At 37.8% G+C, this 60,948-nt stretch overlaps 2 protein-coding genes and 1 non-coding gene across 3 annotated transcripts; 2 read left to right on the forward strand and 1 right to left on the reverse strand.

Moving 5' to 3' along the window:
* Nucleotides 1-33,099: 33,099 nt before the first annotated feature.
* LOC110940400 lies at nt 33,100-35,318 on the forward strand. The gene is made up of 3 exons (XM_022181949.2): nt 33,100-33,629; nt 34,643-34,849; nt 34,924-35,318. The coding sequence occupies exons 1-3, from the start codon at nt 33,135-33,137 to the stop codon at nt 34,990-34,992; spliced, it is 771 nt and encodes a 256-aa protein (XP_022037641.1). The 5' UTR covers nt 33,100-33,134; the 3' UTR covers nt 34,993-35,318.
* Nucleotides 35,319-37,726: 2,408 nt separating this feature from the next.
* LOC110940401 lies at nt 37,727-39,233 on the reverse strand. The gene is made up of 3 exons (XM_022181950.2): nt 39,020-39,233; nt 38,667-38,869; nt 37,727-38,097 (listed from the first exon to the last, which is right to left on the reverse strand). Exons 1-3 carry the CDS (start codon nt 39,119-39,121, stop codon nt 37,920-37,922), a joined length of 483 nt encoding a protein of 160 aa, XP_022037642.1. The 5' UTR covers nt 39,122-39,233; the 3' UTR covers nt 37,727-37,919.
* Nucleotides 39,234-54,405: 15,172 nt separating this feature from the next.
* LOC118492622 lies at nt 54,406-54,512 on the forward strand. The gene has a single exon (XR_004894627.1). It is a non-coding gene; the product is annotated as a small nucleolar RNA R71 (small nucleolar RNA).
* Nucleotides 54,513-60,948: the final 6,436 nt, after the last annotated feature.

Below are 60,948 nucleotides of genomic sequence, written 5' to 3' on the forward strand. Positions count from 1 at the left end.
TTAATGGTTTTTCCGGTCAAAAATTTAAATGATTTCAGTTATGTTTTATGCCAAACAATAACACACTAACATCATCAAATTATTACCATTAGCAAAACACAACACTTTAAATCAACCCGGAACATGAACACAAGCCAAACACATAAACTTTACCCAAACCCTAACCTCCCCTGTTTTACCCAAGTTCAAAACCCCTGTTATGATTATTCAAACCAAACAGTTAGAACATGCATGAACACTTTCAAAATCATCACATGACATCAACAAGTATCACTGATTCAGATAGAGCATTCGGATTTTACATAAACAAAATAAGAACATATAATCTAACAAGAACACGATCAATGACATGTTTAAGATGTTCTTGTTTTGATTTTTGTTAACAGATTAAGATATAAAAATCCTACCAAATGCAAATACAAAGACGGATACTTGAGTTCTAAAGAAAAATGGGCAGAGGTTCGAGAGGATTTTGAGGTTTTTGAAAACTGATAATGACAATGATGAAGAAGACACCTTTTTATAACAGACCTCGAAAGTCGAAACGTCTCGAAAGACACAACTCTACTCGAAAGATGGACAGCTGTCACGAAGGATCCCTTTTTGTTCGAAGGATCCAGATATTTGAAGGATCTGGATCGAAGGATGCCAGATATTTATGGATCCTTCGAAAGATATCCTTCGATCTAGAATCATCCTTCAAAGGTTCTGGTCAACTCGAAGGATCACTTGGTCAAATCTTTCGTTGACCAAGCATCTTTCGACAGAGACTGTTTGACTTTCATTGACTTTCTTGACCATCTGATCTTTCGAGGGCCATTGCTTCCTCGAAGGATCAGATTTCCACCAACACTTGGATTTTTGGGGAATTTCCAATTTAACCCTTCAAATTTTGAGGTTTTTCATGAAAGACCATTTTGAAAAGTTGTCCGTTATGAAGTTTAGCAAGGTTAATTTTATGAAGTAATTCGGCTTGTCAGGTATCGGATCGAGCACCAACATCAGTTAATCCAAAAATAATGTTAAATTGAAAATCTTTTTGGATTTTGTGGTTTGATAAAATAAAAGGTAACAATTTTAAAATCCTTTGAATGTTATCAAACGACATCACCGCTAATGTCGTGCTGATATGCACCAAACGACAAAAACTGTTTAAAATTAAAGCAGTAAATTAAGCAGAAAGTAAATATGTACAAACACAACAATATTTTTGCGAGTTTCTGGCGAAGAGAATCATATCAGCTTGCGGTCTTTTGTCAAAACACACTTCCTTTTAAAATTCTTTTACAGAAGCGGATAAGTATTCTACCACAATTACCGATATTGTTGTCCACTTAAACTCAACGATCAGGTGTAATCATAATACAATGAGATACGTTTAAGGTATGATTTACACTTACCGACCGGTGTTCATCCACTTCACGACACATTCCCGTATCAAGGTATGCACGCGATTCATCATACTGGGGAGTATACCGTTTATCATCCGTTTTCTTAACGTATATATATTTACAATGTGAACAAGTCACTTATTTTGAGTTTGAAAACAAGCCCTATGTGATAGAATCACTTATTGATGAGGAACTTGATTTTCGATGCATGAGGGCACAGGAGCAAGTCCGTGAACAGGTCAGTACTTCCGTACAGCAGAGAGACGAACTTGACTCCCGGATAAATGTGATATTTTATCACTTATTTGATTTGGACATGTGATTGTTGATCACTTATTGAGGTCGAATGCAGTATGAGATATGTACACGTATGTATGGTATCATGGAAGAACTTAGACTTTGTCTTTTATAGAAACAACCATGATACCCAGATGATAAACAGCATAAACCCCGAATATCTCAGAACCTCGGCAATCTATCAAACGAAATTTCGGTACCAAGACCATATGCCAATGAACGGTTCCCACGCGGTTTTCAGTCTGTTATGTTTATATCTCCTGCATACTTTAAAATGATCGTGAGTCTACCGGTACATCATTAGTAGAGCTACTTATCATTTTCTTTTTCTTTTGATTTCTGGAAACATGTTTCAACCGACCTCTGATGTAATATCACTTTCTCTTATATTGCCAAGAAACTCATTTTTGTTTTTCTATTGTTTTTGTGTTTTTCTGAATTTTCTCCCCCTTAAATGCAGAAAGTAAATAAATTAAAGACATATTTTTGTATTTTTGTGGTTTTTCAATGTTTTTGTATTTTTCTTGAAACTTTCTCCCCCTAAAATTCAAAAATAAAGAAAATGAAAAATATTTTTGGATTTTTGGTTTTTTAGAAAAATATTTACAAAAACGATTTCCTGATGTCGGTTACTCTTGCTTCACCTTAATGCCGTTTACCAAAAGTAAATAATCAAATCTTGATTTATCAAATGCTTTGGTAAAAAGGTCGGCACGTTGGTGGTCGGTATGAATATGAACCACATCGATAAGTCTCTTTTCAAAGCAATCACGTATGAAGTGATATTTAATATCGATGTGCTTCGTTTTCGAGTGCTGTACTGGATTTCTAGTGATCTGTAAGGCAGCCTCATTATCAACATAAATAGGAGTAGTTAGGAATTCAAAACCGTAGTCCCGCATCTGTTGTTGGATCCATAGAACCTGGGAGCAGCAACTAGACGCAGCAATGTATTCTGCTTCACATGTAGACGTAGCCACACATGTCTGCTTCTTGCATTGCCAAGTGACTAGGCGATTGCCTAAAAACTGACATCCTGCTGTAGTTGATTTTCCATCCTTTTTGCAGCCGCCGAAATCAGAATCACTGAAAGCTTTAAGATCGAAGTTATCATCCTTAGGATACCATAACCCGGTGTCAGGGTAAGTCTTCAGATAACGAAAGATCCTTTTGACAGCAGCATAGTGAGAGACCTTCGGATTCGCTTGATACCTAGCGAGAAGACAAGTTGGATACATAATGTCGGGTCTTGATGCGGTGAGATACATTAAAGATCCAATCATAGCACGATAGAGCGAAGAATCCACAGCATCTCCTTCGTCATCCGGAGTAATTCCATGATTCTGAGGAAGAGGAGTAGAAATTGGCTTCGAATCGGACATCTGGAACCGGCTCAAGATGTCCCCGACGTACTTGGTTTGATGAATAAAAATTCCAGATTCGGATTGATTTACTTGCAAACCCAAGAAGAACGTCATTTCACCCATCGCACTCATCTCGAATCGATCTTGCATCACCTTTTCAAATTCTTTACACAACTTATCATCGGTAGAACCAAAGATAATGTCGTCGACATACACTTGTACCAACAGAAGATCTTCACCATTCTCTTTGATGAAGAGGGTACAGTCGATCAAACCCCGTCTAAAACCATTGCTGAGCAGATAGGTAGACAACGTTTCATACCAAGCCCGAGGTGCTTGATGAAGACCATATAACGCCTTGTTTAGAAGTAAAACCCTGTCAGGATGTAATGGATCTTCAAACCCCGGTGGTTGCTCGACATATACTTCCTCCTCGACTACTCCGTGTAGAAAAGCACTTTTGACATCCATCTGGTACACCTTAAATTTCTTGAAAGATGCATAGGCTAGAAAGATTCTAATAGCCTCCAGACGAGCAACAGGAGCATACACTTCATTGTAGTCAATACCTTCAATCTGACTAAAGCCTTGGACAACCAACCTTGCTTTGTTTCGGACAACAATCCCACGGTCGTCCTTTTTGCACTTGAACACCCAGCGAGTTCCGATCTTTTTGTAGTTATCGGGCCTATCAACCAATTTCCATACGCCCAATTTCTCAAACTGCTGAAGTTCTTCTTGCATTGCTTCCACCCAGGAATCATCCTTCAATGCCTCTTTCCAAGATTTAGGTTCTTCTTGGCTAACGTAGCAGGCAAAGGACCATTGATTCTGTTGTCCCGATTTTCGTATCTCAGCATACAAGCCAGCATTTTCGTTGTTTCTGATTTGATTTCTTGTCCTTACACCACTGAGAACATCACCTATTATATTCTGCTGAGGATGAATGTTATGAATTCGGGTTTCAGTAACTTGAGGAACTTCAACATTTGACCTCAAGTTAGTGATATTTAAATTCCCGATATCATTCTGAAGCTGGTGAGTTGTAGAAGATGATGCATTTTCTTCTTGGATAATTGGCGCAGACACTGGATCCGTTGCTTCTGAAGTACCTTGAACCGGACGCAGTGCTTCACCATCATTTGCATCAACATACTCCTCATCTTCCGATGACAAATTGTAATCGACAGCATCATTAAACACCTCATTTGAAACGAGATTGTTGACAGAAGAAGACGCTTGTGAGTCAACAATGATTGGACGAGCTAACTGAGAGCCAGTCGCATTCTCGCTTTCAGACAACATTTGAGCAATTGCATTATCATCATCAAATGTAGGCAGATTGAATGAGTCGAAAAGACCATCATAATCGAACATCCATGGTTCACCAGAAGGCTTCGGAGGATTAGAATATCTTTGGACTCTTACTTCACCCCATTCTTCAATCCTTTTGGTAGTCAGGTTCCATACTCGCAGATTAGGAGTAGCATACCCAAGGAAATAACCTTCGATAGCTTTGGCACCAAACTTCCCATCGGGCTCAATCATGGTACATGGTGCACCAAAAGGTTCTAGATATTCCAAGTCAGGAGTCTTCTTGTGTAGGAGTTCGAAGCACGTTTTTCCATGTCTTTTCACTGTGAGAACCCTGTTTAACGTGTAGCAAGCCGAGGCAACAGCTTCAGTCCAGAATCGAACTGGAAGCTGAGACTCAACCAACATGGTTCTTGCAGTCTCTATTAAGGTTCTGTTCTTTCTTTCAGCGACTCCATTTTGTTGTGGCGTGTACCGAGAGCTGTATTCATGAAGGATTCCTTTTGCAGTGCAAAACTCATCCATAACCCTGTTTTTGAACTCGGTACCGTTGTCGCTTCGAATTCGCCTCACCTTTAGAATATACAGATTTTCCAACAGGGTGATCAAATTCTTCAGAATTTCTGGAGTCTCGCTCTTGTGGACCATGAAGTCAACCCATGAAAATCTTGAGTAGTCATCAGTAACTACCAAGCAGAAAACTTCTCCGTGCACACTCTTGTGTTTGACAGGGCCGAAGAGATCCATGTGCAAACGCTCAAGTGGCATGTTGACAGTGTTAACCTTCTTCAATGGATGAGATTTCTTGGTCTGCTTTCCCTTTTGACACGGCACACAGACATCTTGAAGTTGAAAGTGTTTCACATTGACACCTCTCACCAAGTTGTTTTTGACAAGGTGATTCATTTTTCTGAGGTGAATATGACCCATTCGTCTGTGCCAAGAGATTGTCTCCTTTTCAGTGGCCTTTGAAACAAAGCAAGTAACTTGTTTGGAATTCGTTACTGCTTGGCTCATATCAAGGACATACAAATCATTCACCCTTGGAGCTGATAAAAGAATCCATTCTGGGGGGATCTTGAAACCTGGCTTCAGCACATAACAACCGGCATCATCAAAATGCACAGTGAACTTCTTGTCGCAGATTTGAGAAACACTCAAGAGATTGTGATCCAATTGCTTCACATAATTGATCTTGTCGAAACTCACAATCCCATTAGAGATCATTCCCTCGCCGGTGATATAACCTCCCTTGTCTCCCGCAAACGCAACATATCCTCCTCTTATACTTCTCACATCGAAAAGAAGACGATAGTCGCCAGTCATGTGCCTGGAAGCCCCACTATCAACAATCCAAAGACTATTAATAGTTCCTCCTGGAGCCGCCTGCACATGCAATTAACACATCAGTTTGAGAGGGGGACCCAAGCCTTTGTTGACTTGGGTCGTCCTTGATCATCAAGGAAAGTGATCTCAATCACTTGATGATTAGGAAATAAAATTTCTGGTGCTCCCCCTGACTTAATTACCTGTTTTTGTTTCCAAGCTTGTTTTTGTTTACCAGTATTTGAATTAATTGATTTTGTATTTACTGGTTTTGCATTTGTAGGTTTAGCTTGAACAGGTTTCTCATTCTTGACCTCCGATTTTAAGGCCTTCTCAATTACCTTTTTGTTCTTTTGTTTTTCTTTCTTTTCCCTTTCTTTCAAGACACGTGGGTCTTGTTTCGGGGAAACAGATTGTTTTTGGTAATTGACTTCTTGGGGAACACTTGTTTGTCCTTTCAACTTTTTCAAGTATGGGCAGTATCTTACGATGTGCCCAATTGTTCCACATTCAAAACACATTCTCCGCTCTACAAACCTCGGAGAAACGTGTTGATGACCAGACGAAGAACCAGATACTGAAGTTTGTGATCTAGATGTGCTTGGACCTAAGTCACATCCGTTTGTGTGTTGGGTATAATTGTTTTGCTCATTTCGTTTCAAAATTCTAACTTGTTTTACAAATTCATTGTTAGATTTGTTTTGAAATGTTTCAAGTTTGTCCGTACCCGTTGATTCAACAAACTTCACTATCGGTTTTTGTTTCTTAACAGGGGCTTTCCTGTTTTGCACCTTTTGAACCTTAGGTTGCTCAACCTTAGATTGTGGAACTTTAGGTTGTGCAACCTTAGGTTGTGGAGCCTTAGACTGTTCAACTTTAGGTTGTTGAACCCTTGGTTGTTCAGTCTTAGGCGACTGAGCTTTTGGTGCTTGAACATTCTTGTTCTGAGCCCTCTTTTCTTGTACCTGCCCCTTACCCTTTCCAGAATTCACCTGTTGTTTTCGCTCAACTGGCAGTTTTTGGTTTCCACATTGTTTTCTAATTTGTTCACGTGGAACTGGTTCACATTGAGTGACAGTGACTTTGTTACCTTTGTTTCCCAAAAACTTATCAGTTCGTCCTTCAAAAATTTTCTCAATTAAATCTTGATTTACATTTTTGATTGGAAAATCTCTGTCAGAATAAATTTTGCTGTCTCCCTTGAGCGTATACAACAAGTTATTCGTTTCACTGCTAGGTACACTGGGCTTCATTGCCTTTGGTGATTCAGCCTTACTCGGTTTCACTGATGGATCACACAAGATGTGATTCTCAATTGGAATGTCTGGTGTAACCGAGTTAGACTGTGGCTTCACAATTTCTTCAGATTCATCGTCTGAAGAGTCAGCATCCTCAATGATGGGAGGACTCTGTTCCTTTTCACACGATGAATTTTCCACATTCTCAGAAGCTGATTGTTCCGAGGAAGATGTACCAGTTTTGAACCCGAGGCCTGCAGCAAAGTCATCTCGCGCAAGTGGCACAGTAGGTTCAAAACGGGGCATATCCTCGTCATCAGGCTGTTTTGAATAATTGTGGCTCATTGGGGGAGGACAATTTTTGTATCCAATACATTTTTTATCCCCCTTTTCCTTCTGAACACTGATGATGTGATCCAAAACAAAGCGGGAATTGGAATAACTGTCCAATTTCTGCTTGATTGCATCACACTCGCATCGAGCTGTAGCTAACTCCACCATTTGTTTCTCAATTGTGTCAATTAAGTTATTATTAGCATGTTGTTTTCTCAAAACAGCCTTTTGTAATTCAGAAACATCATGTTTTAATGACTTAATTGTTTCTTTAAATTCTTTTTCATTTTTGGTTAAAAAGAAGTTAGCTTCAGATGCTTTGGCAAGATCAACAATCAATTCTTGATTGTGTTTTTGTGTGATTTCAAACAGACTTTCCTTTTCTGCATATTCTAGACATTTAGCACATTCAACAACAGCAGAAACAGAGTCAGGTTTAGAATCACATACCTGTGAGGTTTGTCCTTCAACATGAGCCATGAAGGCTGTAAGAAAAGAGAAAGATCCGTCTTCAGAGAAAAATTGAGAAAGCTTCTCAGAAGTTCCAGCAGCTTTCTGGCAAAGAATAGACCTTCTCTTGCATAATGCTTCAGCATCAGCCAATAATTCATCAACCTCCAGATCTAAAGCATCAGACCTTCTCTTGCATAATGCTTCCACTTGTAGGTCCCTTTTCGGAGGATGACGAACCTCAAACCTTGTTATACAAACCCACTAGCGAGTGCGGAATCCAAGCTAGCAAGCAAACCGGGTTGAGACAAGCACAAACACAAACACACAAGGATTCACCGATTAACACCACTGTATTAATACGAATGAAGGTTCCGGTTACAAGCACAATGTTTACAAATCTAACTTGCAAACTCTCTAGTGTGTGTGTGTGTGTTTGGATAGATGCTCTCAAGCTCTCTCTATGTGTGCATCTGTCTCACAAGTCTCTCAAGTCTCCTACTAAAACAACACACTACATGGGTATTTATATACCCAGCACAACATGTCTGACCGAAGGATCAAACAGAGTGACCGAAAGATCATCTGTCGATTACAATTGCCTCGAAGGATCTATATTTACCTCGAAGGATGGTATATCCTTCGAGGTTCAACAATATCCTTCGTGGACATCTTTCGAGCTCAGACACTATACAAACATATTTCTAACTGTTGGGCCAAGTCAAACCAGGAGGATGGTTGACTTGGTCAACTTACAACACTAACACGGACATCGTTTACATCGAGACCGAATACAGACAAAGTACAGACATAAGTGCATCAACAAACTCCCCCTTGGCTGTAGCTTTGTCTTTATTCTCTATAGTTGTAGACTCGTCTCGAACTTCGATGGTCTTTGGTCTTCGAGTTCTCAAAACTCTGATGTCCTTTCAAGTCTTCAATGTCGGAGGATCTTCAAAGTCTTCACGTATTGAAAGCAGAGAGTGTATCAACAAACTACCCGTATCATGTAGGAAGTGTGTTAACAAACTCCCCCTAAACATAAGCTCCCCCTTGAGTTATGCTCGTGAAATACTTTATCTTTATGAAGTGAGATCCTTGTGGTGTTGACGATGGTCAGCGGCAACTCGATCATCTTCATCATTTGAGTGCCTTCATGTCGTGTCTTCATTCCAAAGCTTTGTCATCGACCATGTTCTCCTAGCCTTTAGAATCTGCACATGCAAGAAATCTAAACGCATAATGAGAACAACTGCTTGGGATATAGTTAATCATAAACAAGTGACACACGGATGACCATGTCACAAACAAACACCGTCCGACAGTTTGAAAGTTTTTCAAATTTATCAATTTCAGATTTCAACTTTCAAAACATGCAAATTTCGACCGTTTATGAAGATTTAGTCATTTCGGTTTTCGTTCAGGTTTCAGGCAACGAAGACGCGAGTTCCAACATCGTACGATCGAAAATAAAGTAGAAATAAAATCTTTTTGGCTTTTTGAATTTTTCAAATGTAAAGACAGAAAGCAGTAAATAAATATATACAGACAATATTTTTGCGAGTTTCGAGGGTAAGAGAATCATATCAGTGTACGGTCACGCCAAAACGCTCTTTTTGTTCAGTTAGTTAACATTAAGATAAGCATCCTATAACAATTATCGGTATTGTTGTCCACTTAAGCTCAACTTATCAGATGTAATCATGTTTAGGAGATACGTTAATGTATGATTTATACTTACCGACCGGTGTTCATCCACATCACGACACATTCCCGTATCAAGGTATGCACTAGGGTTCATCTTACCGGTGAGTATACCGATTATCATCTGTTTGACCGTATATTGATGTGAGATTCTCACTTATTTTGATTTGAAAAACAAGCCCTATGTGATAGAATCACTTATTGATGAGGAACTTGATTTTCATATGCATGAGGGCACAGGTGCAAGTCCGTGAACAGGTCAGTACTTCCGTACAGCAGAGAGACGAACTTGACACCCGGAAAAATGTGATATATTATCACTTATTTGATTTGGACATGTGATTGTTTATCACTTATTGAGGTCGAATGCAGTAAGAATTATGTACACGTATGTATAGTATCATGGAAGATCTAGACTTGCGTCCCCGTTATTTTTCGGTAAAAGATGCAACCATGATACCCAGATGATAAGCAGCATAAAGACCGAATATCTCAGAACCTCGGCAATCTATCAAACGAAATTTCGGTACTAAGACCATATGCCAATGAATGGTTCCCACCTGGTCTTCAGTCGATTAAGATTTATATCACCCTGCACACTTTAAAATGATTGTGAGCCTACCGATACATCTTATATAGAGCTGCTTATCGTTTTTCATTTAAGGTTTACGGAGGTTTGGATAGACCACTGATGTACTATCATTTTCTCTTTTGCTCGCCAGGAAACTCATTTTTGATTTTCTATTGTTTTTGTGTTTTAGAAATTTTTCAATGTTTTTGGATTTTCAGATTTTTTGGATTTACTCCCCCTAAAATCAATAAACTAAGATAAATTTAAAACACAAAGATATTTACAAAAATGATTTTCCGATGTTGGTTTTCTCTTGCTTGACCTTAATGCCGGTTACCCAAATTAAGTTTTTATCAGAAAAGATTTATCGAATTTTGGGAAAATCAGTTGGCACGTCGGTAAGCGGTGCGGACCATAACAACATTGACGAGTTTCATAAAGAAACAATCACGTGTGAGGTGATATTCGAGATCAACGTGTCAGGCCAAAGAGTGCCGTATGAGATGATAATTCATAAAGCAGCTTAAATATCGACAAGCATAGGAGAGATTTAGAAATTCAAAACCGTATCCTGCAACTGTTTCATGCATTGCAAGGAATCTGAGTGCTCTCCCAAACTTGATATCCACCCGGTGTGGACTTCAAGGTCGAATCTGCAGCTACTGAGAAATCTCTTGACAGCAACAAGATCATAAACCTCCGGGTCCGGCTGGTCTATCATACTGCACCAGCGAAGGTCTTTGACTTTCTCTTTCAGAAATGGTGTGCGGATGTTCAATCCATGCCCAGGCTTCTGCACACATTTCCTTGTATTCTTTCCTGAAGACCCGATCAAAAACCATACAAACCAAATTTTGGCACTTTCTTCATCTGGTCGAATTTTGCAACTTCATTCAACCACATTCTTTCACCAACATATTCTTCTTCTTTTCCTTTTCTTTCCTTTCTCTCCATCAATGGCAACAACATTCTCCTAGATATATCAATATTTCGGATCCTTATGTCGCCAAACTTGTGCATGGACGCTCCACTATCAACAATCCTAAGACTATCAATAGTTCCTCCTGGAACATCCTGCACACTCACTCAGAGATTAGTTGGAGAGAGGGACCCAAGCCTTCACAGACTTGGGTCGTCCGTCATCATCGAGAATTGTAACATCCATTTCCCGATGATTCGGAATTGATGTAGCTCCCCCTGAAACAATTACCGGTTTTGGTATCCAAATCTGTTTCTGTTTTTCATGTTTAACATCCGATTTAACAGATTTTGTTTGGATGACCTCCGGTTTTAAAACTTTTTCAACTTCTTTTCTTTGTTTCTTTTTCTGTTTCTTTTCTCGTTGTTTAACAAGACGAGGGTCCTGTTTTGGTGAAACAGATCTTTTATGGTAATTGTTACCATGGGGGGCATCAATTTTTGACTTTCTCTTGGTGAGATATGGACAATTCTTAATGATGTGTCCATACTCGCAGCATTCAAAGCATGATCTCCGCTCAACAAACCTTGGAGTATCATAACTGCAATAGCTGGATGATAAACTTCGTGATCTTGAGGTACTTGGTCCTATATCACAACCGTTTGTTTGTTGTGTATAGTTGTTTTGACTGTTTCTTTTCAAAATTTTACTTTGTTTAACAGAATCCTTGTTGGATTTGTTTTTGAAAGTATCAATTTTATCAGTCCCTCTTGATTTCACGAAGTTTATCTTCCGATCCTTTTTCTTGTTTTCGCCCTGTTTGCCTTTTCTATTCTCTTGGGCGGCATGATGTTGTTCATGGGGATCATCAACCTTTGCTTTCAACTTATGAAGATATGGACAATTTCGAATTATATGTCCAATTGTACCACATTCAAAACACATTCTCCGCTCTACAAGCCTCGGAGAAACATGTTGATGACCAGACGGAGAACCAGACACTGAACTTTGTGATCTAGATGTGCTTGGACCTAAGTCACATCCATTTGTGTGTTGGGTATAATTGTTCTGATCATTTCGTTTTAAAATTCTAACTTGTTTTACAAAATCAATGTTAGATTTATTTTGAAATGTTTCAAGTTTGTCCGTACCCTTTGATCCAACAAAGTTCACTTTCTGTTCTCTTTTCTTAGCTGGAGCTCTTTTGTTTTGCACCCTTTGAACCTTAGGTTGCCCAACCTTAGATTGTTGAATTTTAGGTTGTGTAGCCTTAGGTTGAGTAGCCTTAGACTGCTCAACTTTAGGTTGTTGAACCTTTGGTTGTTCAGTCTTAGGCTGCTGAATTTCTGGTGCTTGAACATTCTTGTTCTGAGCCTTCTTTCCCTGTACTTGGCCCTTACCCTTCCCAGAATTGACTTGTTGTTTTCGCTCAACCGGTAGTTTTTGGTTTCCGTATTGTTTTCTAACTTGTTCACACGGAATTGGTTCACATTGGGTTACGGTTACTTTGCTACCTTTGTTTCCCAAAAACTTATCAGTACGTCCTTCAAAAATTTGTTCAATTAAATCTTGATTTACATTCTTAATTGAAAAATCTTTGTCAGAGTAGATCTTGCTATCTCCTTTGAGCGTATACAACAAGTTATTCCCTTCAGGGCTAATTACAAGGGATTCCATTGCCTTTGACTTTTCAGTCTTACTCGGTTTCACTGGTGGATCACACAGAATGTGATTCTCGATAGGAATATCTGTTGTAACCGAGTTAGGCTGTGGTTTCTCATTCTCTTCAGATTCATCGTCTGAAGAGTCAGCATCCTCAATGATGGGAGGACCCTGTTCCTTTTCACACGATGAATTTTCCACATTCTCAGAAGCTGATTGTTCCGAGGAAGATGTACCAGTTTTGAACCCGAGGCCTGCAGCAAAGTCATCTCGCGCAAGTGGCACAGTAGGTTCAAAACGGGGCATATCCTCGTCATCAGGCAGTTTTGAATAATTGTGGCTCATTGGGGGAGGACATTTTTTGTATCCAATACACTTGACGTCCCCCTTTTTCTTTTGAACACTGATGATGTGATCCAAAACAAAGCGGGAATTGGAATAACTGTCCAATTTCTGCTTGATTGCATCACATTCGCATCGAGCTGTAGCTAACTCCACCATTTGTTTCTCAATTGTGTCAATTAAGTTATTATTAGCATGTTGTTTTCTCAAAACAGCCTTTTGTAATTCAGAAACATCATGTTTTAATGACTTAATTGTTTCTTTAAACTCCTTTTCATTTTTGGCTAAAAAGAAGTTAGCTTCAGATGCTTTAGCAAGATCAACAATCAATTTTTGATTGTGTTGCAGTGTAATTTCAAGCTCACTTTCCTTTTCTGCATAATCTAAACATTTCGCACATTCAACAACAGCAGAAATAGAATCAGGTTTAGAATCACATACCTGACTGGGATTACTCTCAGGTGTTGGCCTTTCTGCATCAGAATTAATAACCTCCCTTGATGATTCACATTCAGATCCATCTTCGCTTGAACTTGAAGTTGTATCACCCTCAACTGAAGTTGAAACATCTTCATCTGAACTTCTGTCATGTTCAGAACTGTCATCATTTCCCGAGGATTCACCATTGCTTGCATCTTTGACAATATCAGCATACAACGCCAATTTTGTCTGACTACTGTTCTTTCGATCAAGAGATGATGGTTCTACAGTAGAACGATGGTGTTGTAAACCAACTGGGGTTAATGGATTTCCATACAAGTCTGTGGTTGGAGCCGGCTTTACAGGAACTTGTATTGGATTGCCAAAACAATCTGTTGTTATTTTCGGTTCACTTTGCCTTTGATTGGTAACTGATGCCCACTGATTTGCAGATATCATGGCAGCTGAACGTGGGGCAATAGCCTGTATCCAAGCATTCCTGAAATCTATGTCAGATTGATAAGCAGATGATTGCGTATCAGATGATTGCGGAGCCAAGGATGTTGTAGTCCACGTGGATGGATCCCATTGACCGTTTGTTCCCATTTCTGCAGTAATTCGAGATGGTGTGGAAGATTCGGCCCTTGATGGAGATAAAATTTGTACACGTGTATTTTCCACTGTCGAAGGATCAACCGAAAAATCACACAAAAAACAAACACCAAACTGGTCTCGAAAGATGATATTTCGTAAGTTGATACAAACGAAAATAAGAACGATTAGCAGATCTTGGGCTTTGGTGATTTTCTAAACGTGGGCCGTGGATACAAACAAACAATCAACAAAATTAATTTGTTACTTGGGTCGGTGCCTTGGGCCGTGATCACTAATAACAAACAACAAACAAGAGAGTTATTTGTTACTTGGGTCGGTGATTTAATATATGTTCAAATATTTTGGCGGTGCATCAAATGGGTCCTTTATTTTCTTGGACGGTGCCTTGAACGGTGAACCCAACAACAAACAACAAATTTGTTTGTCACTTAAATGGTGCACACCAATCAACAAAAGCCCATGTGTTAACTTTATCCTCTTAGTGGACGGTGCCTTTGGCCTTGAATACCAACAGCAAACAAGTGAGTTTATTGGGTCGGTGGTCAACAGCCAACAAAAGCAAACAAGTGAGACTTGAGTGGTGACTTGGGCGGTGGTCAACAGCCAACAAAAGCAATTGTATTGGTCAAATGGGGCGGCACACACAAACCAACAAAATGTCTTTTAATTTCTTGATGGGCGGTGATAACTAATAACAAACAACCAAAAATTAGTGGATGTCTTGGGCGGTTGCACCTGATCAACAATTTTTTTTTTTTTTTTTAATTTAATTTGTTGGTCACTTGTACCGAGAACCACTCAACAAACAAGCAAAAGCTTAGTGGTCAATTGGGCGGTTGAAAACAAGAACCAACAAAAAAAAATAATTAATCACTTGGCGGTTCCTTGGGAGGTGATCACAACCAAAAGTCAACAAAGTTTATTTGTTTTCTTGGGCAGTGGAATGGTCAGTGAACCTTGGGAGGTGATAACTAATAACAAACAAGCAAACAATTATGAATGGTCACTTGGGAGGTGACATGGGCCGAGACTACCAACAGCAAACAACAAGTGTCTTGGGCGGTGCACTTTAATTAATAAAGTATCCTTCGAAGTTGTTGGGGGTTTCGAGCACAGATCTTTTGGTCTCGAAAGATGATTCACAGATCAGTTTCTGTCTTTCGAACAGATTTGATCTTTCGAGGTTGTTGGATAATCCTTCGAAAAAGGAATGATCTTTCGAAGGTTGTGAAGTTGACTTTTCTGGCACATGTCAGATCTGGATCTGACACACATCAGCTGCTGTCAGAACTGATCTTTCAAAAATTTGACCCTTCGAAACAAGAATGATCTTTCGAATAATAAAAGGATGACCCTTCGAATTTCAGCCTGATCTTTCGAAATATGAAGATATCTTTCGAAGTATGAAGATATCAAGAACTTTATGAACACAGCAAGAACACGGCGACTGGGTTTTCCAGATCTGACGAAAAAAACAACCCAAGACTTGAACAAAAACCCGATTTTAAACAAGGTAAAGAGCCTTAGCTCTGATACCACTTGTAGGTCCCTCTTGGAAGGATGACGAACCTAAACCTTGTTATACAAACCCACTAGCGAGTGCGGAATCCAAGCTAGCAAGCAAACCGGGTTGAGACAAGCATAAACACAGACACACAAGGATTCACCGATTAACACCACTGTATTAATACGAATGAAGGTTCCGGTTACAAGCACAATGTTTACAAATCTAACTTGCAAACTCTCTAGTGTGTGTGTGTGTTTTGATAGAATGCTCTCAAACACTCTCTATGTGTGCATCTATCTCACAAGCCTCTCAAGTCTCCATTTAAAACAACACACTACATGGGTATTTATACCCACACACAGCAGGTCTGGTCAAAGGATTAGACAGACTGTCCGAAGGACTATCTGTCGACCACAATTGCCATCGAAGGATCCATATATACTTCGAAGGATAGCATATCCTTCGAAGTCCATCAGTATCCTTCGTGGTTTATCTTTCGAGCCAATCGAAGGATAGACATAATCCTTCGATTGCTCATCCTTCGACTCAGACACTTCACATAATATATTTCTAACTGTTGAGCCAAGTCAAACCAGGAGGACGGTTGACTTGGTCAACTTACAGGACTGACAAAGACATCGTTTACATATAGACCGAATACAGACAAAGTACAGACACAAGTGCATCAACAGTACTGCAGTTGCTCCTTCGTTGCCTGCAAATTCAGCAGGTTTGCAAGCAAGAAATTCTTTGTAAGTGCAACCAGGCGTTGTAGCTTTCAATTTCTTAGAAAGTGGAGCCTGTCGTGGATTATGATTGTCATGATTGCCGCCTCCATTCACACTATGACTAAAATTATCTTCCTGAGTACGTTTACTAGGAATGATTTGTTGCGGTTCAACAGGTTTCTGAGCAGCAGCCATGATTGTAGGAATAGCATTAGCTATACCTTGAGTGATGATATTTTCAATATCTTGTCTAGTCATGTATTGGTTTTCCTGATTTTGCTCAGATTGATTTTCTTCATTAACTGGTTCATTACTAGTGTTTTCCATCTGATAATTAGTATTGATATAAATTATTAGAATCAAATAATTGATAACAAAATAATTACACATAAGCACATAAAATCTTTACAACACACATATATATATAGTCAAAATTGTCGATTTTCTCGACTTCTATTTTTTTTATAGGTTTATATCGGCATCCATACACACTTTTTATCTTACAATGTTTTATTTCCCATTTTACAGAGTTAGATTTTACTATTACTATTATGATACAGACATACTTCCCATCCTACTATCCTTTGGTCAACTGGCAGTTTTAGTAGCGACGGTCCCTCTCGTCGTATTTCCAGGAGATTTGTTCTCCCATTTCCCGGATCCTATTCCCTGTACCTATCAGCTCTTCACAGAACTGACGAAGTTCGGCTAAGTTTTCGTTGCTCATTGGAGGATTGGGGATAGGTTCTGGATCAAACTGTGGGAGAAGAGTATAAGGACTGTTTATCATGTTTTGATATTGCCAGTCGTTCGTCCACCATTCTTCCATTTAGCCTAAAGGTCGAGTATGGATTAGTGGGTCTGGAATAGCTGGTTCCAGATTTACAGGAAGTTGGTTTTCGGACGGGTAAGGATATAGATTATTGTGGATAGGGCTGATAACATCACAATTTGCCAGTAGACGGTCTATTCCGTCTTGAAATGTGATTTCTTCAGGTTGTCTAGAGCTTTCTCCAATTTCTATTCCTTTTTGTTTAGAATTTTCCCTGATTTCTATCTCTGCTGGTTTAGAACTCTCTCCGGTTTCGATTCCTTTTCCTTTGTCTATAGGGTTTTCTACTTTGGGGAGTTTCCTAGTGGCTGACTTTCTTCTGCGCACTTTCCTCCATCCTACATATCTTCTTCTCTTTTTAGGTTTTGCTTTTTCCAGCGGTGGAGCTTGGAATTCCAGAGGTTCCTCTACGTCAGCAATATAACCAGTAAAGTCGTAGACTTCAATTGGTACTGGATATAGGTTGAGATTCTGAAATGCTTCCGATATATCATTCATGCTGGATAACATATATGCAAAATGCACAAAAATGCTAAGTTAAAACTTTGGAACAAAGTTTTACAAATAAACATTGCAATTTTATTGCATACTAATTTGTACAAAAGACAACAGGAAAGAGAACACACTAGGATTTATTTATTTACTGGATAGTAGTTTTCTACTAGGCCAGGCTTATTGATAGTTTAAAGGTTTGCATTCTCTGCTACGGTAGCTAGCATATAAAGATTTGCCCATTTTTCATCTAATTTGTCTTCCCAAGGTGGACTATTGCCTAATTCCTGGATTTCTGGATTAAACCTCACTTTCTTGACTTGGGGTTTCTTTATTTTCTCCTGTCCCTTCCTAAGAATCGAATTTCTTTTATTTGGGGTGAGAGGATTTTCATAGTTCGCCTTACGAACAAAAATGCCTTCTTCCAGATCTGCTGGGTGTTCTGAGGAAGAGGTTCCTTTTTCTGTGGTTGCAGTATCTAATTTGTGGTAGATAGCAGAAAGCTTTTGTTTACCCATACTGTAACTTAACAATTAATCAGTTAATAAAACATATATTCACAGAATGGCAATTAGAATTTCTCAATAGGCTAAAATCAATAGTAAGCTTAAATTAGTGGCTCTGATACCACCTTTTCCCTGTCACGGCCCTCGGCCCCGGTTTGACCCGGTCCAGAGCCTTGACACAGGAAATCCCGTGGTATCGATTTAAATGTCAGTGGAAGCCTTTTTAAACAGGATCTTTTTAATATTAAAACTGCTCGTTTATATAATATAGGGATAAATCCCATAATTTACAATAAGGTGATTTCCCGGGGAAATCTTTATTTCTCAAAACATGTTTCTTTATTTATTTACATTGAGCCACTTTTCTAAACTTGTAGTGCTCCACGACACTTTTCTTTGCTCACAACAGATCACTTGAAACATGTTTGAAAAAGGTTTTGTCAGCATGGAAATACTGAGTGAATCATTCATTTTACTGAAAACGACACATTTATTATAATTCACAGTATTAAGGGTGATTACAATGTTTCTGATATCAACCAACTACCCACAGTATTTGTCACTCGACTACCCATTGGCTATCCCGTTGTCCAAATGGTGTCTGTGACTGTGGTCAGATCACCCCTTGGCTAACACGTTGTCCAATGGTGACGGGAAATAAGTAATGTATACAAAGTATACAAAACCCCACATACCGGCTGTAATTTGGTGATTACATAGACTTAATCCCTGTAATTATAACTTTGAAAAATAATTTGGAGTTTTGTAAAACAGTTGATAAAAAGAGAATGACTCACAAACTGTGAGAAAAGAGAATGGACTCACATTGCAGATTTAACGAGCAGAGTATAAGCCTACTGATTAGCCTTGATTAACCTAATTTAAATAATAATGCACACACAAACGGGTTAGTAACTAATACAGCAGTTACGCCAATTCACGAGATTAAACCCTCACAACGATTTACAAGTGCAATACTTAACAATTCAGCGGATTCACAACGAATGACAGAGTATAGTCCGAGTTCGAACAACACTCAAACATTCAAGTCGAAATCACGATGAATAACAAAGTATAAACTCAATTTGAGCGGCACGTAAACAATCGTTGGATAGTTGTAATCGATCGGACGTTGAATCGTAATAGCGATCAAGTTATTACCCTGATTGCGGCAGCGTTTCGAGATTAGTGTGTGTTGTGTACTGTTTCTGTTATAACTCAACGTATACAACGAATTTCTTCGTCGAATCAACAACAGAATGCAAGTCCCAAGGCCCCCTATTTATACCCGAAATTTGTCCCCCTTGCGTGTCGCGACAGGGAGACTTGTCTCCTTCGCGTGGCGCGACGGGTGACAATTTAGGGTAGGGTAGGTTTCGTGTCCAGTAGCTTGGGTGAGTTGACATTTTCGTTCAATTCATTTCAGACAACGAATTCAGAGGATAATATCAATTAGGGTTTAACCCCCCTGGGTTTTAGGGGCCCTGATTCTGATTCCGATTGTTATGAAAATTTTAGGGTTTATGCAGAATGGTTTGGGTTTCTCAATTAGGGTTTCCTTAATAGATAATTAACCTACTAAGTATTTATTTTAGTGAGAGTTGTTACATCTTGACTATGTAAATCATTAGGGTTCATATGAATGGAATGATTAAAAACCTTGTTTAATCGATTGTGTGTTAATCGGATAGTTGGAAATCTGTTAATTGATGATTGTAAATACAGAAGTTAATTAGTTGGTCAAACGAATTGATTGAGATTGTAACTGATGTGCGTGATTTTTGGAATGTTGTAACTAATCGCACAAGACACCTTGGTCGCACAAGATGATCCATTCGCACAAGAGGTCCCCAGTCGCACAAGACTGTTGGATCGCACAAGCTGTTATGTTTGCTTAACTGTTGGGCCGGGTATACATGTTGGGTTGGGCTAGTTCCGATCGCACAACCCAATCGGATCGCACAAGTCGACCAGATTGTACAAGCCATCTGGATCGCACAAGACCAATGTTTATTTGTTTGGGCCGTTGCATGTTGGACTGTTTATGCTTATTGTGGGCCGGGTACTATTGGGCTTCTCAGAGTGAATCGTACAAGGCAGTTAGACTTGTGCGAGCTCAATCCCTTGAATCGTACAAAAGTGATTATGTTATGTAATTATCTGTTAAAGTGTTGCCATGATCTATACGTGCTCGTAACATGTTAACTTGTGTTAAACTTATGTGCATTACTTGAAACCAAAACCTGACTTGTCTGGTAACCATGTTAGGACGTGGTTGACCACTAGCAGCTAGACTTGACCTTTCTGTGTATCTGCCGAGCAAACCAAGGTGAGTTCACACTCTTACCAAGGCATGGGATTCCCGGGTTGGGAATGGGTTTGGATGATTACTTATACTTAAATTGTTATCGGAATTACATACCATAGGCCTCGGGAGAGGAAGGTTATTGGTAGATACTGCTAGACTAGTGATACATATACTTCTCTTCGCACACACGCCGGGAATGGCTGCGATAATAGAACCAATCTTCGCACACATGCCTGGAATGGCTGCGAACCATACTCTAAACTTCGCACACATGCCTGGTGGGCTGCGATACAAATATACCTAGTCTAGAAAACATGGGAAACACACTACAAATCTTCGCACACATGTCTGGGAGACTGCGATTCAAGTACATACGATATATGGTTTACTAAACGAACATATGGTTTACAATACGATTACTATAACTGAACAACCAACTGTGAACTCGCTCAACTTTGTTGTTGACTCTCTGTTACATGCCTTGCAGGACCTTAGGTACACATGGAGCTTGCACGGGAGGCGCAGTCGTTGTGGGACATGGATCGTGGATGCCATGCTGAAACATTTAAACATTTGAACTTATTACTTACATTGGGTTTACAATTATGCTTCCGCTAGACACTTAATATGCTTTGTTTTGAACACCTTTCATATTGTTTGGTTGATTTACATTTATTACTTATTATGTTCGATATGATTGGTGGCTTGATCCTGGTCATGTCATGCCTCCAAGCGGTCGTACTCCGCGTGTGGATTTTGGGGGTGTGACATTAGTTCACGCCCATCCATTCCGGCCCGGTGTGAGGGTGCCAAACCTAATAGCGCTATCAACTAAATACCTCGTTGCCTTACCGGCAACAATCGGTAGATGTAAGGGGTCTTATATGATAGAAACTGAGTAATAACAAACATCCCATTAACCTGACGTTCTTCCCAGTTACCCGATATCCCTTCCCGGGGTGCATACCTGGGAAAAGAGCAGTGAACTCACCTTGGTTTGCTCGGTATGATAATTTACTTGTTTTCACTTAGTCAATCAGAGCCTAGTATGATTATCGTTACTCGTTAGTTTCATATACACCGAGTTCCATAGTAACATATTGCATGCATCATACAATGTTGCGTAGTTCATTGCACATAGTAAGAGTATAAACAGATCACATTCACTTGACTAAATTTCAACCAAAACATTTAACTGTTTAATTTTTATGGCCCAATGTGAGTGAATCCGAATCGCACAATTCGTTCACAGTTCAAACAAGTCTGGGCCCAAATAACTTGTGCGGCCCATCAGGCTTGTGCGTTCAGGCCTTGCTTGTGCGACTGGACCTTACTTGTGCGACTGGGCCAGCTTGTGCGACTATAACCGGGCCCGTGTTCCAGATGGGACTCAAGCCCACCCGATAGCTCAATTGGGCTTCCTTGTGCGATTCACACACAAGCCCATTCAGACTTGTGCGACTGACATGGCTCGTGAAATCTCCTATGTTTTGTGCGATTGGGATCCTTTGTACGATCCAATACCACTTGTGCGACTGATCTTATGTGATTGGATCTAGTCAACTGTTTCCCTTAAATTTAGTAAACATAATTTCACAACTGTCCCACCCCAATCATGAATCAAAGTCAGTTACACTTCTAGATTCCCAAGATTAAAACAATCATTCGAAAACCCTATTCATTGCCGTTTATCAAACTACGAGACCAATCAACATGTTACTTTAATTTACCTAAGCATGATCATGAACAACATTAACAACAGTGTATGCCCCCATTCTCGATCGATCCGGCCTACGCATAATTATCTCGGTGAACCCTACATTACCTATTTTCATTATCATCCACACATTAATAACATTCAGGGGTTTGTTATAGTGAGTTTCATAAAAAGGTCTATTATCATGCAACCTAAATATCAACATCACTTGATTACACAATCAACAGAGTTCTAACAAACCCTAGATACATACAAGATTCATATTCATGAATATTAATCAACACATACAAGCGATGACTGAATAACCAAATCAAGTAGCGTTTATATATACTAACCGAGAGATGAAGAGTGCCTAGAGTAGGAGATCAAAGTGCTTCGAGTGTGATGATAATGGCTGCCATCGAACTCAAGGGGAGGGGAGAATATTAGGGTTCGTGTGTTGTGTTATGAGGGAATTATGAAAGAAGCCACACACATACCCCTAAGTGTATGCGTACCCATCCTTGGCTTTCATATTGGGTCGTGGACTAGCCCACTATACAAGTTGTGCAATGAGGAGGTTGTGCGATTAAGCACACCTTGTGCGACCGGGTCTTATATACATATACATATATACATACACACAATCAAGTAACAATCAACCCTTATCATTCTAGTAACCACATTACATGACCACGCAACGTTTATACGAGATACATTAATATATCAAAGAAGTCTAAAATGCAGGTTGTCACAACTAAACACGGGGATTGGGCTTGTGGGCCTTGGGCCCAAGCCCAAAGCCCGCTATCTTAACCCTAAGGATAAAGCATATGACCTGGATGTCATTTAAATACATAAAAGACAATGAAAACCTTCCATTTATCCCTCACTCTATTAATATACACAGACAACTCACAGGAACTATCTCTTCCCTTACACACACACACACACCATATGCTTCTCCTCTAATTCTTCTTGTAAGAAACCCAAACACAGACAAAGCCAAACACCCAATTGTCTCCTCCTCTCCCACTCGACACCCCCCTTTGTTTCTTGGATTCACAACCGGCCACCACAGTAGCGGCGGCGACTAGAGAAAGAAGACAGAACCGCCGCACGCGGCGGCGCGTGGCGGCAGATCAAGAGAGAGAGAGAGACGGCGTAGGTCAGATGAGCGGCAGGGGTCTCCGGCAGCGGCGGCGCTTCATCACTGATGTCGATGATGAGCATGTTGTTGAAGATGATGATGAAATCGATGATGAGGGTTGACCGGCGAGCGGCGGCGACCAACGGCGGGGTCCGACAGCAGCAAATTTTTCATGTAAGAACACCTATTTTCCCTTTGTTTTGCTGGTCGGTGAACTTGTTACTTAAAAATAAACAGTTCCCCTCGTTTTTTTTACTTTCACGGTGAAGGTGGTGGTCGGCGGTAGTGGAAGTGGTTGGTTGGTCTCGGGTTCGTGAACGGTCCAATTTGGATCAACTTTATGGTGGTTCGAATCAGCTTGGTTCAGTTCTGGTTCAGGTCAACATAGTCGAACCAGGTCAACTCAGCTTCGACTCGGTCAACAGGTCAAAATCAGCAGCATCGTGGCGGTTCAGGTCACGGCTCAGTCACGGGACGATTCGGGTTTTATTTCGGGTGTTTCGCGGTTCGTGGTTCGGGTTGACTCGGTCGAACCGAGTCAACTCAGTTCAACTCGGTCCAACCCAGGTCAATATATAGAGAGACTGGGGAGTTGGCCTTAGAGGCTGGGGAGGTTAAGTCTTAGAGGCTGGGGAGGTTCAGCCTTAGAGGCTGGGGAGGTTCAGCCTTAGAGGTTGGGGTAAAATACATGTTACAATTATACAGACATTTTTATACATGGTATGGTTAGCCTAAGGAGGGTTTACTACTAGATCATGTGAGGGGTGGGTACAACACTTAAGGCCAATAATCCTCGTCGTAGGACCGAGGGACATGAGTGATAGATCTGTTTGGGTGTAGCGAGCCCCATCCATGAGTCCGCAGAATGGGCCATGTGGTGACTATGTCTTCCAGCCGGAAGCCCGGTACAAAATTTGCTAGGTTTGAGTACTTCCTGCACCTTTTCACACATACTATTGGCTTTGCAACCCATTGGTGATCTCTTTTTCCTTATTGCTACATACCAGGGACTTACATACTTACAGAAATACTTGATTTATACAAATTAAATACCATGTTTTATACAAATTCAAAGCATAGGATTTATGCGGGCATGAAGTCAAAGTCAGGGTGGGCATTGACGGTTATACAAACTTTACAAATACAAGAGTTTACAAATACATGGTTTTACGAACATAATGCGTTACAAATACAAAGTTTCCATATAACTTGACAAGAAAATGATTTCTAAATTCGTTTTCTCAATATTATTTCACAACCCGGTTATTCAAAAGATTTATTTCAAATCTTTTTCAAACAAACTATGAACTCGCTCAACTTTATGTTGACTTTTTTGCATGTTTCTTTCTAAGGTTGCATTTCTAAGACAAGGCACGGTTGGAATAGGAGAACCATGAAAAGTCGAGTACTTAGTGGTCGTTCATTTCTAGAAGTCTTAGCTTATTTTGCTTCCGCTGTGCAATGAAGATACCAGTCCAGTCACGCCAGCTCTGATAATTCCGGGGTGTGACACGCATAACTTTTATGTTTTGACAAGTTTGGTCCCTTATGTTGATATAATTGATTTTTCAATGTATAACTTATGTTGATATAATTGATGTTTCAATGTATAACTTGCATATAAATCATGTAATTAAGTACTAAGAACATAGATCATGTATGGTAAATGATTAACCAAGTATTAGTACAAAAGAAGCGTATGAATTCACGTATTTAAGGTAGTTGTTTGTATATTTAACACGTGTATACGAGAATCATAAATATATAACAAATGCGTATGAATTAAATGTATAAACGGGTATGGATAAACACGTATAATTCTTATAAACTAACCAATTTATGTTCAAAGTCTCGGTTTACAACGATTCGAAACGAAATATGATAACAAGAGATTACAAGTTTCCGAAAATAGAAATACAAGACAAGATTTCTAATTAAGGAAAGTCACAAAAGCGAGGCGTTACATCTACGTTGTGTTTTAGCAGTCAGTAACTGGTTCGTCACGTTGTGATTTATCAGTCAGTAACTGGTTCATCATTATGTTTTATCACTAAAACACACTACTATGAACACACCTAGTATCTAACATCAAGTGCAGTAAAACACAGTACTATGATCAAACTTTAAAAAAACACGTTGTCTTTAACAAAACATACTGACTACATTTATATGTAGGATCTAATCATAATGTAGCTTTAACACATCAATCCTTAAAACAATATCAATTTAAAAAGCTACACCTTTACCAAGTTAGTCACTTCTTTATCACATTGTGTTTTATCAACAAAACACACTACTATGAACACATCTGGAATCCAACATCAAGTGTAGTAAAATACAGTACTATGATCAAACTTTAACAAAACACACTAAATACATGTATATGTAGGATCTAATCACAATGTAGCTTTAACACATCAATCCTTAAAACAATATCAATGTAAAAAACAACACCTTTACCTAGTCACTTGTTCGTCACATTGTGTTTTATCACTGAAACACACTATTATAAACACATCTAGTATCCAACATCAAGTGCAATAAAACACAGTACTATGATCATCTCTTACGCTTGTATTTTCATGTCGAATTTGTAATCTTGGTCCATGATTCTAGCTAATTTTGGTATGCAAGATGGTTATCGATAGTGGGTTTTAGATAGAGAGAAGGAAATGTGCGAGATTATAGGAGGTGTGTTATTTTTTGCAGTTATTCGATTGATTTAAAACATGGTAAATGACCAGAATACCCCTAACCAATTAAAACAATTAATTAATGATACACAAATATTACAAAAATACCACCAATTTGATCTCAACCATTAAACACACCCATCCAATGGTCAGGATCGCTTCCTACACTTTGTAGAAAAAACACACTTTGCGTAGGAATCCCACTCTATTTATATAAATATAACAAAAAACATTCAACTTAGGGCATGTTTGGCTAAGCTTTTTGAAACAACTTATTGACTTATTGACTTTTTGGAAAAGTCAGTATGGAGTAACTTATTGGCTTTTTCCCCTTACGTACACCCTCATTTCCAAACATCATTTTGAAACTTATGACTTTTCAAAAGAGCCAATAAGTCAATAAGGTGTTTCAAAAAGATTAGCCAAACATGCCCTTATTACTTATAACATATCTCTCTCTCAACCCCACCACCAACAACCACCACCATCAACCACCACTACCATAATAGTTGCATTATCATTATCTCTATTTACTGTCAGTGGTTTTCCATCACCACCATCGGCCGCCGCAAACACTATCCAAGTAGGTAGATCTAAAAAATCTAAGCTAAGATCTGCGATTGGAAAACCAATTTGCCGCTAAGTGTAGTCAAAACACTAGGATGGTGGAGGGTAACCCCGACTGTTTCGAGTTCAGATTTGATTTCAACTTTCAAGTTCAGAGATACTAAGGTTCAGGTTTGGACGACAGCTAGGGTTCGCGGTTTGCAGATGGTTTTCACGGTGATTTGCAGGGCGGCTAGGCCTAGGTGAATGATCTGGTTAGTAAGGGTTCGTTGTGATTGTTAGAGGATTAGGTAATGGCGGTGTCGTTAGTGATCGAACGCATGGTTTGGGGATAGGTTTGTTCTTGTTAGTCTGATGGTGTCGTCGGTGAGCGAGCAAGTTTGAAAAATCAAAACGGAGAAGAAGAATAAAGGGATCTGATGGGATTGGGGGTCTTTTTCTTTGTTGTAGGGTGGGGAATGAAAATTAGAAATGATTGTTAAAATTCCTACCTTTTAATCAAGTTAAATATAATCCTTCAATTAATGATTAAATAGTTTAAATTTTATATTTTATTCTTAATATCAACGAAAAAAAATAAAAATGGATTTAAGGAATTAATAATAAATAATTAAATATCAAAATATCAAAATATAAAATTACCAATACCCTTCAAGTTAATCGACATTTTGAATGGAGTTAGGGTCAGGGAGCAGATTCGAACAAAAGTATCAACCACAGGGAGCAAAATGACCATTTTTAAACTATTGAGGCATAAGGATTAAAATTGTGACAACCCTCACCAAATCAGGTATCCGTACGAATTAATTAATATTTAATTACTGCTTAATTACTGTGCTTGCTTGTAATTGTGGATAAACTGCTACATGATTTCTGAAATATATATAACCATGCATCATACTTTACTTGCTGTCACTCCATTATTTACATACAGAACTTTAGTGACAAACTTGATGCACAAAAGCACAGTAGCACAATGAACGGATAACCCAGTAAACGTGCTGACATAGCCAGCACCAGGCAGACACTGCCTCTAAGGCCTGTATGAGCCGGGAATAGTTTACTACACTAGTAGGAAGGGTAGGGAAGTGAGGATTGTAGAACTGCATCACTAGGTGATAGTTATAGTGACCAGATGTGCCAAAAATATGATTTAGACACAAAATTCTGCACTTTAATATAAAATTTAGCATTTAAGCTAACTAGTAAAGTGCAAAAAATGGGAAAATAATACCAGACACTTTCCAAAGTGTCGGGGATTCTTTGTGTCACTAAAAATAATAATAAAGACACTTTAAAGTTTTGTTAAGCACTTTAACGGATCAGTATCCAACCGAACAACCGGACTTTACCCGGGACATAAAAAAAATATTGTCAATGACACTGTTTTTCTTTTCTGAGCCAGTTAGGGTCCCCGAATAACCTAACACCCGTTATAAATTACACACCACATAATACACTAATTAAATCTCCAACTAAACTAACTTAAACACTAACTATTTAGTTCAACATCAACCATAACACCCCCCATATACAACCGATCGGTTCCCTCCTAGGGAACCACCACCCTTACAAAATGTTGATTATTTTATTCTTGTGCTTCATATCATTCTAGCATATTACCTAATGGATAATGAATGTGATTGGTTTATAAATAGACCTAGTGGATCACTTTCACTTCATAATTCACACTACAAAAAAAATCATCTTCCTCTCCTTCCCTTTGATATCTCAGCCGAACATATACCCACACCCACATCCATTTTCAAGTTTAGATCAAGGCATTTTATTAACATACAAAGGTGAAGGATCACGTATAAGGAGGCTCGGTGCTTACAGATTGCCAAGGACCTCACCACAACGCTATTAACCACCCATTTTTCGTCTAGTTTCTTCCCTAGCCTTGAGCTAGTTGTAAGTGATTCTAAACACCTTCTTAAGCTTGTCTAAAGTGGTTAATAAGAGATTTGTCGGATAAAAATCATGAACATATAAGATCAAAGTTTAAAGTCTACTAAAAATGATGAACAAAGTGGTTAATGAGTAAATATTAGTGTAAAACTCTTGGATCTTGTTTTGTTATGATTCTTTTATGTTGTTTGATGCTAGTAGTAGTTCGGATCGTCATCTAACCCGGCTAGGTCATGTTCATGGAACATGAACTAGTGTATGTTTAAGTATGAAAATGATTAGATGATGAACACTACTACTTATTAAAATGAACTTGTGTAAAAGTAGTTTTTCTTGTAAAATGAAGTTCTAAACTAGTAGATCTGAAGATCTACAAGTGGTATTTTCGAAGAACCAACTGTAAGACGAAACCCTGTTCTAAAGCCGGATCTTTCATAAACAAATGTGTTTTTGTGAACACACAAGTGTGTAGACACTTGTGTAACGAAAGGTTTTAACAAAGAAATATGTTTGTAACTTTTGAACTAGAAGTTGTAAACTTGTATTTTCTTTAAAAATAAGATTTTCAAGAAACCGATTTCATTTATAAAAATAGAAAGATCTACTAAAAATATTGGAAGGTTACTACACACTTTTACATAACCCACAAGTTCATGTGTTTGCGATTTATGTATATTTTTGACTAATTTGATGATGTTGAGAAATTGTTGATTGAGTTTTGAAAAGAAAAAGATACGCTTGTAAGCGTGGCCACCTTCAGCTACAGAGGAAACTCTGGCGAAATTTTTCCAGAAAATAACACTTAGAATTATTTTCATAACAAGTGCTTAAAAATATCTTTTTACTTGTCTTTCCAAATAAGATTTCGCCATGATTTTTATTACAAAATAACCAAGTGTCGGAGGTGAGAATTTCGTAAATAAGACTTGTTAAATATATATTTAGTATATATTTTTCATAGTAACACTTGTGTAAATTTTATGATTATTTTGTGAACTACGTAAATATTATTTTTAGAGTAAAAATAATATTAATAGAACATACTGAATATTAACGATTCCAAAATAATACTAACGCCTTCATAATATTTAAGTTACACCGGTATTATTACCACCCGAACTTCAAATGTAACTTACGTATTTTCAGAAAATACTCTTAAACGCGTATTTTGATAAAAGTATTATTTTGGAAAATCATATGGAATAAAATATGATATTTTTGGGAAAAATATTTATATTTTGGAGAAAGAATTAAAATATATTTTAAGTGAGACTTAATAATATATTTTGAAGTTACATAAACGCACATGTATTAAAACCCCCATCCTAGGGAAGGAATATACTTACCAAATAATTACGAAGTGTAATCACGAAATAGTTGTCTAACTATTTCCTAAAAACTTAAACCTTAAGCTAAGGCACGGCCGTCCGTCTAATAGGAGTTAGTACGTGTAGGTCGTCGCACAACAGGTTGACTGGGAGATTGCTTGTTAGAGACGCACTTCGGTGAGTTCATGTCCCCCTTTTCTCTTAACTGTTTTCAGTTTTTTTTTTAACTACGAGGGTGAAATACATGTTACTATGATTACGATTACTTTTACACATGGTATGTTTAGCGTAAGGAGGGTTACTACTTAGATCATGTGAGTGGGTATGCGGGAACTGAAGGCCATTAATCCTCAGTGTAGGACCGAGGGACAGTAGCGGTAGATCTATCTGGGTGTAGCGAGCCCAGCCCCAGGCCCAACAGTACGGACCTCGGGGTGACTTTGTACCCGACGCAAAAATCTGCTAGGTTTGAGTCTTCCTACTGCACTTCACACATATCAATGGCCTTGCAAACCATTGGTGATCTCTTTATTTCCTTATTTGCTACATACCAGGATTTTTATACTTACAAAGGTTTTACATACTCACTACACATGAACTCGCTCAACATTTTTGTTGATTTTTCCAACTTACATGTATTTCAGGGAACTAAGGATCTGGCACGGTATGCTACGTTTCCACGTTGCGTTAGAGTTATGGGATCATCCTCGTTTAGGGATTGCGTCTTTTACCTGGACGAGTCGCAAGTCTTAAACGGTGTTTAATTTATGTTGTGGTTGCATCTTAAGAACAATGTTTTTATTTTGTAGTGTTGTAAACTCGATGCACGTGTATGCATTTTAAAACATTGTTGTGGTATTTTGTTTTTAAGACTTTAATCAATGGATGATCTGCATGGTTTTAAATTCATATAGCTTGGTTGTGATTAAGCTATGGTATTAAGAAGTCACACCAAATTAACCCACGCTTCCGCAAAGCCAGGGTGTGACAAAAATTGTCAAATCAGGGTCGGCTCCATAGGCTTGGCAATCTAGGCACAGACCTAGGGCCACCAATAAATAAGAGCCTTCATGTTTTTAGAAAGTTTATATATATATATATATATATACACACACACTAGGTTAGAAACCCGTGTATTACACGGGGTTGTACATTAAAAACACTATAATTCAATTTTTTTACCAAACATCTCATCACCGAAATTACATATTGTTACATGTAATAATGGTAAAATAAAAGGTATAATAATATATCATAAAATTTAAATGCTTATTTATGTAAAATGATTGTATATAGCTGGCTAAACTCATCAAGAAGCAATCTTTTATAACCTCATGTAAAAAAAAAAACTTTTATACGTATAAAGTATGTTTCTAAAAGTATATCTTTGAAAAACAATTAAATAAAATTTAAAAAAAGTATAAAAGTATACCTCCACATATTTTTCAAGCACCTCATTTGTATTTTTTTTAATTATTTTATTAGTCTCAAGTATACTTATAATATTACCGAATTAAACTATACAACTTTTGGTGTACATTTGACGAGGTTTTGCTTTTTTAAAAGAGTGTAGTTGACAAAATTATTTACCAAAATGACTTGTTTCAAAAGTATTTATCAAAATGGGTTCTTTTATAAAAAAAATAAAGAAATACTAAAAAATCCCCTAACAATCCTATCTTCTTCCTTGTTAAATCTGGGGACTCCATGGTTATCGCCACCAAATCACTACGCCCTTTTGGAAAAAAAAACTCTACATATATTGTTTTTTTAACAACGAATATCTTGTTTTTCGTAATATTTGAACCCAAGATCACACACTTAAGTGATCAAGATTGTAATGAATTAATGATTTTTCAACTAAGAGTGTTACTACAATACTTGCATGCATCATAATACCTTGAGATACACATTTAAAGATATGCATAATTGAATTTAGTTAATTACAACTCATTTATAATTTACTTGCAGTAAATGCATTAATTAAATCTAAATGTTGACCACATTTACAAAATACCTAAATTTTTTGAAGAAAAAACATTTCTTACTAAAATTTTAAAATCAATTAAGTCAATTAATACCATCAATTATTAATTATTATTAATTAAGAACAAATAAAAGGGTTAATAAAATGTAGGAATACTCACAACATGACATGTGGCAAAAATAGTCCTAAGGGTGTACGGTGTGGTGATCGGTAAATGGTGGCAAACCCCTTTACCGATCGGTAAACACCACCGCCAACATGTGTTTAATCACCAAAGTTTGCCAAATCGGTGGTGGCATGCCGAATCGGTAAGGGAGGAAGGAAAGAGATAGGGGGTGTGTGGGTGGGGTCCATTCCATCTCTCAACCAATCACACTTTTTCCTTTTTTTAAAAAAAAAAAGTTTACCACTTTATCAAATGTCTAAACCATTGCCAACACTTTTTACCAAAGTTTAAACACTTTTCACTGATTGACATGGCGCGCTCTGATTGGCCGGTTTTTTAGTTTACCACTCCAAAGTGTTTAACCACTCCTTACACCCTAATAAATGACAAGTGGCAAAAATTAAAGAAAGAAGCTTAAAAATCATCCATGTGTACTTTATTTTTATTTATTAGTATAAAGATAGTCCCAAATATAAAAGCAAAGTTTTAAAACTCATTTCGCCTTGATTTCCAACTATTACAACACAACAACCATCGACATAATCATCAATATTTAGCGGCCTAAAGTCCCTAAATACAGCCGCAACCATTGTTCTCACTCCCCATCGCAACTTGCTTTCAATTACTAGGCTATCGGCTACCACTAGACGAAAAACGTAAGGATAATCACCCATGGTGTCGGGATTGGAGGAGAGTTTATCGACGAAATTAGGGCCCCCGCTTCATAGTTCGCTTAGGGTCTCCAAAAACGTACGAACGACCTTGGGTCAAATCACAAGGAACAAAAACGAAGTTAACTCTTAATAAATATATATTTTAGAGTTAAATGTCATTTTAGTCCCTGTGGTTTGGGCCATTTTGCCAGTTTAGTCCAGAGGTTTTATTTTTCCCCAGTGAGTTCAAAAAGGTTTCACCGTTGCCATTTTAGTCCACTGGGTTAACTTAATCCATTTTTTTCAGTTAACGAGAAGGGCAATTCAGTCATTATATATGTAATTCTATGAACCAGAAAGGCAATTCGGCCATATAAAATGACTGAATTGCCTTTCTTGTTAATAGAAAAAATGGATAAAGTTAACCCAGTGAACTAAAATGGCAATGGTGAAACCTTTTTGTCCCACAGAAAAAAAATGAAACATTTAGACTAAACTGTCAAAATAACAACTAAGATGACATTTAAAGTTTTCGCATTCCAAAAAAATTTAAAATCTGAATAAATTCGGATATTTTCGGATCCGGGGATTTCTTTTAATACCCATGGATGCACATATAGAAAGCAAAGTAGAGCTTAGGCCAAGCATTTAAAGGAACAAGAACATGGGCGCTTTATCATTATCTTCCCCTCTTATCCTCCGATGTATTCTCCGCCGTCAACCACCGTGCAGCACCACCCGTATTTCCTCCATCACACCTTCTTTCATCAAACTCTTGAAACACACCCCTTGTATATCCATCGTAACCCCACCCCACCCCATCTCTCGCACTACACTCTCCTCACTAAGATCTCTCTCCACCACCACCACCACCACCGCAGCGGAGGCTGTCATCTCTACCGAAACTGACGCTCTTTCAGAACCCAAAATCGATGACAAGCCTCCCATTGAAAGTGAAAGTGAAAGTAGAATTTCGAATACGCACAAGGAGTTATTGTCGAAATTGAAATCCATGAGTATTAAAGAGAAGAAAGAGTTGGGCTCTTATGCCAATAGTTTGGGGAAAAAGCTTAAATCTCAACAGGTGGGCAAGTCCGGCGTTACCGATTCCGTGGCCACCGCGTTGGTTGAAACCCTAGAAGCCAACGAGCTTCTCAAGGTATTATTATCATTCATTCCTGGGTTTTCTATTCTTGCTTATCCAAATTGGAGGGGGTTTGGGATGTGCATTTTATAACCTAATTGTGCATATAAATGTGTGTTTGATGGGCTGCAACAAAACTTGTTACTTTAGTTTTTAGACCATGCGTAGTGGTTGGGGCGAATAATGCCCAGGCGTTGTCCGCCAGGTGTCGTCCTAGTTAGTAAAGGTGTCGTCCTAGTTAGTAAAGGGGCCTTTTTCTAAAAGAGGTGTAGTGGGAATGTGGTTATTATGTTAAAAGGGGTCTAAAGAGTTAAATAAACAAAAAAAACCATGAAAAAAATTGATTGGACAAAGAATAGGAAGATGAAGGGTGATTGGACAAACAAACGGGGGCAAGGGCGTGGAAAATAGCACGCCTCAACTGATTTGGACCAAAAAAACGCCCCGGGGGGCCGTTTAGGGGCGTGGTTTGGGCGTTGTGGGGGTTAAAAACGCCCCAAATCGAACGATTACGCACGGTCTTAAACAACTTCAAGCAATAGAATCGTGTTCTAACCTAATCTTACCCTGTATAAATTTTTTATTTGAGTTAAACTCCCGGGGTGCCCCTAATCCACCCAACCCTTCACTTGTCCCATGCAGCTGCATTTTACCAAATCCCATACCGGCAATGGGTAAACAAAAGTACCTTATTAGGTTTTAATTTTCGATCGATATTAGGGGCTTCGTTTCAAATGTGGCACAGGGTTTTAGGTTCAAGTCCCGTTAGTTGCACTTTATTTTAGCCAAAAGACCTAATATCGATATGGTTGTGGAGGGGCACTATGAATGAACCCTGAACTAATCAGGTCTATTATGTTAGATACCATGGAAAGTTAAACCCTATTTCTGTTTAAAAGGAGGTATGCGAAATGACCATTATGCCCTTATGGTTATTGTTTATACATGATACTATTGTATAGTATGTCTTCATTTAAAGATCATTAAGAAGAGAAATCTATCTATATTGATTCTAATAATGGCAACAGCTTAAAATTCATAACAACTGCCCGGGAGAGCTAGACGATGTAGTGAGTCGATTAGAGGAAGCCACTGGTTCGGTTGTGGTTGGTCGAATCGGTCGAACTATAATCATCTACAGGCCCAGCCTAACAAAACTGAAAGCAGAAGAGAAAAAGAAACAGGCTATGAAGGTTTTCCTCAAAAGAAGAGCAGCGTTTAAATCATCTTATCAGGTATAAACAACTTTATCTTTGAGTTTCCGTATCCATCCCTCTGGGGCCTACAAAATTTGGTTTCTCATATGCAGGGGAGAACACAGAGTAGAGGACAGTCTGCGTCACCATCTAACCGGAGTCGAGCTTATAGAAGGTCTTGAGCTTGTTTTGTCTTTGTTCATGCACAATGTATAACTAGAGCTTGTTATGTCTATAAGACTGTCCGGGTCGGGTCGACACCTCTAACCAGAAGGCGATCACAATGATTTATTTCCGAGGATACATCCTTTAGAAATGGGAAAGAACGTTAAGCTAGCGACACTTGAAGTACGATGTTGTAAACATTTAGACAGACATACTTCCTTCAACTCATCTGATGTTTCCTGCAATTGGTTAAGTTGTTGAACATGCAATACAAATAAGACTGAGTTAACTCTTTAAGGCCCTTGAAACATCCCAGATTTAGAATACATCAGTTACAACAGAATACTTCATTGTGTAGGAATAATTGGTTGTATAAACTGTCAGCACGTGTTAATTATACAAATGAACATAAGAAATCAGTATAATTTGTTTGGTAGGTGTGGTTCACTATTGGTATAAGGCTAGTTGTGGGTTAACTAAGGCTCTGTTAACGGTCGTTGCACTGCGCCCCTCAGTTAACTACCATTGTAGTGAATGGAGATTTTGTTAATGGGAAGAAAATGTAAAGACTAGCGGGTGTGGGGCGGGGTATGCCAGGCAACGCTAGCTAACCCACACCGTGCTAGCGTTGGCCACGGCGTTGCCCCGCTAGCGTGGCTTTGAAGCCCGACGCTGGGGTAGCCGTTAGCCATAGCCGTTGGGGATGGCGGTTTTGAAGTAAAAAATCAAATTTTTAAAAAAAATTACAAATTTTTATCTATAAATACCCATCCCAAACTTCATTTTTTCCATAATTATTTACAAATCTTCTTCAACCAATTTCACACCAAATAACGAATCTTTTCGACCAAACCAACATCAAAAAACCGAACATGGTGCATTGGACGGAGGAGGAGATCGCGCTTGTCACATCGATCGTCGATGCACAACGTACGTTACAACACGGTCAAACCGCGTATTGGGGACAAGCGTTCCAGCAATACCAAAAACACGTTGGGGACGTGAACGCAAACTGAAGTGGGTCGGTTTAAAGTTTGTTTCGACCGTGTCCCTGCGGGGGACCTGAGCCACGACGATCGAGTGGAGGCACGACAGAAATCCGAATTTAAGTGGGTTCCCCACTTTAACATTTATCGAACTCTGTATTTTTTTTAGGAATTAGTAACTTTTTTTTTTAATTTTTTAGGATTTAATTAGTTTTTTCTAAAAATTTTAGTATGTTATGCAACTTTTTTTTTAAATTAATATAAGTTTGTGTTTTATTTTATAAATCTCAACTATATAAAAAATATAAAAAAACCAACATGGACCCACCAACGCCGCTTGGTCATGCCGTTTCCACACCCCTCTTTTTTGGGGTGATCTGGTGGAGACCACAATCACCACGAAAACCAATGTGAACAAAACTAAAAATGACTAAAATAATCTAAAACCACACAGTTTTTTTTAATATATATATTTTTTTTTAAATCGCTATATTATGTTATCAATGCTGGTAAATATGCACATATGTACAACACATGATACCAGCATATATTCACACACGTAAATATGAAACATGAAAATTGAAAGGCGTCGCAGAAGGCAAAACATTTATCGATGTTTGGATGAAAAACCATTAGGGTGAGAGGGGCACTCCTCTCTTAGGGGAGTGACCTCTCTTACGCACACCCAATCAGCACGCGCCACGTCAACTCCCCTCTTAAGTCCTCATTTTGCACTTAAACGTTGGCATCACTCCACTCACACAATTATTATTTTATAAAAAAAGAAGAAAAAAATATGATTGGTGGAAAAAGAGTGGACCCACATTAACCAGTCACCCCCTCTCTCTCCCCTCTCTCATGCCGTCATGCGGTAACCTCTCACTGCAAATCCATCCCCTCCATGCGGTGAACCTTGATGGCGGCACCTCTCCCCGCGCGGTAACCACTCCCCGCTTAGACTCCCCACAAAGCGCCCCCACACCCTTAGACCAGAATTATCATCTCATTATCAAACAAGAATAATACAGGAACAAGATTACTGAAGTAACACATTAAAACTAAAAAAAAACAAAAACTATTAACAATAACAAACAATATAAAGTAAAAATCACCTTTGTAAACAAAAACTATTAATAATAACAAACACTATAAAGTAAAAATTCACCTTTGTAATGTACTATTTTCATATATCAATTAGCAACTTTAATGAGCATAATAATGTATTGTATCTTATGCTTGGTGAGTTTTTCAAAAACATTTAATTGTGAATCTATGAGATATTATATTTTATTGTTATGTTTATTACTATTATTTATTTTATGATTTCTTTGTTTTAATTTTATTACTTACTTAAATGATGTATGTATTTTTTATGTATTTTTTGTGATACACATTAATTTATCTTTTGGAAATTTTATTCGTTTCCATACACGCGTAACATGTGTATGTGGTAAAATGTTTTCACATCTATTTTTCCCGTTTAATAGGTTCGTCGCAACTCGCACGTCCCTATATCGATTTAGTTATTTTTTTCTATGTTTTATGTTTCAGTCTGATTTCTTCGCGTTTGTGGTTTAATGATTTTACGTCTACGTTTCGCCCAGTGTTACTTTCCATTTTTTATTTATTTTGTTTCATGATTTTTTCCGGTGTTGGTGGTCGTTAACAGGGGTATAGCATTAATACAACTTGGCACAGTTTTATGTCCCCGCCGCAACGCGAGGGTTTAACACTAGTTGTAAAGAAAAAAAATCAAAGATTCTCGTTAACGAGTGAAAGTGTAGTTACTCCTTGAAAAACTAAAAGTTGAAATACATCTAAACAACAGGGGTAAATTAGGGAATTGGCAGAATGACAAAAAGGTCCACGAAAGCAGGATAGGGGATGTGTAAAAGCAGAACACATTGATTGGCATTTGGCAATGTAAAGTCAATAAAACATTTCATCTTTTTGACTTTTCAGTGGGCTGAAGCAGTGGCAGTAACGTAATAAAAGGTAGAAAAGAGTAAATGAACGAAACACAATATCCCTCCCATAGAAAGGAAACGGTGATGCGAGAGTCCACAAGAAGCATTCGATTTGTGATTTGCTTTCATCCCGATCACCAGCAGCCCCAATCCAACGGCTGCAATTACCCTGATCCAGAGCAATGTATAAGATTGACAAGTTCGTTTATGTTATAATATCAACATTTTTCTTTATTTAATAAACGGAACAAGTAGGGCTGTTTGGCAACATCTGAATGGTTAAGTGCTGAACCAGTAAGAGGTCTAGAGGTCTGAACCATTAAGAGCCTGTATAATTATTAACCGTTCAGAGACAATTGTCTGACCAATTCAGATTAGAGGTCTTAACCATTCAGACATTGTATAAATGTTAACCATTTAGAGGCAAATGTCTGAACCATTCAGACATCTGCTCGTGAAACAAACAGTCTGAACCATTAAGTGTTGAACCAGTAAGAGGTCTGAACCATTAAGAGACTTATTACGAGGTACACAAACAGCCCCTAAACATTTGTTTATTCATCTTTATTGGGGCTGCTAAATGGGTCTTGCTTGTATGTTGGCGGGTCTAACCCAACAAGAACCCGGAAATTTTACACGAACCGGATATTCTTATCACACACATGATGAATTTACATGTTAATTGGCATAAAAATACCCTAGTTTAACTTGTTATAAAGCTAATGATGGAAAAAATACCATGTAAAGAAGAGGGATAGCAATGACAACTGTCTCCCCAGAGAAGCTTTATGGGTCTCATCCTGACTACAAGGGGTGCAACCATTTAGCAAGTTAGCCAACACATGAGCTACAATCAACAACAAAATTGCACCACAACCTAGCCTAAATGCTTCTTGGCTTGGTTCTTTGCACTCAAACAACCACAACCTCAAGTGCTTCTCCTATTCATCACACAATAAACAATCGTCAAATCACAAATTCATTCATATGAACTACTTCACTACAAATCATAAAACTTTCACTAATGGCAGGAGGATCTGTTAGTGAAAGTTTGTTTTCTAGTAAATGAAGTGAGAAAACAGTTATTGAACCTGATTTTGTGCTGCTTCCGCTTTCACACCAAGAATACCTGCAATTATATCTAACACAATAACAATAACACAGACAAATAAGCCGACGCCTTTGTTAACCATTGTGACAAAGATTTTATCAAGAAAATGGTAGGGTTTGTTGTGTGTTTTGCAAGTGTTGTATGCTTAGAGAGAGATCAAAACAAGGGTGTCTGGGGTTCATGTACAAGGGAAAAAGTTTGCATCTTTTTAAGGGTTTTTAATTTGCATGCTTTTTCTGATTTTTATTTTAATTTATTTTTACTTTGGATTCTTTACCAGTGGCCGATGAAATATACTACCATTCAATTATTTTTATCACTAAAAGTATATTTATTTTTTACAATTTTAATGAAATGTGATATTACATATTGATATATAATTTCATATCAGACGTGAATGCATAATATGTAATCTCATAGTTATTAACAAGATTTTCTAACTAACGTTGATGTTTTATGACCGATTTCTTGCTCAATTAATACATACTATATATGAATATTTTATTTTTGAAATAGATACCTTGTATTATTATACATGTTCATAACCCAATAAAATTATGAATTTATGAGATTAATTTTTTTTTTTTTAAAAGTAAAAGCATTCGACTTTTATGCGACATGACGGTGAAAGCATGCGTATATTGCTATATCTACTTCCTCTTGTTTTGAATCCATAGACCATGCCTGTGATCACACCTCTTTTAACGACGCATATATCTCAAGATACGGAAATCACATTACATCATGTAATAAGATTACTATATAAAATTAATAAATACACGGAATTATACAAATTAATTTAGATTCAAAGGATAGAGTCTCAATAAAAGTCAGTTTTCCGAGTTTTTGTGCTTACGAGACTACCAAGGGTTTTTTTTTTTTTTTTTTTTTTTTTTTTTTTTTTTTTTTTTTTTTTTTGGTAAGGAAACATTCATTAACACCGGCTGGCCTCGCCAAAAAATGAAGACCCACACCGAACCAACTACAACATATACAAAGAATAATTACACCAATCTCTCCAATCTATGTTTCTATGCTTGGATCTACATTTAAGCCAAAGAAAACCTAAAGACTTTACCTCCCCGAAAATTTCGTCACTATTACCCCTACCGTTTGAGAAACATTTATCGTTCCTAGCTTTCCAGATGCACCAACATGTCACCAAAATGAGCCCACGAACAATTTCCTTAGCTTTCTTGCCCACTCCGGCCCCTTTATGACAAACTAACAGATCCTTGAAAGAAAAGGCAAAGATAGGAGGGATCTTGGCCCAAACACTTAACCTGTGCCAAACCCTTAACGAAACTTCGCACGCCGAAAAAATATGATCTACCGTTTCGGAAGCATCACTGCAAAGAATGCAATCTTCCGAATCAATCTGAATGTCTCTCCTAGCTAAAGCATTCCTAGTTGGGATGCGACCGAGATTCGATCTCCAAATAAATATTTTACATTTCGAAGGAATCCAGCTACCTTTCCATTTCCAAACACTATTTCCGGAGTTATCGACCTCTTCGGACAAAGCTTTAACTGATGCTGTGGAAAAAATGCCTGAATTATCTGGTGTCCAGCTCCATTTATCCGCCCCGGCAGTAGGAATAACCCCGCACAGTAAGCTCTGGCACTCTTCCAAATCAGCAGCTTCAACTAGCTTTAAAGAATTCTTGGACCAGCTCCAATTCCACGAGCCAGAACCCCCTACCTCCGGTAACCGATCACAAAACCGACAGTCTTTCTTCTCTTCGATTGCAAACAACCTGGGCCCCTTGACCATCAACGGAACATCGCCGTACCATTTATCTAACCAGAAATAGATACTTTTACCATTTCCCAACACCCCTTTGATGAAGCAGTGGAATCTTTTACCTTTGATTAAAACTCTTGATTCAAGATTTGTAATGTTTTTCCAGACGCCAGACATCGCTGGGTTGGATGGAAGAATAGACCACTTTCTTCTCCTGCCATGACAAGCCGTAATAACATTCCTCCAAAGACTCTCTTCTTCAACCCGAAATTTGTAGCTCAAGTAGTTGACTACCAAGTGATAAGATGAAAATTTAGAGGCTAAATGGCCACCTTTTTAACTGTATAAATATAATAATTGGTAAATGACAAACGAGTCGAGTCAAAGCCATCTCATGTTTAAAAATTTTTCTCATCAGCTAAAATTGTGTTTGAAATTTTTTCTTACAAGTCGACCTTAAGCTTAGGCAAGCTTGAACTCGAATCAGCTCACCGCTCGTGTACATCCCTAACGCCTGCAACAAACGCACCACAACATTACGGTGGTTTATCGTAGGCCTACATGTACTGCGTTGGGTTTTCACGTGTGGACAAATGACCATAATGGTCTCATCATAGGTGTACTACGGCCTCATAATTCATTTGTAACATTTAAATTAAAGAGGGAAATCCTGGCACCTAGTTTGTTGATGCTAAAGCTTCACTCTTGATCAGTGATGATTTTGTTTCTTCGGTGACGTTTTTATAAAACTATCCACAGTAAGCCTCGTCACAGGAAGAGAGGTCCTCATGCAATCACCCTCCGGCATGAGAATAAGTATCCAATCGTAGAAAGAGTTTTGAGTATGGAGAAAGAGTACAATGAGAGAGAAAGAGAGATAGCGCATACCTGATCATTTACTTCTTATTGAATATTTATAGGATTGTTTTCAGGGCTAACGTCATGGTGTTATGTAAATCGGAGAATGTAACTATTTTAACGAATTTTGTGTGTGTATATGGGCATAAATGGCGGGGTGGGCACGGATGTAGATATCTCAATTCTTTCTCCCATCTCTTTGGAGCCTGCTTCCAGATTTTGGAGGCCTCCTAATGTGACAACTGTCAAAATTCCAGGTATCCGTACAATTATTAAATAATGATTAGTGCTTAATGACTGCACTGAATTACAATTAATTGCTTGAATTGCTTTCTGATTATTGTTATCATACATACATGTGCATCACATATAGCTTAATGTCATAACATTATTACATGCAAACTTTATTGATTCAAATAACGCACGAAAACAAAGCTAGCACAGTTATCAGACAAATCAGAAAAATGCTGACGGGGTTCAGTAAATAGACAGACATTGTATTGAGACATAGAATGAGCCAGAAACCAAGTATTACACTAGTATAGTACGTAGGAAAGTAAGGATCACAAAACTGTCTTCCTAGTGATAGTTTAAGTGCCGGAAAGTGCCTAAAACTCACATAAACTGCAGAATTCTGCAGAAAATCAGCAAATTCAGCATTTAAACACATTAATATCATGCAGAAATATGATTAAATGGCCCTGAATACTTTCCTAAGTGTCGGGAATCAAAAGTGTCATAAAAGGGTACATAAAGCACACTAAACTGAATAGTTTAGCACCTTAACGAACCAGTAACCAACCGAACAACCGGACACTACCCGAAACACCAAATTTTCACTAGAAGCATTGTTTTAGCATTACCAAGCTAGTTATGGTCCCCAGACATCATAACACACTATATAAATATCTTATAACTAAATCCCTAACTATATACTTATATTTCAACTAATAACTAACTTAATAGTTCAAACCTATGCCTAGACCCCCCCCCCCAACCTATGAACGGCCAACAAGGGCCCCACCTTGTGATTTTATCCTAATATTTAAATAGATCTTGTTTACTCTTTATTAGACATAATATACAATGGAAATTACATAGAAATTGGATTATAAGTATACACACTAAGACATAACTTCTCATAACTCCAACACACCAACACTTCATCTTTCTTTCTTCTCCTCCTTTGGGTTTGGCCGAGATTAGCACCACCATAACCACCATCATTCACTCATCTTCAATCAATTCCAAGCTTATACAAAGGTGTTAGAGGTTGCATAAGGAAGCTAGGAGCTTGTAGAAGTTCAAGGACCTTCTTTATTTGCTTTTATCCATCTCTTTTCTTCTCTTGATCATCCCTAGCCTTGAGTTAGTGGTAAGAACACTAATCTTTCCATTTTACATCTTATCTAAGTGGTTAAAAGATGATACATGAAGATTAACTTGAAGAACACTAAGAATCAAGAGAATGAAACTTGAACATAAGCTAAAATCATGAAGAAATCATGTTGTTTATGTGTGATTTACTTGTTGATCGTTGTTTGCTTATATAAATGATGCAGATCATCATATGATCTTGCTAGATCATGATTAAAAACATAATCTAGCAAGATGAGAGGATGAACATGTTAGAGTTTAATGAATCATCCTCACATAAACCATGGACTTGAGAGAATATAATGTTTTCTTGTAAAATAATGATTAAAATGAGATGTAAGTCTTGTAGATCTAAATTTTCATGAATGATTTTTCAAGAAACCAAGTTAAAAATATAGGTTTTACTTAATCTTGGTTCTTAAATGAATAACCCTCATTTTTGGTGGTTAATAAAGTGTAGAAACATATGTGTAACAAGAAAAATCCAAGAAGAAACATTTTTGGAAAATATGATTATAAGTTGTAAAGATTTACATTCTTCAAAAATGATGTTTTTAAAGAATCAAATACACTTTAAAGGGTAACAAGACTTACTAAACACCTTAGTAAGTTACTACAAATTTTTATAAATTTTCAAGTTCATGAAGTAGTAGTTTATGCTTGTTTTTTGCAGAATTGGTAAGTGTAGATTGTTTATTGTTGATTATTGGTTGATTGTGTTGATTTACAAAAGAAAATGATATAACATTCCCAAAATTTTTATTTATATAATATATATAAAAACGTATGTTATTAAAAGGATGCATCATGGGTAAGTTGACCAATGGAAATATGAGATATTTTGGGCAAGCATAGGCACCGTTTAATAACTAATTTATAAAAATACATTGTATTTGAACCTACTCCATTTTTAATGAAACTTGGTTCAAAATGTAGATAAAAATATTCTCGTTCTAATGGCATATTCATCATTTTATAAAACGTCATATTTTAGAAGTTATAAGCGCCAAATGAGTAAAACAGTTAAATTAATTATAATATACATATTAAATAGAATAATAAAATAAACACAATTGAGAAATTAATTATTGTTTACGTATGCATTTCGTATGAATTTCTAAAAGATAGAAAGGAATCTTTCAACAACTTTCTTTCCAAGTTTGAACTTCATGTATAAATAGAAAGCAGATGGCAACAATCTCAATTGCTCAGTATTTCTCGATCTCGCTCTCTACATTCTTATTTTTACACTATAATAATAATAATAATAATAATAATAATAATAATAATAATAATAATAATAATAATAATAATAAGAATAATAATAATAAAACTCTGCCTCGTTTTAAGTATTGTAGCCCCTGATCACTGATACCCTGTCCAAGTGACGTAGGGCCCCGTAACGTATATCAAGGCTCTGCCTAAATTCGTTGGGGTTCTGTCTTGTGACGTAGGGATAAAGTGGAATTGGGTTACTATACTTAATGTGAGTGCACTATATATTTTATTAAATAATCTAGGAGTTTTACCAAGATATATCAACCCTCCAAAAATATTTCCGACACCCCTAATATATTTAGAGTTCCCCTACACTTCCTAAAATACACCCCATATGTGAAACCGGACCCCGACTACCTTGAATATTATTAAAAATAATTAAAAATCAATTTTTGGGGTTTAGGCGGGCCGCATAAGCCATACCTTAAACCTTACGCGGGCCGCGACAACTTAAAGACATGGCGAAACCCTGGGCCGCCACGTGGCCCAACACATGTCGACCCTACATAGTGACCCGGACAAGCTACACCGTTGACCAGAGTTGACGCGGGCCGCGTAGGCCCTTACCTATGTTTACGCGGGCCGCGTGAAAGTCAAAGTGAAGCCCTATAAGTAGCAGGCCTCAGATCTTCAGTCGACTCGCTCAATTATTTTCTTTCTAATCCAATTTCCACATAGTAGAAGCTATACTCAGGTCTAATACCCCTTAAATAACGTGGTTCTGCTCCGTTGTAAGTATCATAACCCCTGGAGACGTATTAGATACTCTGCCCGATTGATCTAGAGTTCCGTAACGGCTGTCGTGGTTCTGCCCGACGTAGTCGTTGGAATGCCGTCTCGGGGAGGGTATTACTAATGTTAAAATGGGTTATTATACTAACACGTGTGCATTGTTTATTCAACTAGATTATAACCAGGAAGCCACAAATGAAATACCTAAAATAGCAATGTGAGTAATCTCCTTTTTGTAAACTGTTTTTACAAAACCTTAAATATTTTGCAATGAAATTTAGCAGTGATTGAGTCTTTGTAATTCTACAATTATTGCCGGTATGTTGGGGTTTTGTATACAAAATGTGAGTAACGTTACCATTGGACGAAGAGTTAGCCAATGTGTAATATGACCCACCAGTCAGGATTGACAGTACTGAATGAGTAATTGAGTAGATGTAAACATTGTAATCGCCCTCAATACTGTTTAAATTAATAACACTTTTCTTGATTAAACTGGGATTCACTCACCAGTATTTCCCACTGACAAATTGTTGATGCAGATTTTGTGTCCGATGCTTGTCGAATAGATTAGTTTTATTTTATGCTGAATTTGTAATAGTTAGTGAAACGGTCAAACGAACGTGTATAGACCCGCTCGTTTGAAGTGGTCAAACGAGAGGGTTGTTGGTTTGACCATGTGTGTGTTGCTAGACAAAGTATGGTTGTGCTATGATGAGTGTCGAAGGATAAGGCATCGAAGGATTATGAATATCCTTCGATGAGCTCGAAAGATACCCATCGGAGGATGGACCTCGAAGGATATCATTCGATGAGCTCGAAAGATATCCATCGGAGGTTGAAGATGGACCTCGAAGGATATGTGATCCTTCGAGGTATATGTGTATCTTTCGAAGACTGTCTGATCGAAGGATGATGTTTCGACCAGTCAGTCTGATCCTTCGACCTGCAGCCTGTGTTTGGGTATAAGTACCAACACTTTGTCATTTGCAACACAAGAGTGAGAGCACAAGTGTGTGCAAGAGAGTGTGAGGAGGTCTGAGACCTCACCGGGAGAAATCACCACTTGGTTTCTCCCCGGATGTATACTTCTTTGGTATTAGTTCGGTTGTCATGTAACCGGGCCGACTTGTAATGTTTACTACCGGATTAATACAAAGTTTGTTTGTTATCATCTCTCTTATCTCTTCCATCTTTGAACATAAACATAAAATCACGGTTTCGGTCCCGAAACCTGGACCTACAATTGGTATCAGAGCCATGGTGCCCGATTTAGTAAAACTAACCGTTTACTAAGTCACATGTGCTCTAGATCTGTGATTTTTGTGGGTTTTTGTTCAAGATGTAAAAAAAAGGTGAAAATGAGAAAAACCCAGATCTGGACCCGGATATCCAGATCTGTGCTAAACCAGGTGTTGGGTTTTATGTTTTTCTCCTAAATCTTCAAGTTTCCATCATCAAAAACTGTATACAAAGTGTTTTCGTCAGATCTGCAGATGAACAGTCCTCCGTGTTCTTGATGTTCTTGACAGCTTCAAATTTCGAAAGATGCTGTTTGTCCATCGAAAGATTGAACAGTTTTCGAAGGATCAAACAAAATTCAAATTTCAAATTTTCATGCTTCGAAATTTGCGAAAGTTGGTCACCTACCACATCAACTTTTCACCAACCTGTCGTACTTTCTGTCCTTGTGTCAGAACCATCGAAAGATAACTTTCGATCTCGAAAGATCATCCTTCGATCAAGGAGATTCGAAAGATGAACAGGAGTGCTCGAAAGATCATCAGTTCTTCGAAGGATCAAAAAGACTTCGAAGGATCAACTCTGAAGTGTACGAAGGATCAGCCATGTCCAACTTCGAAAGGTGTTCGAAAGATCTGTGACATGTGCTCGAAAGATGCTCGAAAGATATGCGACATGCGCTCGAAAGACTTACGAAAGATCATCTTTCGAAGCTGTCTTGGTGTTTATCTTTCGTTTGATGCAGATGTTTCGAAGGATCCAGATGTTGTGGAATTTTATGAGCTCAGACAGTGTGTTGGGGTTAATCATTTAATTCACTTGGAGTCGGGTCGGGTGTTCGCAAGGATTATTCAAACCGGGCTTCAAAGTTTCAACATCAAAATTCGTACGGGCTTTGGGAACACGCGGGGTGATGCAGCATGATGAACACAAGAGATGATGAAAACTTGATGTTTGAAAAATTGTGGGGTAGTCACGGTTACTGATGCAATGGCAAAAATGGTAACGTGACTATTATGGGCCAAACACAACAGTTCCGCTTAGTGGAGGGAATTGGTGAATATTTGACGACAGTTTCTTTGAAGTGGAAAGAATCTGTTAAGGTTTAGAGATTTTACCAAAGAAATGGGGGGGATAAAAATTTTCATATGTTGAATTTCTTCGGTATTTCTTCGGTAAATTTCTAAACGCAATCATAGGTATGCTTAAAGATCAAGACTTGATGCAGTTGTTATAGAATGGAACCCTTATCAAATGCCGGTTGGAGTATTGGAAGATCAGCGGAAGATCGGTCAATTGAGTCCTTTGAGGAAATTGCACAACACTCTAACACGGATGCGCGTACTTTGAGGGGGAAGCTTTATACAATGAGCGTCGAGATACTACTTACCTGGATCATCGGTCAAGGGGGAATTTGTTTACACAGAAGATGATTACTTGACTGAAGATCGATGATTGCAATTGCATTTTCAGCATTCGACAGGAACGGACAAGGGGGAATTTGTTGATGCAGATTTTGTGTCCGATGCTTGTCGAATAGATTAGTTTTATTTTATGCTGAATTTGTAATAGTTAGTGAAACGGTCAAACGAACGTGTATAGACCCGCTCGTTTGAAGTGGTCAAACGAGAGGGTTGTTGGTTTGACCATGTGTGTGTTGCTAGACAAAGTATGGTTGTGCTATGATGAGTGTCGAAGGATAAGGCATCGAAGGATTATGAATATCCTTCGATGAGCTCGAAAGATACCCATCGGAGGATGGACCTCGAAGGATATCATTCGATGAGCTCGAAAGATATCCATCGGAGGTTGAAGATGGACCTCGAAGGATATGTGATCCTTCGAGGTATATGTGTATCTTTCGAAGACTGTCTGATCGAAGGATGATGTTTCGACCAGTCAGTCTGATCCTTCGACCTGCAGCCTGTGTTTGGGTATAAGTACCAACACTTTGTCATTTGCAACACAAGAGTGAGAGCACAAGTGTGTGCAAGAGAGTGTGAGGAGGTCTGAGACCTCACCGGGAGAAATCACCACTTGGTTTCTCCCCGGATGTATACTTCTTTGGTATTAGTTCGGTTGTCATGTAACCGGGCCGACTTGTAATGTTTACTACCGGATTAATACAAAGTTTGTTTGTTATCATCTCTCTTATCTCTTCCATCTTTGAACATAAACATAAAATCACGGTTTCGGTCCCGAAACCTGGACCTACACAAATGTTTTTAAAACGCGTTTCAGGTAACACAATGTGACAGCCAATTAGTAAAAAGTTAGTTGGAGAGCACTGACGGCTTGGAAAATGTGGCTATAAAAGTTACCTAAAAAGACGATGTTTTAAATTCAATAAAATAAAGTTTATTCCTATAAACATGTTGTAATAAGAAACTTGGGTTTTACCCATGTAATTATAAATTTAAAAATATGGTGGTTTTATTCTGATAAAATATTTCCTAACTACGGTCCTGATGAAATTTCCGTTGCCAAAATAATTAACCATACGGATACCACCGACACTGGCTCGCGGCCGCCCGTTTCCAGGTAGTTAGGGGGCAGGGGTTGTGACAAATGATATGCTTTGAAAGCATGGAAACCTTCATTTTTAGGGGAAACTATGGCAAATTTTTTCTAGAAATTAAACACTTAGAAAAATATTTTTAAACAAATATTTACAAGTATATTTTTAAATCATAAATTTTCATACAAAGTTTGCCATAAATTTTGTTACAAAATTATAAATATTGGAGGTTGGTTTTTATAAATAAAAGTGGCTAAATATGTTTTTAGGAAATAGAGTTAATTGCCAAAATCGCCCTTGAGATTTGAGCACATTTGTCATTTTCGTCCAAAATGACACTTTTGTACCATTTTGCCCCCACGTTTGTAACTTTTTGCCATTTTCATCCAAACAACTAACTTAGTTTATTTTTTCTGTTAAGTTGAATGATATTTGGATGAAAATGACAACTATAAACCACTGGGACGAAAATGGCAAATGTGCTCAAACTCTTTTTAATTTCTTTTATGTAGTTAATTTTGTCACATATATAATAAAAAAGAATATACATGCAATTTCTATATGAAAAAAAATAATAGTGTTCTCACATATTTTTTATAAATTTTCATCCAACCACTAACTAAGTTAATTTTTTTCTATTAAGGCGAAGGATGTTTTAAATTTTATAAATTAATACAGAAATTAATTTCCAATTGTTTATATAGATCAATTTTATAAAAATAAATCTACTTAAACCTCTAATTTTTATAAAACTAAAATGCTTGTGACCTTATAGAAAAATGTCAAATAAACAAATATTATCATATGTACTAAGTTTTTAATTCATATTCAACTCTTTTAAATTCGCTCCTAACGAAAAATAAAAGCCAGTGCCCCCATCAAACAACGTACCGTTACCAAACCTTAAAATTACCCACAAAATAGTAAGTATAATGCCATCTAATATTTTGTGATAAACACTTTTCACGACGAGCTATTTTCTTGTTAAACTCTCAAAAACAGAATCGAAATATTCATGTTACTTAGAAAAAGAAAACAAAGTTCTATTGAACAAAAGACAACATATAATAACCTTGATACAAAAAATTAATTTATAAAATTTAAAACATCTTTCGCCTTAATAGAAAAAAATTAACCTAGTGGATGGATGAAAATTTATAAAAAAATATGTGACAAAACTATTATTTTTTTCGTATAAAAATTGCATGTATATTCTTTTTTATTATATGTGTGACAAAATTAACTAAATAAAAGAAATTAAAAAGAGTTTGAGCATATTTGCCGTTTTTGTCCCTGTGGTTTATATTTGCCATTTTCATCCAAATATCCTTTAACTTAACAGAAAAAATAAGCTAAGTTAGTGGTTTGGATGAAAATGGCAAAAAGTTATAAACGTGGGGGGCAAAATGGTACAAAAGTGTCATTATGGACGAAAATGACAAATGTGCCCAAACCTCAGGGATGATTTTGGCAATTAACTCTAGGAAATATATATTTAGATGTCACCATGTGTGTGATCATTTGTATATTATGTGTATTAGTTATATTATTTTAGGACTTGAAATAATATAACTCATCAAAATAACAAAAATTACAATCCAAAATATTACCAAAATTCCAAGGAATAAATATACCAAGAATACACAAAATATTGGTGAAACCAAACAAAGGAATATAACTTACTAAATATTCCGGAAAATTTATTCGCAAGTATATTTTGGTAAATAGTATTTTGGACACCAAGTGAATAAAAATATGATTTTTACAATTATTACAAATTTATATCATATTTTTGACAAGAAGAAAATATATTATTTTGGGTGAATAAATATATATATTTTCTTGGAATTATTAGAATGTATATTACCTTTGGAAGAAATATATATTTTCTCAAATAAATATGAACTATATTATTTTTGGAGAAAAATAAGTTTATATATATTTTCTAAGTTAGATTTGAAAATATATTATTTTTGGAACTTATATGAAAATACAAATATTTTTGCCAAAGGAAAATTATAAATAATTTTTCTAAGAAATATTTTTTAAAATATATATTTTGGAAATATACATTGATGGATTTTTTTTATTAAAGATATTATTCCGGGAGAAGTTAAATACAAAATTTAGTATAAGAATACTTAACAATTACAAGAAAATACGTATTTATGTACGTATAAATACACACCTGAATACGACCCCAATACATGGCAAAAATATACAAATACAAGAATACGCGTACACCCATCCTTGGGAAGGAAATACATGTATAAATGCTTGAAAAGTATCAAGTTAATATATATTGTTTTAACAATTATTCCAAAATTTAATAAATATAATTTAAGTTAAAATATTTATGATTTTAACAAATAATTATGTAAATTGGGATAATATTGAAGACACAAAGAACGTAACTCAAAGACACTAACTAATACTAAATCCAGGCACGACCCGATCGTCTAATAGACCTTAGTACGTTGTAGGTAGTCGTGTATATCCGAAGGAGCTTTGAGTTACCGTCGAAGAACGAAAAACCGTGAGCTCATGTCCCCCTTTTCTTTTAACTGTTTTCAGTTTTTATAACTTCGGGGGTGAAGTACATGTTACTAAATGTTTACAAACAATTACAAATGGTATGGTTAGCTAAGGAAAACACTGTTTTCCCTAGGCCGAGTCGGTTGAACATTGATGCGGGCATGAGGTTGATGCTAGCCCCGAGGTTGGCTAGTGCCTTGCGAATGGGGGATTCCCCATCGAACAAGGAATTGTGAAGCTTCCAGGGTCAATCTTCTTTTGTGGGAGTTTGTTGAGCAGCAAGGCGGAGCATTCTTCGCTTAAATTAATTAATTGCAATGATTCAATTTTCCTTTTATGAGTGAGGAAGTCCCTCATAAATTTTGAATATCTAGGCATTTGAGTTAGGACTTCGATAAATGGAACATTAACATGCAATTTTTTTAGCAAATTTTCGAACTTTGTGAATTGCTTATCGGTCTTTTGGCGAATTAACCGTCCGGGGTATGGAACTGGAGGATTCTTGGTGGGTTCTTGATTTGGTGGAGAAGCCATCTCTTGTTGGGGCGTGGGTCGAGTTGTGGTTTGGCTAGATTGGCTTCTTTCAGTTGGAGGTAATGTAGCCTCCTCGGGACCCACGGTACGGTCTTTCAATGTGATGAGATGTACTTGCGCCTTTGGGTTGGTTTCGGTATTACTTGGTAACGCGCCTTGTGGTCTCTCGGAGAAATTTTGAGATAGTTGATTTAATTGTTTTTCAATGTTTTGTATACTAGCTTGTTGATTTCTAAAATTCGATTCCAATTGTTGAAATCAATCCGAGTTTTTCTTTTCGGTGTCGGAGATGAGGCGAGATACGGTATCTTCAAGCCTTTCTCGTCCCCCTTGTTGTTGAGAGAAATTTTGTGACTCGTTTCTTGGTTGTTGAAAGTTTGTTCGTTGGTTTAGATTTTGTTGGTTACTACTATTGCCGGGTGATGTGCACAAAATGCAACATATAAATTTCATCAATTGTGGCATAAAACTAACCCTTTTTTAGTACTAATGTTGAAAAAAGTGTGCTTTTGTCTTCCTTTTGTATTTTCAGGATTAAATGAGCTCAAATGAACAAAAGAAGCAAAAATACAGCTAAATCTAACATAAATAAAAGAAAAGGAACAAACGTGGCATGCCCGACCCCCTGACAGCATCTTCCCAAATCAAAACAAGAAGACAGAAGGCTGAACACGCCCCGTGCTCAGTGAGCACGGGGGCGTGCCCAAGTGTCAGCAGAAAAGACAAAGTGATAGAAGCTTCTACTGCCCACCACGGGGCCGTGCTCAGCGGACACGGGGGCGTGGTCAACTGTTGCAGGCGCATTTAATGAAATTGCGAATTGCAATTAATGAAGAGAGAGACTCGGATGGACACGGGGCCGTGCCCAGGCTTCTGTTCAGCCTATAAATAGGAGTGCTTGGAGCTCTTGCAACTCATCCCTTGGCACACCACCTCTCTCACACTTCACCCACCACCCACCACCATCACAAGACCATCATCCACCACCATCATCCATTGTCCATCATAGAGTGTGTGAGTCATCTCGGGATCCAAGATTGATCGTAAGAGTTCTTGACATCAAAGGCCATGTTTGCCTAAGTCTCTTACATCATTTGGTGAAGACAAGTGTCTAGTGTAATACTTTTTATTTTTAATCTTTTGCACTTTTTAATTGGTTTTGTATATGACTTTAATTACTAGTTTCTTATGTTGAAGGTGATTCTTCGTTATCGTTTGTCCGTGGTGTCTTGGCATTATTTTACTGTCTATATAAAATAAAAGATTTTTACCATTCATATCTCCACGTCTATATGGAGGTATGTTGGCTACCTGGTCGGGGGTTAAGGGAACGTTTTGGTAAGAGTCTTGCCATTGTTCAGTGTATAGATCCTGCAAAGGACCTGGGTCAAATTTAGTAGGACCTCCTTCAATACCCAACGGTATTGGATGGCGGGGGTCCAAACTCTTTGACCCCCTCATAAGTTAAACTACTATTAAAACTTTAACCCGGCTACTTAGGACTGTATCCCTGCTAACTCAGACTACTTAGCCGAGGGTAACGTCGCCTTCAAAAGAGGGGCCTACCACCTTATGCATTAATAACTTAATTAATTATCTTTCAATAATCCGACCCTTTAGGATTGTATCCTTGCTGACTCAAACTACTGGGTTGAGGGTAACGTCGCCTTCAAAAGAGGGCCTACTACAATAACTAAGATAATCTCTTAAACAAGTGCAAAAGTGAAAAAATAATCAAAGGTTACACTACACACGAGTCGGATCCAAGTGATTCATCTTGTCTATCTGTTTTTACTTTTATTTTCTTTTTCAGCATTTTAGTTAGTTCTATTTTTCTAGTTTAAAAATCTTTTTCTAACATTTTGATTTTGATTAGACGTTGAGGATAAACCGGTACTAAAAGCTCTTGTGTCCTTGGGCGACCTCGGTATCTTACCAACCCTATACTACGTCCACGATGGGTGCACTTGCCCATATGTGTGTTTAGTGTTAGTGAATATCGTGTTTATAAATTTAAAACTTGGATAAAAAGTGTAAAAAGGGCTTAAAATATACACCTAAAATATATTACACCTAACGCACATCACCGGGTTCTCTCCAACCAAGGTTAGGGTGGTTACGCCATCCTTGGTTGTAGGTACCCGTTGGAGGACCCGACGGCCTAGGTCTATTATCAATGTAGTTTACCGATTCTGTTTGATTATCTACTTCTTTCATACAACTCCAATTTTCATGTGGCCCACCACACCCCTCACAAGCCATAACCGATGCCGTTTTTGTCATTTCTAGCTTTTTGATTTTTGAAGAAAGGGCCTCGATTTGAGCTTGTAAAGAAGTGCTTTCATCAACCTTATGGGCGCCCGGGGCAATAGATTTATTGCCTCGGGGAGTGTGCTACTGAAAATTGGTTTGAGCAATTTCCTCAATTTGATTATATATTTCAATTGGGCGACGATTACCTAAAAGTCCCCCGGAGCTAGAGTCAAGTGTTTGTCTTGTGTGTGGCAACAACCCATTATAGAAAGTGGATACTTGTTGCCATACCGCAAGACCGTGATGAGGACACTTTCTTAGTAGCTCCTTGAACCTTTCCCAAGTTTCATATAAGGATTCCCCATCCTCTTGTGAATATGTATTAATTTCAGTCATTAATTTAGCCGTTTTAGCAGGAGGGAAATACTTATATAGAAATTTTTGGGCTAGTTCATCCCATGTGTTTACCGAGCCAACTGGGAGGGTATTAAGCCAAGCCTTAGCTCGGTCTTTTAGTGAAAATGGAAACATTCGAAGGCGGATGGCGTTGTTTGATGCTCCATTGATCCGAAAGGTATCACATATTTCTAAGAAATTAGTAATATGTAGATGGGGATCCTCGTTCGCAAGCCCATGGAAGGTTGCGGAGTTTAGAAGAATTTGTATCAAATGCGGCCGAAGTTCAAAGTTGTTGGCTTCGACATTCGGTGCATTGATAGCGGCACCGAGATTACCTACGGTGGGTCGTAGTTAATCCATGAGGGTACGTTGGTCCGCCATTAGAAGTGGGTCCCCCGAAACTTTCTCTTGGTTTTTAGCTTTAAGTCTTCTTCTTAGAAAGCGTTCGGGTTCGTCTAGGGGTTCTTTTATGTCTCTACTAGAACTGGAGCTGGGTTCTAAGTCCTGCAATAAAAACAAAAAGAACGTTTGTTGGTGCATATGTCTGTTGACTTCGTCTTAGGTCATTTCGGTAGCTTGTATAGGGGTCTAAATGTAAATTTATGTTATTTTGATGTGATTCCGCTTGAAATGACACATGGTCATTTCAAGGGAAATCAGAATTAATGTGATCCCGCTTGAAATGACACATGGTCATTTCAAGGGAAATCAGAATTAATGTAATTCCGCTTGAAATGACACATGGTCATTTCAAGGGAAATAAGAATTAATGTAATTCCGCTTGAAATGACACATGGTCATTTCAAGGGAAATCAAATTAAATGTGATTCCGCTCGAAATGACATGTGTCATTTCAAGCGAAATCAGAAGCTTATATATAGGCTAGTGTGTTTCTCATTTGGCACGGAATCACGAAGTTGTAACCGAATTGCTGCCGGATTTTCAAGTGAATTTTAATGAGAAACAAGTGTTAAAAGTGATATTCTTCTGTTTTCTACTCATTTCTCTCTGATTCAACACTGTTTGTTTGTTTCCGCCACTCAAACAGTGATATTTTGACTCTGATTGACTCTGAGGACAGAATGGAGTGTGAAGAAAGGAAAAGTTCCTGGTGATGAATTTGTTTCTTCTGAAACAAAAGAGCCAGTTATTGGCAATGATCTTGACTCATCAAAGTCAAAGGAGCCATGTGCAGGTAATGAATCTGGTTTGTCAAAACCAGAGGAGCCATTGGTTGAGGTAAAAAGTGGTGATTCCAGTTTGACAATGAATGATGAAAATTTTCCATCATTGTCAAAAGAAATTTCAAAAGCACCCAAGGACCGTCAGGCTTGGGTGAAACTGTTTAAATGAAAAAACCTGACTTGCCGGAACTCCCAGGTTGGTAATTGGGGAGTAGGAATCGACATCTTTCTTGAGAAATTCACAGGTTGGTAACTGTGATATTTCGACTTACAAGAGGTTAATCAGGGACATTAAGTTGTACTTGATTTGACTATCTTACAAGTGGTATGATTATTGAAAACTGTTTTTGTGGTAAACCTACATGTGATTGAAAACAGTGTGATGAATTAAACCCCATGTTTGTGAAATGGCAGACAAGACTAATTTTCTGGAAAAACCATTTTGATTAAAACAAACTTAAGTGTTTTGAAATCATAATGGGAAAATAGTTTGTTGTCAGGGGGAGTTCTGACTGGTTAAGCCAAGTGGATGGCGAATTGAGGCAATTCTCATCAGTTTGTCACTTTGTTTGTATAGTTTACTGCTTTATTTTTCAAATTTTCCCAGAAAATCAAAATTTGAAATATAATTTTGATTTTAGGGGGAGAAAAATTAAAAAAAAAAATAGAAAATTTGAAAAATAAAAAACATCAAAAAATTCAAAACGAGTTTTGTTATGAAAAGAGGAAATGATAGTACATCAGTGGACTTTCACAGCACGCTAAAGAATTGAAAAGTCAAATGTGATAAACGATCTCACTAAGGATGTGCCAGTAGGTTTTTACACATTCAGTAGATTGTTTTTGAGATATAAACCTAAATACAAATACTTACTTATCTCGTGGGGAATATCTCTCGGATATATGGGTAACCCCCGAAATCTTGTTTGAAAGACTTTCTATTTCTGACATACTAGGTCTTTGTGCGTAGTGATATCTGGGCTATTATACCTGGACTTCTGATTTTGCGGGAGCAATAGCCTAGTCCTCATTTAATACTTTGCATTTGCTTAAATCTTTAAGCTCACCCTCAGCATAAAAAATGATGAAACATTGAAAAATGCTAATCATGTGCTGTTGAAGAAAAGATCCCCAAACGGGACACACCTTAAAGACGAGCCGTCATCTCTCTGCTGAACGGAAGTTCTGACCTGAGCTCTCACGGTTTCGCATTTACCCGTTTACAGATATCATTAGTGTACACTCACCTGTAAGACTGCATATAGAAGTCTGGATACGGGAGTATATTCTAAGGTGGGACACGCGAATAAGTTTAAGCCCTTAAAACACTAATCTCGTATCTCGAAACAATTGAACTTTGTGTGAAAATTTAAGTGGATCAGTATACTGACAATCTAGGTGAATCGTTTAGAACTTAAAATGTTTAAAGCTTAACGGTGCTAGTGTTTTGTCTCATAAACTGATATGATCTTCTTACACAAACTCATAAAAATATTGTCTGTAAATATTTCTTTACTGCTTTTCAAAATCCCAAAAAGATTTTAAGTGTGTTTTAGCATAAATCTTTAAAAAAAATCCAAAAATATTTTCGACAACTGATGTTGGAAAACTGATATTCAAGGTTCCAAGTGCTAAACATGATGAACAACAGGATTGGGAAATTTTGTTAAAATGAGAAAGGTTTTGAAATGACTAAATGGCTCATTAATTTGAAATCAATTTTAATCATTTTAAATTCAAGTGGTAAGCATAAAGTCAAATCTTACTGTTGGTTAGAGTATATGCAGGTATGCAGCTAGTGAATTCCAGACTGCGATCCTAGCTTGTCGAAAAGGGGAGTCTGTAGACGTAAACGCAAGGTTCCTAATCTTGTTGCTACGGAGAGCCAGGAGATGGTCCTGAATCTGTGAAAGCTGCTAATGCTGAGAAGATAGAGAGTACTATATCAGATTGCGATCCCAGAACAACTTAAGGGGGAGTCTGTTAGCAAAGGGGAGTTTGAAGAGTGAAAGAACCAGACTTAGAGTCTGAAGAATAGCTGATGATGGTGATTGAAGACAAAGAGAGAGTAGATTGATCAAGAATGAAGTTCTGATGTACTAAAGTCTTGTACTGAATACTCCGTCAACATCCAAGGGGGAGACTGTTGGTGCATATGTCTGTTGACTTCGTCTTAGGTCATGTCGGTAGCTTGTATAGGGGTCTAAATGTAAATTTATGTTATTTTGATGTGATTCCGCTTGAAATGACACATGGTAATTTCGAGGGATATCAGAATTAATGTGATTCCGCTTGAAATGACACATGGTCATTTCAAGGGAAATCAGAATTAATGTGATTCCGCTTGAAATGACACATGGTCATCTCAAGGGAAATCAGAATTAATGTAATTCCGCTTGAAATGACACATGGTCATTTCAAGGGAAATCAGATTAAATGTGATTCCGCTCGAAATGACATGTGTCATTTCAAGCGAAATCAGAAGCTTATATATAGGCTAGTGTGTTTCTCATTTGGCACGGAATCACGAAGTTGTAACCGAATTGCTGCCGGATTTTCAAGTGAATTTTAATGAGAAACAAGTGTTAAAAGTGATATTCTTCTATTTTCTACTCATTTCTCTCTGATTCAACACTGTTTGTTTGTTTCCGCCACTCAAATAGTGGTATTTTGACTCTGATTGACTCACTAGATCGTCAAATCGGTCCTACAACGTTGGTCAGAAGCTTCACCACGGCCCCGTGCTCAGATAAACACGGCCCGTGGTCGGAGATACAATGATTGTTTTCCGGATCCCTGTTACTGGGGAGCTCGACACGGCCCCGTGCTCAACTCTCTTTAACTCGGAAAATAAAAACTGCCAGTAACAATGTTGGGCACGGCCCGTGTCCGACCATGCACGACCTGTGTTGAGGTCTGCAGAAGCTGAAAAATTAAGAAAAAAATCCTAAGAAAAATAGAAAAATAAGAAAAACGATTAGGCCATTGATTCCTAACTTTCTTAAAATCCTTGTGTCCCCGACAATGGCGCCAAAAACTTGATGCGCGTGTGGTATTATAGGTTTTTATGTATATTTTTAGCCCTTTTTACACGTTAGTCAAGTTTTAAATTTATAAAACACGATATTATACTAACACCAAACACACATATGGGCAAGTGCACCCATCGTGAGCGTAGTATAGTGTTGGTAAGATACCGAGATCGTCCAAGGACATAAGAGCTTTTAAAATCGGTTTATCCTCAACGTCTAATCAAATCAAAAGTTTAGAAAAATGTATTAAACTAGAAAATAAAAACTAAAAGTGCTGAAAATAAAAATAAAAATAAAAACAGATAGACAAGATGAATCACTTGGATCCGACTCGTGTTTAGTGTAACCTTTGATTACTTTCGCACTTTTGCACTTTTTAAGAGATTATCTTAGTTATTGTAGTAGGCCCCTCTTTTGAAGGTGACGTTACCCTCAACCCAGTAGTTTGTGTCAGCAAGGATACAGTCCTAAAGGGTTGGATTATTGAAAGATAATTAATTAAGTTATTAATGCATAATGTGGTAGGCCCCTCTTTTGAAGGTGACGTTACCCTCGGCTAAGTAGTCTGAGTCAGCAGGGATACAGTCCTAAGTAGCCGGATTAAAGTTTTAATAGTAGCTTACATATGAGGGGATCAAGGAGTTCGGACCCCCGCCATCCAATACCAGTGGGTATTGAAGGAGGTCCTACTAAAGTTGACCCAGGTCCTTGCAGGATCTATACACTGAACAATGCAAGACTCTTACCAAACCATTCCCTTAAACCCTGACCAGGTAGCCAACATATCTCCATATAGACCGTGTAGATATGAATGGTGAAAATCTTTTATTTTATATAGACAGTAAAATAACGCCAAGACACCACGGATAAATGGTAAGGAAGATTCACCTTCAACATAAGAAACTAGTTATTAAAGTCATTAATACATAACCAAATAAAAAGTGCGAAAAGATTAAAATAAAAAGTATTACACTAGACACTTGTCTTCACCAAGTGATGTAAGAGACTTAGGCAAACATGGCATTTGATTGTCAAGAACTCTTACGATCAATCTTGGATCCCGAGACTACTCACACACTCTATGATGGATGATGGATGATGGTGGTGGATGTGGGTTGTGATGGTGGTGGTGGGTGGGTGAAGTGTGAGAGAGGTGGTTTGCCAAGGGATGGTTTGCCAAGGGATGGTTTGCAAATGAGCCAAGCACCCTTATTTATAGCTTGCACAGAAGCCCTGACACGGCCCCGTGTCCATTAGGCACGGCCCCGTGTCAACCCATCTACTCTTTCTTCATTAAATGCAGTTTGTCTGCATTAGTTGACCACGCCCCCGTGTCCGCTGGGCACGACCCCGTGTGCAGAAGCATATCTGTAGGACCGGTTTTGAATCCGAAACGATTGCGAAACGAACGTATAACGTGCGGAATCCGTACACGAACGCGACCTAACACACGTGATGTAATATAATCGTGATTCTATATAAGATTTGATAACGTCAAGCACCTTGAATCACAATGACAACACTTTCTCTCTCTAGATTCTCTCTCTAGATCTAGAGTTCTCTAAAACACAAATGAGCAAAAGTCTATAATCTAAACATAACCTCCCTATTTATAGTCCAAGGCATTTAATGAGATTTCTAGTTATTTCAATTATGCCACCTTGCCTTTTCTCTAGATATTACATCATAACGACTCGTTTTCTTCTGTTTCTCGCTACTGCTCGGATTGACGAAGGCTATAGACATAAATGCACCAACAGACTCCCCCTTGGATATTGCCGCAGTCAATCTCGTAGCGTCTCGTCTTTCTCTCTCTCTCTTTGAGTCTTCTTGAAGCTTTAACACGTCTTCATCAACGTAGACTCTCTTTTGTTTGAACAGAATCCCCGTGGATCTGTTTTCAGCTTCGGCTTCTCCTTTCTATAGACTCTTTTCTTCGTCAGGCTCCCCCTATCGTCAAGCTTCCGTGCTTTGGGATCGACACCTTGCTTTTCGTATACAAGCTCTTCTGGGATAGTTACATGGCTTCTCAAATCCATGCTTCCTTTTGCGTTGAGCTCGTCTTCAGACTCCCCCTTAGACTCGGCTTTCGGGATCGTAGTCTGGTATAACATCTGCAACACTCAAACATTTATAAGTAACAAAGTTTGGAACATTCAATTTTCCAGAAATCGTAATCTGGCACTATTCAACTTTCTAAATCACTCCGCCTATCAACAATCT

The sequence above is a fragment of the Helianthus annuus genome, chromosome 5 (genome assembly GCF_002127325.2).
Source record: "Helianthus annuus cultivar XRQ/B chromosome 5, HanXRQr2.0-SUNRISE, whole genome shotgun sequence".
In the NCBI taxonomy this organism is placed as follows: domain Eukaryota; kingdom Viridiplantae; phylum Streptophyta; class Magnoliopsida; order Asterales; family Asteraceae; genus Helianthus; species Helianthus annuus.

Coding starts and splice junctions, on each gene's coding strand:
- LOC110940400 (XM_022181949.2), top strand. CDS start 33,135: ATGGGCGCTTTATCATTATCTTCCCCTCTTATCCTCCGATGTATTCTC. Junction 33,630..34,642: donor AAGCCAACGAGCTTCTCAAG/GTATTATTATCA, acceptor TAATGGCAACAG/CTTAAAATTCATAACAACTG. Junction 34,850..34,923: donor CGTTTAAATCATCTTATCAG/GTATAAACAACT, acceptor TCTCATATGCAG/GGGAGAACACAGAGTAGAGG.
- LOC110940401 (XM_022181950.2), bottom strand. CDS start 39,121: ATGGTTAACAAAGGCGTCGGCTTATTTGTCTGTGTTATTGTTATTGTG. Junction 38,870..39,019: donor CGGAAGCAGCACAAAATCAG/GTTCAATAACTG, acceptor TGTGATGAATAG/GAGAAGCACTTGAGGTTGTG. Junction 38,098..38,666: donor CTATCCCTCTTCTTTACATG/GTATTTTTTCCA, acceptor GCTCTGGATCAG/GGTAATTGCAGCCGTTGGAT.